Raw genomic sequence first — 72,089 nt, 5'->3', positions numbered from 1 at the left:
TTGTTCTGGTATTATATAAATCTTATCCTTGGGGTTAATTTTGGCTGGTTTCTTTTCTTTTTCTTGTCATTTACTTTTGTCGGTCTTTTTGTTTGTCCATTTTTGTTTGTATGCCTTAAAAATCTTACCTTAGGGGCCCATTCTGGCTGGGTCTTCTCTCTCTCTTTTCTTTCTTTTTAATGGTGACTTCTGATGGCTCAGGAGCATTCCAGGGTGCACCTTGCCTGGATCGCAGTTGATATATTCAGCTATACATCCCCTCAACCACCTCTCACCAAAATGACTAGGAGGAGGAACACCCAATAGAGCAAAAATTCAGGGACTGTGCCCTGTCCATCAGAACTATTGGATATGGATATAAACAGTATATTGGAAAGGGAATTCAGTGTAACAATTTTCCAGGCAATGGCTAGGTTGGATAAAACCATTAGTAACAACATGGAATCTCTAAGGGAGTGAAAGCCACTGGGGGAGAGGTTAAAAATGCAATAAGTGAGATCTAGTCTAATCTAAATTCTCTAACAGCTAGGATAACCAAGGCAGAAGATAGAATTAGTGATCTGGAGAACAAACTGATAGAGAAAAAGGATCAGGAGGAAGCATGGAAGGAACAGCTTAGAAACCATGAAAACATAATTAGGGGAATAAATGACACCATGAAATGTTCCAACGTCAGAATTATTGGGATCCCTGAAGGGGAGGAGAAAGAAGACTAGAAGATATAGTTGAGCAAATTCTCGAAAATTTTCCCAATCTGCGGAATGGAGCCAATGTTGGTGTCCTAGACACAGAAAGATCACCCCTCCCCCCAAAAAAAAGAACCTAGAAAGAACTCAAGACACTTGATTGTGAGACTGATGAATCATAATTTTAGACAACAGCTCCTGAGGGCAGCTGGGGGAAGAGATTCCTTACTTACAGAGGAAGGTCCATCAGAATAATATCAGACCTGTCCACAGAAACCAGGCAAGTCAGAAAGGGCTGGTAAGACATATTCAGGGTACTAGATGAGAAAATGCAGCCAAGAATACTTTATCCAGCAAGGCTGACATTCAAAATGGATGGTGAGATAAAGAGCTTCCAAGACTGGCAAGGTTTAAAAAAGAGTATGTGACCACCAAGCTGCACAACAAGAAATATTAAGGGAGGTTCTATAAAAGAAGAAAGAACCCAAGAGTGACAGAGACTGGAAATTTACAGAGATAATCTATAGAAACAAGGATTTCACAGGCAACATGTTGTCAATAAAAATGTACCTTTCAATAATTACTCTCAATGTGAACAGCCTAAATGATTCCATGAAATGACACAGGGTTGCAGACTGGATAAAAATGACAGAACCCAGGGGCGCCTGGGTGGCTCAGTGGGTTAAGCCTCTGCCTTCAGCTCAGGTTATGATCTCAGGGTCCTGCATCGGGCTCTGCATCCCTGCAGAGAGCCTGATTCCTCCTCTCTCTCTCTGCCTGCCTGTCTGCCTACTTGTAATCTCTGTCTGTCAAATAAACAGATAAAATCTTTTTTTAAAAAAAATGACAGAACCCATCCATATGCTCTCTACAAAAGACCCATCTGGAACCTAAGGATACATCCAGACTTAAGTGAAGGGATGGAGAAGCATCTTTCATGCCATTGGGCCTCAAAAGAAAGCTGGGGTAGTGATTCTCATAGCAGATAAATTAAATCAGATTTTAAACTAAAGACTATAGTCAGAGATAAAGAAGAACACTATATTATTCTTAAAGGGTCTATTCACCAAGAAGATCTAACAACTGTAAATTTTTATGCCCCCAATATGGGAGCAGCCAACTATATAAGACAACTGTTAGTCAAGATAAGGAGTCATATTGATATGAATACATTAATAGTAGGAGATCTTAACAAGCTACTCTCAGTAATAGGTCATCCAAGCAGAAAATTGATAAAGAAACAAGAGCATTGAATGACACATTGGACCAGATGGACCTCATAAATATATACAGAACATTTCATTCTAAAACAACAGAATACTCATTCCTCTCAAGTGCACATGGATCTTTATCCAGAATAGACCACACACTTGGTCACAAATCAGGGATCACTGATACCAAAATATTGAGATTATTCCCTGCATATTCTCAGACAATGATGCTTTGAAACTGGAACTCAATCACAAGAAAAAGTTTGGAAGGAATTCAAACACTTAGAAGCTAAAGACCACCCTGCTTAAGAATGTTGGATCAACCAGGAAATCAAGGAAGAACTTAAACAATTCATGGAAACCAATGAGAATGAAGACACATGGTCCAAAACCTATGGGATACAGCAAAGGCAGTCCTAAGGGGGAAAAACATAGCCATCTAAGCCTCACTCAAAAAAAAAAAAAAAAAAATTGAAAAATCCCCAATACACCAGCTCTCTTTATACCTTAAAGAAATGGAGAATCAACAACAAATTAAGCCAACCCCCAAACAAGAAGGGAAATAATCAAGATTAAAACAGAGATCAATGAGATAGAAACTTGAGATACAGTAGAACACATCAACGAAATAAGAAGCTTGTTTTTTGAAAGAATCAATGTGTCTCTACTGCCTAGAGCAATCTATACTTTTCAATGCCATCCCGATCAACATTCCACTAGCATTTTTCAAAGAGCTGGAACAAACAATCCTAAAATTTGTATGGAACCAGAAGAGACCCAGAATTGCTAAGAAATATTGAAAAAGAAAAAACTGGGGGCATCATGTTGCCTGGTTTCAAGCTTTACTACAAAGTTGTGATCATCAAGACAGCATGGTACTGGCACAAAAACAGACACACAGACCAGTGGAACACAGTAGAGAAACCATATATGGACCCTCAACCCTATGGTCAACTAATCTTTGACAAAGCAGGAAAAAATATACAATGGAAAAAAGATAGTCTCTTCAGTAAATGGTGCTGGGAAAATTGGACAGCCATGTACAGAGACCAACCATTCTCTTATACCATACACAAAGATTAACTTGAAATGGATAAAATACATCAGTGTGAGGCAGGAATCTATCAAAACTCTAGAGGAGAACATAGGCAGTAACCTCTTTGACATCTTCCACAGCAACTTCTTTAAAGATATGTCTCCAAAGGCAAAGGAAACAAAAGTGAAAATGAACTTTTGGGACTTCATCATGATCAAAGCCTCTGCACAGCAAAGGAAACAGTCAACAAAACAAAGAGGTAACCCATGTAATAGAAGAAGATGCTCACAAATGATGCTACAGACAAAGGGCTGATATCCAAAATCTATAAAGAACTCCTCAAACTCAACACACAGAAAATGCATAATCACATCAAAAAATGGGCTGAAGACATGAACAGACACTTCTCCAAAGAAGACATACAAATGGCTAACAGACACATGAAAAAGTGTTCATCATCATTAGCCATCAGGGAGATTCAAATCAAAACCACACTGAGATACCACCTTACACCAGTTAGAATGGCCCAAATCAACAAGACAGTAAACAGCATGTGTTGTAGAAGATGTGGAGAAAGGGGAACCCTATTACACTGTTGATAGGAATGCAAGTTGGTACAGCCACCTTGGAAAACAGTATGGACATTCTTTAAGAAATTAAAAATAGAGCTACCCATGACCCTGCGATTGTACTACTGGGTTCTTACCCCAAAGATACAGATGTAGTGAAAAGAAGGGCCATTTGTACCCCAATGTTCATAGCAGCAATGACCACAGTCACCGAACTGTGGAAAGAACCAAGATGCGTTTCAGCAGACGAATGGATAAAGAAGATATGGTCTATATACACAATGGGGTATTATGTCTCCATCAGAAAGGATGAATATCCAACTGTTTTATCAACATGGATGGGACTGGAAGGGATTATGTTGAGTGAAATAAGTCAAGCAGAGAGAGTCATATTGTTTCATTCACTTGTGGAGCATAAGGAATAACATGAAGGACGTTGGGAGATAGAGGGGAGAAGTGAGTTGGGGGGAATTGGAGGGGGAGACAAACCATGAGAGATTGTGGACTCTGAGAAACAAGCTGAGGGTTTTGGAGGGGAAAGGAGTGGGGAATTGGGTGAGCCTGGTGGTGGGTATTATGAAGAGCATGTACTGCATGGAGCACTGCATGTGGTGCATCAACAATGAATTCTAGAATACTGAAAAGAAAAAGAAAATGAAAAAAAAAAAGATAAAAAAAAAAACAGAGAAAGTACAAAAAGCCATTATCAAATAGGAAGAAAAGACATCACTAGAGATGCTGAGGAATTCACTAAAGCTATCACTAAGGAGTTAAAAAAAAAAAAAAGAATAAGATTGATAAACCACTAGCCAAACTAATGCAAAAGAAAAGAAAGAGGACCCACATGAATGAAAAGGGAGAGATCATGACTAACACCAAGGAAATAGAAACAAACATCAGAAATTATTATCAAGTTATATGCCAATAAGAGTTGGTTGGTGATTTTTTAAACATTTACTTATCTGAGGGGATCCTGGCTGGCTCAATTGTTCAGTGTCTGCTGTGGGCTCAGGTGATGACCCTAGGTCTTAGGATCCAGACTTTCATCAGGCTCCCTGCTCAACAGGAAGCCTGCTTTTCCTTTTCTCACTCCCCTGACTTTTGTTCCCTCACTCATTGTGTCTTTCAAATAAACAAATAAAATCTTAAAAACAAATAAAAATTATTTGATAAATTTGTTGTGTTGCAATCTGTAAATTTAAGGCATACAGTATGTTACTTTGATACATTTATATATTGCAATTTGATTGCCACTGAAGCAATATTTATCACATTATAGTATAGTACTATTAGCTACATTCATTTACTTTGCATTAGGTATCTATAAAACAGGCATATGAAAAGATGCTCAACATCACTAGTCATCAGGGAAATGCAAATCAAAACAATGAGACATCACCTCATACCTGTTAAAATGGCTATCATCAAGAAGACAAGAGACAACAGGTGCTGGCAAGGATATGGTGAAAAATGAACCCTTTATACACCGCTGGTGGGAATTCAAATTAGTCCAACCATTACAGAAAACACTATGGAGGTTCCCCAGAAAATTAAAAAAAAAGATCTACCATATGATCCAGCAATTCTGCTACTGGGTATATACCCAAAGGAAATGACAAAAAGGATTTTGACAAGATGTACACACACATGTATTGATCTTGGTTAGCATTATTCACAATAGCCAAGATATGGGTAATTAAAATTTTCTTGGATCATTCCAGTTGGAAGCTGTCTCTTTATGATTGCCTGTATCTTAACACTTTGCCTTTCATTATTCATTCACATGGTAACACTTAACTGCTATGAGTAAGGATCCATAGTAAACACAGAGCATAGAGGGAAGAAGTCATCCCAGGTCTCAAGAAAATTATAGGCTGATCATAGAAAAATGAGATAAGAAAATCAATTTTTGTAATACAAAATAAGTATTATAGTGGTATTAATAGGAAATACATTCTCCAATTTTGGGTAGCTATTTGCACACAAGTGATCTTCCTTAATAGAATTGCTATGTTTGGTCAAAAATAGTTCATGTTTATCTGATATTTGCATTTCCAACATCTAATAGATTCCATGCATAGCAAGTTCTCCTCAAATTTGAATAAATTAATACATCTCTGCATAACAGCATATCACACACCTACACCCTCAGTACAATATTTTTAAAGGGATTTTTTTTTGTTTTGTTTTTGGTGACCTTTTTATTGAAGGGCAAAAATATACATGTCATCTTCATTTTGTGGCATAGAATGAAGAGAAAAAGCTAAACAAAACATTTAAAAAATAATAGCATCATTAAACACCTAATATTTGTCATACTACATCCTTTGCATGTTTATTTAAAATAACTACAACAATCCCACAAAGGTAGGATTATCTATATTTTATACATACATAAAAAAATGAAGATTATATAAGTCAAAGGTTGTCCTATTTTGGGAACTAAATTTTTACATATGGTCTGTGGCTGGTTTTAAGTTTATAGTAGCAGAATTGATGGCAACAAAGGCCATCTTGACCATATTTATTAGCTGGCCCTTTATAGAAAAACATTTCTAATCCCCCAAGTAACTTGTAAAGTCACTGAGTAGGAAGTGATAAAAACTGCGTTTAATTGGGTTCTACCGGGGCGCCTGGGTGGCTCAGTACGTTAAGCCGCTGCCTTCAGCTCGGGTCATGATCTCAGGGTCCTGGGATCGAGTCCCGCATTGGGCTCTCTGCTCAGCAGGGAGCCTGCTTCCTCCTCTCTCTCTCTGCCTGCCTCTCTGCCTACTTGTGATCTCTCTCTGTCAAATAAATAAATAAAATCTTTAAAAAAAAATTGGGTTCTACCTATTTCTAAATCCCAGTTAGGATAAATAGGCTTTGGAAATATCAAGCTTAGACTCAAAATTCCAGTTTGACTAGGTGCTAGCTATGGATCTGTGGACTATATGAGCACTGATACTCCCTAACACTCGGTGTCCTCAACAGTAAAGGGATAATAGTTATATGTGCCTGTTAATGTGACTATGAAAATCAAATATGTTGATTTGCATACAAGTCCTTGTCATAAGGTCTATTATCTGATAACTGATGAAGACATGGAAGTGGTTACTACTGCTATTGCTACTATTATTCCTGTCTTCATAATGACTGTTACTTTTACTAATACCATAACTTCTCTTAATACAAGACATTCCTAGGACTTCAATCATATTATGGGAAAACTTCTATTAGAATGCCAGCAGTTTCTTATTTACTATTTTAGTACTTTGTCTTTTGTCCAATGTTTCAGAAATGGTGTGACTGATATCTTTTTTTAAATTTATATTGAATGATGATGGTCAATATAGGTCCAAAACAAGACAGTGAATTCCATTATGGCTGAATGTTGAATTAACATTTAAACATTTGTTAAAATGTCACATATGAAATATAAACACAGGTATAAAAAAGCTACTTTATTTCCTAGGGAATAAAAAAGTAATGTTTTGTTTTTGAGAGAGAATCAGTGAAAACCACTTAACTTTGATATTTCAAGTCTTAGTAACTAATCCTTTTATCTCTTCCTATTTACATATTGTATTAGTTGTGTTAGTGAGCAACCTACTGCTTTTGGACATACACTTGGCACTCCCTTCCATTAAAACAGCTAAGAGGATTTTCCCTTTAAATTATTTTCCACCCAAGTACAATTTTGGGGAACTTGCATCATTCCATAATGAAGTATTCAACTCCAAATGAGACTGCTGGTCTGCATTGCACAAAGCCAGATCAATTGTAAGAACCCAGCAGAGACAAAAAGGAGAGTGAAGAAGTCTTATGTGTTTCCCCAGTGCTTTTGAAATTAATAGCTGGCACATGTTGAATCATAATACAAGAGTGACAAAACAGGATATCTATTTTATTATATTTGAAAATCTATCTGGAAAGATATAGTGAGAACAGGGAGAAAATGAATTTGACCATTCATTATTACAAAAGGATCTTGATGTACATGAAGTTGTACAAGAAAATAACAAATTTGCTATACATGGTACCATAGGTAATCCTGTTCTTTCCCAGAGCGAAGAGAATATCTTATTAGATTTGGAAAACAAAGCAACTATTTGACAATGAGGACTGATTGGAAAGTATAAATAGCAACTCGTCAAAACATTCAACTGATTAGGAAACTGGAAGAACCCAGTGGAGTTTTGAAAAAGCTAGTAGATCAAAGGTGGAGTTAACATGGTATTACAATTCAGGGGCGCCTGGGTGGCTCAGTGGGTTAAAGCCTCTGCCTTCGGCTCAGGTCATGATCCCAGGATCCTAGGATCGAGCCCCACATCGGGCTCTCTGCTCCACGGGGAGCCTGCTTCCTCCTCTCTCTCACTCTCTGCCTGCCTCTCTGCCTACTTGTGATCTCTGTCAAATAAATAAATAAAATCTTTAAAAAAAAAAAAAACATGGTATTACAATTCAGTGAAAATGGAATTTCCTGCCTGTAAGTACTGGCATGCCCTTGATCCACTTATTTGTTAATTCAAACATGCATTGTGTCTTAGATGCTGAGAACACAAATATGAGTGTCAGTTCAGGCTGCTATAATGAAATACTGCACACTACACATCTTATAAAAAACAAACTTATTTTCCACAGTTCTGCACGCTGAGAAGTTCAAGATCAAAGTGCCAGCAGATTCAGTGTCTGGTGAAGACCCAGCTCCTGGTTCCTAGATTGGGGATCTTCTCACTCTATCGCCACAAGGCAGAATGGGTAAGGGAGATTTCTGGGATCTCTTTTACCAGGGCATTGATTCCATTCATAGTTCAACCCTCCTGACTGAATTGCCTCCCAAAAGCCCTGTGTCCAGATACCATCACTTTGGGGATTCAGTTTCAACATACAAATATTCAGTCAATAACAGTGGGATATGGTGATTATCCTAAAGTTGATTTTAGTTTATTTAGCGGGACATGCGAGTAGATAATTAACAGTTGCTAAATGCAATAGTAGAGTTATATGCTAAGGATCACATGAAGTCACAGTGAAGTGGGATGCAGAGAAAGGTTCACAGAGAAGGTGAGATGAGAAGTACGTAATTTCTTTGCTGATTTTGATATCAGGGCAATCCTGCCTTCATAAAATGAGCTGGGAAGTGTTATTCTTCTGTTTTCCGGTACAGATTGTGAAGAATTGGTATTATTTCTTCCTGAGGTGTTTAGTAGAATTTACCAGTGAAACCATTTCAGACTAAAATTTTCCTTGTGGGAAGAATCTTAACTTTGAATTTAATTTCTTTAATAGATATGAGGTTATTCAGCCAATTTATTTACTCTAGAGTTAGTGTCTTCGAAGGAATGTGTCTCTTTTATCCAAGTTTTCAAATTCATTGGCATAAAAAATTTTATTTAATATTTCCTGATCTTTTGGGGCACCTGGGTGGCTCAGTGGGTTAAAGCCTCTGCCTTCGGCTCAGGTCATGATCCCAGGGTCCTGGGATCGAGCCCTGCATCAGGCTCTCTGCTCAGCGGGGAGCCTGCTTCCTCCTCTCTCTCTCTCTCTGCCTGTGTCTCTGCCAATTGTGATCTGTCTGTCAAACAAATAAATAAAATCTTTAAGAAAAAAAATATTTCCTGATCTTTTAATGTCTATAGGATTTGTAGTAATGTCTCTTTTATTCCTAATATTTTTAATTTGTGTCATCTCTTAAACATTTCTTTGTAAGTTTCGCTAGAAGATAATACATTTTATTGACTGTTACTCACAGAACTCATTTTTAGATTATTTTCTCTATTGCTATTTGGTTCTTCACTTTATTAATCTATTACCTTAAGATAAATTTCTTATTTCCTTTCTTCTTTATTGCTTTAGAGTTTACATGATCATTTTCCCTTGGTTTCTTAAGGTGGAACCTGAGGTCATTTACTTGAAATGTTATTTCTTTTCTAATATATACAATTAATATTATAGATTTTCCACCAACCAGTACTTTAGCTTCATTCCACAAATGTGATGTTTTATTTTCATTTACTTTCAATTCAGTATATTTTCTAATTTTCTTTGTGATTATTTTATCTATGAATTACTTATAGATGTTTTTTTTTTAAGATTTTTTATTTTTTATTTATTTGACAGACAGATATCACAGGTAGGCAGAGAGGCAGGCAGAGAGAGAGGAGGAAGCAGGCTCCCCACTGAGCAGAGAGCCTGATGCGGGGCTCGATCCCAGGACCTGAGATCATGACCTGAGCCGAAGGCAGAGGCTTAACCCACTGAGCCACCCAGGCGCCCCTAGATGTTTTAATTTCCAAATATTTGGGGGGATTTTTCTGGTGACATTCTGTATTGATTTCTAGTTTAGTACGGTTGAAGTCAAAGAACATACTTTGTATAATTTCAACTGTCTTAAATTGTCCCAAATGTGGTTTATCTTTATGAACTTCTATGTACACTGTAAAAGATTGGTAAACTTTAAAAGGTGTATTCTGCTACTGTTGAGTGGAATGTTCTAAAATGTCAATTATAAGACTCACTGAAAGATGGGTGTTAACATATCCAATTAAAATTATGGCTCTTTATATTTCTCCATTTAATTCCTTTTCCTTTTATGTATTTTGTACTTCTGCTATTGAGCAAGTGCATATTTAGATATTTTATGTCCTGTTGGTGAATTAATTCCTTTATTTTTTTTTAAATGCCCTTCCTTATCCTTGGTTGCATTTCTTGCTCTGAAGTCTAATTTCTCTAATATCAATGTATATACTTTAGCTTTTTGATTAGTGTTTATAGTTGTTTCTTTTTATTTGTACAAACATATGTATTTATGTATATAATGTATACAAATATGTATACATATGTGTGTGTGTATAGAAAGAAAGGGTAAAAGAGGAGAGGGAGAAGAGAGATTTAATGTATCATTTTTTTTTCTTAAAATCCAGTCTGAAAATCTCTTTCTTTGTTTTTCTAAAGATTATTTATTTATTTATTTGACAGAGATGACAAGTAGACAGAGAGGCAGGCAGGGGTGGGGGTTGGGGGAAGCAGGCTCCCTGCCAAGCAGAGAGCCTGACAAGGGTCTCAATCCCAGGACTCCTAGATCATAACCTATGCTAAAGGCAGAGGCTTAACCCACTGAGCCATCTAGGTGCCCCAAATCTCTTCCTTTTAATTGGGATGGTTAGTCTGTTTACTTTTTGAACAATTATTGCTATGATTAGATTTGAATCTACTACCATGTAGTTTGTTTCTATTTTTCCTGTATATTATTTGTTCTTTCTCCTGTATATTATTTGTTCTTTTTTCTTTTTTTTTTTTTTTACTTCTTTCATACCTTTGATTTTATTTTTTTTCTCCATTATAGGCTTATTATTCATAACTCTGACATTTCTGTTATTGTTCTACTATTTACAATTATTATTATACCATTCAGTTTGTATCGTAACATTCCTAAAACATCATATCTCTAACACCTCTTGGATTACTATTTTCATACATGCCAAAGAACAGTTTTTCATTTGTTACTTTGTAATTTTAATGAATCATGAGAATGTGGTCCACTTTTAATTATAGAATTGTGGTTTTTTATTTTTAACTTCATTTAAAAAATTTCTATCTAAAAGTAACAAAAACTGAACTGATATATTATTTTTTAAATATTTTACTTATTTATTTGACAGACAGAGATCACAAGTAGGCAGAGTGCATGGAAGAGAGATGGGGAAGCAGGTTCCTTGCTGAGCAGAGAGCCCGATGTGGGGTTCAATCACAAGATCCTGGGATCATGACCTCAGCTGAAGGCTGAGGCTTTAACTCACTGAGCCAGTCAGGTGCCCCTGAACTGGTATATTAGATAAATTTGGAAAAATATATTTCTCACAGTCATTTGATCTTTTCAGATTTAAAAAAAAATGGCTCAAAGAGGTAGTCAGGTGAGTTGGTGGTAGTTTAAGAAGTAAATGTACATTGGGTACCTGGGTGGCTCAGTCACTTGAACATCTGATTTAATCTCAGCTCTGGTCTTGATCTCAGGGTGATGAGTTCAAGTCCTGGGGAGCCTGGGTGGCTCAGTGGGTTAAGCCTGTACCTTCTGCTCAGTCATGATCTCAGGGTCCTGTTTACCCCTCTCTCTGACTGCCTCTCTGCTTACTTGTGATCTCTCTCTCTCTCTCTCTGTGTTAAATAAATAAATAAAATCTTTAAAAAAATGACTTCAAGTTCTGCATTAAATTTAAAAAATAAAGAAAAAACAAGGAATATATATGTATATACATAATGCTGAATGCAGAAATATTTGGAAGAGATTTAAATATATCTCTTGTTAATCTTTAGGCAACTTACATTGTGATAAAATTAGATGGTGTATGTCAAAGTTATATGTAAGCCATAACACATTCTACATAGAATGATAGTCATGCAAAGATTATAATGTAATAATGTTGGTTTAGCAATAGATATGAGAAGAAATATAAGGAAAGTTTATCAGGCCATAGTATTTTTTAAAAGTTCTCCTTGACTATAGCAAAAAAAATAACAACAACAACAGCAAAATCCACCCATTTGATAGGTTAAAACATGATGTTAAAGAGAATTCTGCCTACATTTATCTTTAGATTCCAAATTAGCTCAGTTTTTAGTATAACTTCATCAACAATTACATAACTGCTGGTCTATGAAATGTACATGAAGTGGAAGGAGTTAGAGTAAGAAAATAGAAGAATACTCCTATACTCAGTCTATTTTGAATCGAAAGAACAGTCTTTTCAGAGATACGAGAGTTCAAAAATTTTAGCTGTATTTCAAAGGATTCACAAAAATGAACATGAAAGTGTGACACCATATATCTAAACTGGGGAGGATAGAAGAACAAAAAGGGTTCTAACTTAAATGACCATCAACTTAAGACAGATGGGTATAAGGAAGATATTATATACAAACCTAATGGTAACTGCAAATCAAAAACCAGTAATAGATATGTAAAAAATAAAGAGAAGGAATCCAAGTATATCACTACCAAGAGCCAAATTCGGATGAAAGAAAAGAGCAAGGGAAGAAAGAATCAGAGAAGATCCACAAAAACAAACACAAAACAAACAATAAAATGGCAGTAAATACACATCTATCATAACTACTTTGAATATAAATGGAATAAATGCTCCTATCAAAAGACAGAATGGATTAACAACAACAACAAAAAGACCCATCTGTATGCTGCCTATAAGAGACTCATTCCAGGGACGCCTGGGTGGCTCAGTTGGTTAAGCAGCTGCCTTCGGCTCAGGTCATGATCCCAGTGTCCTAGGATCGAGTCCCACATCAGGCTCCTTGCTCGGCAGGGAGCCTGCTTCTCCCTCTGTCTCTGCCTGCCATTCTGTCTGCCTGTGCTCGCTCTCTCTCCCTCTCTCTGACAAATAAATAAAATCTTTAAAAAAAAAAAATAATAATTTTTTATCAGACAAAGTTATCTTTAAAACAAAGACTGTAACAAGAGACAAAGAAGGACAATGTGTACTCATTAACAGGACAATCCAACAAGAAGATGTAATAATTGTAAATATTTATGCACCCAACATGGGAACATTCAAATACCTAAAACAGTTAAAAAAAAAAAAACTTAAAGGAACTGATTGATAGTAATACAATAATAGCAGGGGACTTTAATACTCCAGTCACAACAATGGACATATCATGTAAACAGAAAATCAACAAGGAAACAATGGCTTTAAATGACACATTGGATCAAATGGATTTAACAGATGCAGTCAGAATATTCCATTCTAAAACATCAAAATACACATTCAGAGCATATGGAATATTCTCCAGAATAGATCAAATGGTAGATCACAAAACAAGTCTCAACAATTTCAAGATGAGTGAAGTTATACCATTTGTTACGACCAAAACACAATGAAACTAGGAGTCAATCACAAGTAAAAACTGGGAAAGAGCAAAATACATGGAAGTTAAATAACATGATACAAAACAAAGAATGGGTCAACCAATAAATTAAAGAGGAATTTTTAAAAACAAATGGAGTCAAGTGAAAATGAAAACAGAATGTTCCAAAGTCTTTGGGATGCAGCAAAAGCAGTTCTAAGAGGAAAGTTCATAGCAATACAGGCCTACTTCAAGAAGAAAGAAAAATCACAAACAAACTAACATTACACCTATAGGAGCTAGAAAGAATAAAAAGAAACAAAATCCAAATCCCACAGAAGGAAGGAAATAATAAAGATTAAAACAGAAATAAATGATACAGAAACAAACAAAAAACACAATAGAACAGATTAATGAAACCAGGAGCTGGTTCTTTGAAAAGACCAAGGAAACTGATAACCTCAAGCAAGACTCATCAAAAAGAGAGAGAAAGAGAACTCAAATAAAATCAGAAATGAAAGAGGAGAAATAACAGCTGACACTACAGACATACAAAGAATTTATGGAAAATTATATGCCAGAAATTGGACAATTATATGCCAGACATGGACAACATAGGAGAAATGGATATATCCCTTCCAACATATAAGCTACAAAAATTGAAGCAAGAAGAAATAGAAAAGTTGAATAGACTGACTACCAGTAATGAAACTGAATCAGTAATCAAAACACTATCAACAAACAAAAGTGGAGAACCAGATAACTTCATAGGTGGTGAATTCTGCCACCTATGGTGATAGAAGAAAAGATTCTTCTCAATCTTTGTCCCAAAAATAGAAGAGGAAGGAAAACTTCCAAATTAATTCTATGAGGCCTACATTACCCTGATTTCAAAACCAGAGATACATTCCAAGAAAGACAGAACTACAGGCCAGTATCTCTAATGAACATAACAGACAAAATCCAACAATACCTTAAAATAATCACTCACGATCAAGGGGGATTTTTTCCTATGATTCAAGTGTGGTTCAATATTTGCAAATCAATGTGATATAACATCAATAAGTGAACGGATAAAAAAAAATTCATTAGATACAGAAAAAGCATTTGACAAAATACAACACCCATTCATGATAAAAACCTCCAAGAAAGTAGGTTTAGAGAAAACATACTTCAACATAGTAAAGACCATGTATGAAAAACCCACAGCCAACATCATACTCAATGGTGAAAACCTGAGAGCTTTTCCCCTAAGATCAAGCACAAGACAATGATGCCCATTCTTACCACTTTTATTCAGTATAGTACTGGAAGTCCTAGCCACAGTGATCACACAAGAAAAAGGAATAAAAGACATCCAAATTGATAAGGAGGAGGTAAAACTTTTACTATTTGCAGATGACATGATGCTGTATGTAGAAAGTCTAAAAACTACCAGAAAACTCATAGAACTAATAAAGAATTCAGTAAGGTCATAGGATACAAAATCAATGTAGAGAAATCCATTGAATTTCTATATACTACCAATGAAGCCACAGAAAAAGAAATTAAGAAAACAATCCCATTTACAATCTCACCAAAAATAATAAAATACCTTCAATTTAACCAAAGAGGTGAAAGACCTATACTCTGCAAACTATAAAAGATGATGAAAGAAACTGAAGACAACACAAACAAATGCAGACACTAGATGCTCATAGAATCGAAGAACAAATATTATTAAAATGTCTATACTACCCAAAGAAATCTGCAGATTTAATACAATCCCTATAAAAAATGTCAATAGCATTTTTCACAGAACTAGAACAAATAATCCTAAAATTTGTATGTAATCACAAAAGACCACAAATAGCCAAAGCAATCTTGAAAAAGAAGAAATTGAAGGTACCACAATTCCAGACTTCAAGTAAGTAATCAAAACAGCATGGTACTGGCACAAAAATAGACACATAGATTAATGAAAAAGAACAGAATGCCCCAAAATAAAACCACAATTACATGGTCAATTAATCCTCGAGAAAGCAAGAAAAAATAGACAATGAGAAAAACTCTCCTCAATAAATGGTATTGGAAAACTGGACAGCTACATGCAAAAGAATGAAACTGGACAGAAAAATAAACTCAAAATGGATAAAGGATCTAAATGTGAAATCTGAAACCATAAAAATCCTAGAAGAAAGCATAGGCAGTAATTTCTCTGACATCAGCCATAACAACATCTTTCTAGATATGTCTCCTGAGGCAAGGGATACAAAAGCAAATATATACTCTCGGGACTACATCAAAATAAAAATCTTCTGCACAGTGTGAAGGAAACAACCAACAAAACTAAAAAACAACCACTGACATATCCAAGAGAGGGGTAGTATCCAAAATATATAAAGAACCCATGAAACTTAATGTCTTCCAAAAATAATCTGATTATAAGTGGGGAGAAGACATGAACCCACATTTCTCCAAAGAAGACATCCAGATGGCCAACAGACACATGAAAAGATACTCAATAACACTCATCATCAGGGAAATGCAAATCAATGCCACAATGAGGTATCACTTCATACCTGTCAGAATGGCTAGAATCAAAACCACAAGAAAAAAGTGGTGGTGAGGATATGGAGACATAGGAATCCTCCTGCACTGTTGGTGGGAATGGAAACTGGTAGTCACTGTAGAAGACAGTATGGAAGTTCCACAAAAAATTAAAAATAAATCTACCCCACAATCCAGTAGTCAGACTTATGTGCATTTACCCAAAGAATGCAAAAACACTAATCAAAGGGATACATGTACCTCTATGTTTCTTGCAGCATGATATACAATAGCCAAGATTTTGAAGCAACATTAGGTGTTCATCCATAGATGAATGGAAAAAGAAAATGTGGAATATTATCCAACCATAAAAAGGCATGCAATCTTGCCATTTGCAACAATATTGGTATATCTAGAGAGTATAATGCTAAGCAAAATAAGACAGAGAAAGACAAATACTATGATTTTGCTTATATGTGGAATTTAAGAAATAAAGCAACTGAACAAAGGGGGAAAAAGTGACACCCAAAAAAACTCCTCTTACCTATAGAGAACAAACTAATCGTTACCATAAGAGGGGTGAGTGGGGAGATTGGCAAAATAGGTGAAGGGGATTAAGAGTATGCTTATTAAGGGGCACCTGGGTGGCTAAGTGGTAAATCCTCTGCCTTCAGCTCAGGTCATGATCCCAGAGTCCTGGGATCGAGGGCCGCATCGGGCTCTCTCTCTGCTCAGGAGGGAGCCTGCTTCCCTTCCTCTCTCTCTGCCTGCCTCTCTGCCCAATTGTGATCTCTGTCTGTCAAATAAATAAATAAAGTCTTAAGAAAAAAAAAAAAGAGTACGCTTATTAAGAGCATTGAGTAATAGATGGAATTGCTGAATCACTATATTGTGCACCTGAAATGAATATATCATCTAATGTTAAATTAGACTAGAAAAGTCTCTAGTATGTAGGAAACTCTTTGCAATACATAGACTATTTCTTTACATATTATAATTTTGAGTAGAGTAAAATAAAAATAAAATAACAATCAATGCTTCTGGAAGGCTCCTTCTGATCATGGCAAATATGGGAAGGTGATAGGACAAGGTGCAAATGAACCACACACGTCAGTTAAGAGACGGTTTTTATAGCTGAGCTTGAGTGAGTCAGAAGTACACAAAGGCAGTGATAGATGGGGATGGGGATGTTTACAACCTCTTTTCTTTCTTATAAAGAAGGAAAAGTTAGACTAAAGTGTTTGTGATAAGTAGTTTCTAAAATGTCTCCCAATGATCCCAGTCTCTTAGCATTTAAGTTCTTGGGCAATCCCCTCTCTTTGATTAGGGGCTGGACCTAGCAACTGGCTTCTAAAGAATGGAATAGAATACACTTGCGCTAAAGAATGGTGCCAGTGATGGGGTGTCACACAGAGACGGTTATAAAAGACTAACTTCATTCTTGATCTTCTCTCTCTCTTTTTTTTTTTTTTTTTAAGATTTTATTTATTTATTTGACAGGCAGAGAGGCAGGCAGAGAGAGGAGGAAGTAGGCTCCCTGCTGAGCAGAGAGCCCGATGAGGGGCTGGGTCCCAGGACCCTGGGATCATGACCTAAGCTGAAGGCAGAGGCTTTAACCCAGTGAGCCACCCAGGTGCCCCGATCCTTCTCTTTTCTTATTGTATCTGTTTGTTTATCTATCTGTCCATCTATCTGGAACCTCTCCTTCACCAATTCTGGTGGAGCAAGATGCCATGTTAGGAATTGCTCTAAGAAGTGAGACCATCTGTTTGGTTGCCAAGGAAGAGGTAAATTCTGCCAAGGACCAGGAGTGAGCTTGGAAACAAATCTTTCCCTAGTTGAGCCTTGAAATGACGACAGTGCTAGCTGACATCCTTGTTTTAGCTTTGTGAGAGTCGCTGAACCAGAAGGCACAACTAAGCTAGGACTGGATTCCTGACCCACAGGAACTGTGGGATGATAAATTTTGTCGGCTTAAGCTACTAACTTCTGGAGTAATTTGGTATGTAATAATTGATGACTAATAACAGTGTCTAACTTATTTCCCCCTCAGTCGTCCAAGAAATAATGCATTAAATATCTTTTTGAGAATTTTGATGTTTAGGACAAGATGAATGTATCTCTTTGGTTTTCTTTCAGTCTGATTTACAATAGTATATCATTATTTGAATAGCTTGTGATGATTTTAGGGCTTTCACAGACACCTATAATAATATTGTGACCTGGCCTTTATTATCTCTACATTACACTGAAGAAACTTTGGCTCAGTATAGTTAGAAGATCTCATAATCACAACTGTCAGGGAAAAGAGATTGACCAAGAGAGAGCTGGGTCTAACTCCCAGCCATGAACACAATAGGCCATCACCCCTGAAATGACATAACGTTTAATGCTATGAAAATCATGGCAGAGGCAACTTTTGTTCACCAAACACGGGGCTCTCCACATTGCTCAGGCCTCCTTTAGTCATACAGAGCTACTGTATTGACACTAATTCTAGCTAATTCCCTGTAAACAGAAGTGGCCTTCCCACCTCTAGGCTAAATCATCCGAATCGTGGTGCCCAAACTTTCACTGCTCTCTTCTCTGGCAACACTGACTTCAGAGGCCCTGCTTCCAGAGGGCACAGACATGGAATGGTAGGGCCTCTGCCAGCCTGGATCCCTGAATACAGTATGAATCAAAACTCCCTGCTCGCTCCTGGTATGTACACACCATGAGTAAGAGATCAACCTTTTGATGTTACACCACTGAAATTTCAGAGCTAAATTTTATTGCTGAATAAACTTACTTATCCTAAATACAGCACAGAACTGAACAAAGGTAATTCCAAATGAGCAGGGAAAGTTGTATTCTCTCCTTTACCTGAAGAGATATAGTGTGTGTTACTCTCCTAAAGTAGATTTCCTCCCGTCTTCCTGCCTGCCTGCCTGCCTGCCCCTCCCTCCTTTCCTTCTTTTATTCCCTTTTCTTTCTAGTCAAGCAACATGTAGTGTACTATTAGTTTCAGAGGTAGAGTCTGGTGAATCCTCAGTTGTGTATAACACCGAGTGCTCATCACATCACGTGCCTTCCTTAATGCCCATCATCCAGTTACCCCATCCCCCCACTCCTCTCCCCTCCAGCAACCCTGAGTTTGTTTCCTAAAGTTCAGAATCTCTTAGAGTTTGTCTCCCTCTCTAATTTTGTCTTATTATGTTCAGCTGTTTTCTTTCTTAAATTCCACATATGAAATCACGTATTTGTCTTTCTCTGACTGACTTACCTCACTTAGCATAATAACCTCTGATGCTAGCCACATCAATGCAAATGGCAAGATTTCATTCCTTTTGATGCCTAAGTAATATTCCATTATATATATAAAATGTTATATATATATAATTTTTAATTTATAATACATAAAAATATATATTATATATTATATATTTTATTTTATATATTATATATATTTATATATAAATATATATAATTTTTATTTATAATATTTAATTTATAATATCTAAATATATATTTAGATATTATATATTTAGATATTATTTATATATTTATATATAACATTTATATATTATATATATTTATATATAACATTTTATATATTTACATATTTATATATAATATATAAATTTATATATAAATTTATATTATATATAACATATATAATTTATATATAAATTTATATAAATCATATATATTTATATATTTTTATATTTTACATAAATATATATTTTATATTTATATTTATATTTAATATATAAAATATATTAAAATATATAAAATATTTATAAATATTTATATTTATATTATATTTATATTATAAAATATATATTTTATATATATCTTTATATACATCTTATATATATATAATTTATATATTTTATATATAATTTATATATTATATAAATATTATATATTATATAAATTATACATAATATATGTAAATATTTATATATTATATATTATATATAAATATTTATATTTATATATCATATTTATAATAGTTATATGTTATATATATTTATATATAACATTTTATATATAATAGAATATTTTCTATATAATATATAATATATATAATATAATATAAAATATTATATTATATGTAAATACATATACATATATATGTAAATACATATATATTACGTATATTTTTTCTTGAAGACAGTTTGTTTAATGACATCTCTTCATCTTCAAAGTCTGACATACACCATATCACAACTTCAGTTACTGGTCACCACTCTCACACCTGTTGAATGAGAGCAGGTAGACCACTTCCTAAAAAAGGACAGGGTTGGCTCTGGGGGGGCCTACTGCAGTTGCACAGAGCCTGGCCTCAGAAGGACCTATGCTTAGATTTTAGTGTTCTGTTGTTGCTGTCTTGAAATTCTTAATAATTTTACCTTTGAATTTGCATCAATAAACAGAGCCCAATAAAGTAATGGAGCTTAAGCTTGGCCCTCTTAGCTCACATGGTCCTGGCTCTAAATGCCTCTTCAGGACAAATTCTCAGCTCCCCTTACCTTTGTCTTCTGCCTTGCCTAGCCTCTCCTTCCCCATGCTGGTTTCCTTGCTACATTCTGGTCCTGGCATAGATGGGACTAGGCTTAGTAGTTACTGCCCATGCCCTGAGAGCTCAGTGGTGAGTAAGTGGAGAGCTTCTAACCTGTCCCCAGTCCAGGTGCCAAGGGCATCCAGATATGCAGATTACAGCATCCTTGGGGGTTGCCCATACATGGGACTGAGAAGATGGGCCTGTAGGAGGGGAGATATCTGGCTCAACTTTTCAAGATGCTTTCCTGGCCAATGCATGGTAAGTGGTTCAGGCTGCTGTTAGGCAGAGCAAGTGTGCACATGGCCTGTATCATCTGTCAGAGCCTGGGTGCCTGAGAGATCCTGGTTCACCCTACAAATATCCTCATGCCTAAGGGATCTTCCTTGGATTGCTCCATGCCTGAGAGCATCCCCTGTCCCTCATGACAGCCTTCCTGAGTCTGGCTTGTAATTTTCATTTCTGCCAGTTCCAGGCAGTCTCTGGGGATAAACCACAAATTACAATTGTATAATTTCAGTGATTCTGCGTACAAGTTAAATGCTCTGATATTTGCATTTAGAAGTGGCATTTCATGATGCAAAGATGGAAAGATCCATGCTGATCATTTAAAATTGTAACTTTCCTTTACTTGGAATTGAATAGTAAATAAAGGGGAGGACCACAAAGAGGAGGAAAAAACTTTATATTTTAATACTTCTAATGACATTTTCCCCTTGATTTTTGAATAAGGGGATCAGCCTTGTTATTTTGCACTGAGTCCTGCAAATTATGTAGCAGGTCTTGAGGAAGAATCAGCACTGGAAAACAAAAATAAAAACAACAACAAAAAAAAACAAAACTAAGAGGTGAATAAATCATACAACTGTGATTTCTTCCAATACAAATCTCCCATTGTAAACTCCTGGTGCCTTAAGATGCTGTTTAGTTGTCCAAATCTCTTTAAAAATCACAACCTACAGCTGGTTTCACCAAGCCACCTCTGAAGTCTTTCTGCTTTGAATTGGGTCCAGCCATACACAAAAGGCTTACATCTCTTCCTTAACTATAATGCTAAAATGAAACATACGAGGTCTAAAAAGGAATTGCTGAATAGGTTTACAGATCCTGGTAGCAGAGGGAAGTCACAAAGAAAGACAAAAGAGTCTTTTGCTTCATACTTGCTTTTGAAATTCCATCCCTCCAGCTCCTCTGTGCGTCTTTCTTGCAAAGGGCAGACTTTATTTCTGCCAAAATCTTTGCAACGGAGCCAACAGAATTTATCTCAAGCTTGGCAGCCAATATACATTATCCACAGGTTTCTGGCTAAACTATTAAAATTAATCAGGTGGCAAACTTTCATTTTAGCAGCTCTAATAAACAAGAGAACCAGAGTCCCAGGGGGTAGAAATGTCAGTAAATATAGCAGCTTTAAAAAGGAAGAAATTCTTCAAAATGTCTTAGGATGTATGCAAGTTTTAGTCAAATGGACCTACACTACAGTTACAGTGGAGGCAAAACCATTCATTTTTACTGAGGCATGTTTCACTGCGACCAGAGTCAACCCCATTCCCGTATAGAATTTTAAGCAAACTTTCAGGTTGCTTGAGAAGATGTTCCATTTGCAGGGAGGGAATGGGGTGGGTGGGGAGAGTCTTTATGGATGTTGCTTTCCTCGGGGACACTGAAATAATACTGAAGCTAGGACTTCGAATCATAGACCTGATGCTAGATTTTTAGAAGGCACACATGACAGAAACAGGAGTGCTCGGCAAATGTTTCAGGTTTCTCAGCTTTCCAGCACTTGTGCAGTTAAGCAGATCCATATGTAACCCATTCTGAGCGAACGTGATGTGTATTGCTTCCAGGCTAAAGCACAGAAGAGCCATGTGAATTCTCCAGGCTTCTCTCTTCCCTTGTAGCAGTGACAGGTTGGATTACAGACTTCACTCTATTTGGATTCCTGAGAGACCACATAGGGCACGCCCCCGCCTAACTGTGTTGGCTATGCAGCGTGGAAAGGCAGCAAGCACTTGTGCAAAGGCCCTGGCGCTTAGAGGTTAATTTGTAATGTAGTGTATCTAGCCTGTCCTAATTAATGATAAAATTAGTACCAGTGGTGGGATGTGGTCCCTGAAAAACTAAAAATGATAAAGGGCAAGGCCCACTAAGCAAAGGGGCTGGAGTTAATAGCCATTCTTGCTCTGCAATGGCCAGACATTTGATAAAACTGTGCTCTGCGGTAACTTGCAAGGGAGATGGTACAGCGGATGAACGATTCCTCTGGGGGAATGGCGGTGGAAAACAAAATGATTGTAGTGTGTATTTGTGGTTATTTTCTGCATTTGCCTTGGGATTCCAGAAAGAAAGAGAGAAACCCGCAAAAGAGCTGGCTGGTTGCAAAGAGAAAGAGAAGCAAATAGAAAAATTCCAGAAATGCTTGACCTGCCAATATTGAGAAAGACAATTTTGAATGACAATTCCAACCTTTAGGAAAGATTAGTTGAAGGCCGTGACCTTCAAAACAGCTGTCACAATCCTTCAATGGATTAATGTACCACAGGAGAAATATCAGATTAAGGATATGATATTCAGAAAAGCTTATCAATTGATTAATTATTTCAGGGCAAAGCTCATATTAAGCAAGTCCCTTCTACCTTCTGTTTCAAGCAAACTCGGCGTACCCACCTTTAACTGTCAGGAGACAGCAGTTTTGGTGTCAAGAAGATAAAGAAATGTAACAAATGTGAGGACCAAGTTTCTAAAAAGGCCTGTATGTATTGGGGACGGCGGTATTCCTTGTACCTGCAAATGACAGGAAACAAACAAATATGAAGTCTACTACATCTCTGAGTGACAGGCTTGGGCTAGCACATCTGGGGCCACAACCTTCTAATGGATAAGGACTACAGTACCTCAACAGTCATTTTTGTATGTGGTACAGAGGATAAGGGACCACAGAGAACCTCCCAGACCGGTGCACAGGGATCATGGAAAACAATGAATCAGAGTACTTAACCAGAAAGCACAATCAGAGCCAAATTAAAAATTCCTCCCTATCCTTGGGGGTGCTGTTCTTGACAACATTGGCCCAGTGGTGTTGCAGCACAGACCTGACTGCTGCATTGCATGACTCCAACTTTAATCCCTCACCTTGGTTATCTGGCACCTTGTATCAGATGTGTGCTTCAGGGCACAGCATCTGTGGATTTCCTGTCTATGTAACTAACAGGAACCTAGACAATGAAGAATGACCACTCAATTTGATGCCAAGGCTATTATGCATTGCTAGAAACCCCGATGTTTGGGTTCTTTATATTGGGAGGAGAGAAGCATGTTCTAGGTGTGGGAAGAAGAAAGTAGAGAGATTTTTGACTACCCGAAAAATAAGCTGTCATATGACTAATTATGTATTAAAGAATATAATATCAAGCTTAAGAGTTTCCAGTACTCTTCCTCTGCTGTAGTGACCAGTGGCACATCCAGTGGTGGAAATTTCCATCAGCTGGTATCCCTGAGGGAGCCTCTACGCCCATATAACTGCTTTGCCTAAGTAATATGGAAAAGATTCATGAAGTTAAACCGAGATTTGGGGGTTAATTTATTACCATCACATAATCTAACTTAACCTGACTAATACAACAAGATATGTGGAATATTATTTCTAATGAACAGAAAAGAGTGAAAATAAAACCAGCGAGTTTCAATAGTAGAGTGAGTTCATCGCTAGTGAAAAGGATATGGGAACGGGCCTCCAATGTGGAATCCAGTAGACCCAATTTGAATCTGTTCTCTTTTATCTCAATAATTCTATGACCTTGGACTTGTTATTTAAACTCTTTAGGACTAATATCCTCACATGTAAAGTGGGGGTAATGAAACCTGTCTCGGGTTGTTATAAGGATTAAATACATATTTTTATACAAAGGAATCAATGCAATGACTACACAAATGCCAGCTACTTTTCCTCCTTACTCCTTCCCCCACCAGCCCTACCGTTCCTTACTGGATGAACATGGTAAAAAAAAATTCATTAAATGAGGCATAGGAATGCCTCCAAAAATTCAATTGCATTTCAGAGAAAGGTCAGAAAGATAACACAAATTCTTGAAGCGACTGGGCATAAAACTGTTGAATTGGTGTCAAATTCTAGTGAACTTGAAAGCTCATAACTTTAAAGCAAATTATAAAACAAAACAAAATGAAAGGAAAGAAAACAAACAAATAAAAGCCCCAAGCAGGTCAAACAGAAAGACGCAGTGGCTAGAAAATTGAGATTCAGCCATGGGTGTGTCAGTATCTACTCTAGAATGAGAGAAGCATTATGTTTCTGACATCAGATTGCTTCGCCTGAATCCCAGTCCGTCCACTAGTTTCGGAGCAAGTATCTGAACATCTCTGATACTCAGTTTCCTGTGTGTAAAATGGGAAGGATGATAGTTTCTTCTTCATAGGTTGCATGTGTCCATCATACTGCCTGGTAGGTGTGACCACCTACCACCATCATCATTACCATGGTTGGATATGGGGTCAATGCAAAGGGGGTTCTTGAAAGTCAGAAGAACTGGGATGAAATTAGTAGGCTGAGAATGTGAATCTGTTAGTTTTATTCGAGAAGGTTTGGAAGCACTCTAAGCTACTTTTCTGATCCCTCGGTGTGGAGGCCAAGAAAAACAAGGCTGTACCCACCTCAAGTCTAGCCCTAACATCGCCCTGCCCTCCATAAAACTGAAGGAGGCTGATGTTGAGGTGGAAGAAAATGGAAACAAAGTTAAACCTAAATCTCACTAACAAGAACACTTGATAGGAGAAATGTGACATGCTACCAGGAACCTCCCAATTGTCATCATGTTAGTGCCTCATCAGAGGGAGAAACGGCCTTGATTTGATAATAACCAGGACTCCAATATCCTGACAGTCTTTTTTACCCTGATAGCCCTTCTGAACATCCCCTTTGTCCTCACCTACTGCTGAGCCAGCAGTCGTGGCCCAATTAACTACTGCTGAGTCCACCCCCACTCTGCCTTTAAAAACTCTGACTGTAATCCAGTTAGGGGTCCAAGTCCCTACTCTGCTGTGTTGGGTATACTTGGGCCCAAGCTTAAGCATGTCACCTCGGAGTCCAAGTCCCTACTCCACTGTGTCGGGTATACTTGGGCCCAAGCTTAAGCTTGTCAATTAAACCCTCATGTGATTGCATTGGTGTTGGCTCCTTGGTGGTCTCTTGGACACGAAAACTTGGGCATAACACTCGGTACATGCTCAACAAGCAGATACACTTTCAATTTTCATTCTTAGAAGAAGAAATTACCAAGTTAAAAACATGGAAACTGGAAGTTGAATGCTGACTTTGCTAAGGTTTCAAGAAATCTTTCAATAAAGGTAATGTTCTGAGACAGCTACTATGGCTAATCATAAATGATTGTTATTTATTAAACATATCTCTCATTTGTTGTGCAAGTATTTCACTGATCACCTAAGTCATTTTATCTTAACCCAGTGGGTGAACACTGTGTCATGTGCTGGGGATACATCTGTAAAACAGCAGATTCTAATCTTGGCCTTCTGGCAGTTCATAACCAAAATCTCTAGAACAAATGAATCACTTTGGTTTGCCTGTATCTATTACTGTTCTTATCACCTTGCTCTGCCCTAATTTCTTTGACCTCCCACAATAGCAATAGCTATCTCTCACTTGAGGGCAGTGAAAATGGCTTACTTATCTTGATAACAAGTGCTAAAAATAGATTCTTATTTGATTAAAACTTGCTGAATGAATTAATGAATGAAATTAAATTAGCCTCAGAATAGCCTATGTATTTTTATCCCCAATTTTATATATAAATATACGACTTGTTTTAACCTTTGACTGATGAGTTCTGAGATTGGGCTGAGATTTGCATATATAATGCTTTTAAAACTTAAATTAAATAATGTTTGATTTCCTTAGTCTGAAATAGATTCAATTTTACTTTTTTATATTATGTTTCTTGATTTTATGCAGGTGCAGGAAGTCAGGTTGTCTTTCTGACTTAGAGTCAAATGATTCCGCAAATTCTGTGTTGCAAATAATGTAAGCAAGGTAAGGAAAACCTACTCTGAACATTCATTTTCACTTTTAAATTAAATTGCAAAACATTGGCCTTGCCCAGATACATTAAGAATTTTTTCTCTTGAATATGTATTGCATTCAACAAATAGGCATGGGTGCTGTCTGTATAAACATCCCTTCCCCCGAGGTACCATAACCAACCACTATGAGGACAAGAGCTGGGTTGGGTTGGAGTGGGATTTAGGTTCTACAGAGAGATAGCTGAGAGAAACTCCTGTCAAGGGCAATTGGAGGAAGTAAGTGTGGATATTAAATTCCAAGATTTGGAATAGGAGATCAACACTAGCTTCTTCTTTTTTTTTTTTTTTTTTAAGATTTTATTTATTTATTTGACAGACAGAGATCACAAGTAGACAGATAGAGAGAGAGGAGGAAGCAGGCTCCCTGCTAAGCAGAGAGCCCAAAGTGGGGCTTGATCCCAGGACCCTGGGATCATGACCCAAGCCAAAGGCAGAGGCTTTAACCCACTGAGCACCCAGGTGCCCCCAACATTGGCTTCTTGAGGCCAAGAGATGAGTGTACCAGCAAAGATCTCATCACAATATAGAGACCCAGGTTCTTAATCTAGCTCAACCATGTATAACCCATATTATTTGTATTTACTTTTTAAAGATTTTGTTTATTTGAAATAAAGCAAGAGAGAGAGAGAGCATGAGCAGGGGGAGGACAGAGGGAGAGGGAGAACCAGGCTCTCCACTGTGCAGGGAGACCAATGCGGGGCTTGATCCCAGGACCCTGGGATCATGACCCCTGCTGAAGGCAGATGCTTAACGGACTGAGCCACCTATGTGCCCCATATAATCCATATTATATTTAAGAAATTATTTAGCCACCCTGAGAACCAGTATTTGAACCTTAGTGAATTCATTAGGGTAGAGGTTCCCTGGCAGTCCATCAACTAACTGTACTCTTTGGTGACTTAATATATTCCTTCTCTGAACACCCCATAGATGATATTTTTATTATGGCTCTGTTTTCATATTGCATTTCTAAATGAAACATTTAAAAGCAGCACTGATATGTACAACTAGAAAGAATGTGAAATGGCAAGTCCTTCCCAGAAAATAATTCGCCAATAGGTTAAAAAAAGAAAAAAAAAAGTTAAAGTGTGAATTCTACTTGTAGGAGTGTGACCTAATAACAGTTGTGATCAAGGATTTATACACCAGCCTTTTTATTACAGCATTAGTTATAATGTGATAAGGCAGATATAATTTAAATTTTAAATAGAAGAATAGTACAGGTAAATGAAAGCATGTTATGCAGACATCAAAAATTATAGTTAAACAGAATATTTGAAGACATGTGGAAATAATTGTCATAAAGTATTACAAGAAAATAGGTATTTTAAGTATTTTAATTCAAGTTCTATTCACTTTAAGTGCATATGCATATGCACTTTAATATGTAATATTAAAGAAAGAAATACACCAAAATATCAATGTGTGTTCCTGTTATGGGCTAAACTGTATCCTCCTAAAATTCATGTGTTGAAGTTTTAAATGCTAGTACCTTAGAATGTAATTGTATTTGAAGATAAGTTCTTTAAAGAGGTCGAGTTAACTGAGGTCATCAGAATGGGCCCTATCCAGTATGACAGGTGTCCTTACAAGAGGAAGAGAAGCACAGACAGACACACAAAGAAGAACGACCATGTGAAGGCACAGGAAGAAGGTCATGTCATCTTCAAGTCAAGGAGAGAGGCCTCAAAGGAAACCAACTCTGCTAATGCCTTAATCTTGGGCTTCCAGCTCCTAGCACTGTAAGAAAATAGATTCCTGTTGTTTAAGTCACCTAGACCGTGGTACTTTGGTATGGCCGCCCTAGCTATCTAATACGGTTCTTCTGGGAGGTAGACTTTTAAGTATTTTTTATTTCCTTTTTTTATATGTGTTTTTGTAGTCTCCAGCATTTCTACCATGAGGCTAAGCCCTGAGTACAGACACTGTTTCCTTAGAGATAGGAAATTTTTGGATATTTTTTCCTCTTTCTTCTTGCTGAGTAAGCAGGTCCAGATCCCACAATTGTAAGTTGATCAATGTGTGTCTCCACAACTTGCTTGAGAGCCCTTGGAGGGCAAAGACTTTGTTCGAATAAACTTTGTAATACCTCTACCTATTGTTGCAATTGGCACATATTAGACCTTGCCGCCCACCCCCTAAATGTGTGTGGAGTGATATTTAGGTGACACTGATTTATAATGTGTTTGGTCTGCACTCTACTATTATAGAACAGTTTACTCTGTAGCTATGGTGAACATTCTGAGTTTTGCATCACTTCTGCAAAAGCATCATTTATGGATGCTAAGTTGAGACTTTCCTTCAACATAAGGAAAAATTCAACCTGCTGTTCTTTTGGCTTCTTACTAGTGCTGCCTAGTTTTCACTCAAACTTTCCATCAGCAACCCCTTTCCTCCCATACCTCTTTACATTCTCTTTTCCTCCACTACCACTTAGTTCCACACACAAGCACACATGTTTTTGTCCAAAGGATGGGTCAAAGATACTTTGAGCTCAATAAAAAGCATTTCATATAAAACAATAAAAAGCATTTCATGTAAAAGAATACTGATCTAAACTGTAGACTAGAATAGAGTTTAGGGAAAGTAGAAGATTAAAAAAATAGGTTTCCTTGTCTATTTGGAGAGAGGGGAGGGGAGCTGGAAAAGAGTAAGAAATCAAGTATGAGAGCAGGCATCAATAAATAGTTCCTGCCTCATTTTAGTCACTTGGCAGAAGTAAATTTGTCTATTTTTCTGAAAAGGGCAGGAATCCCTTGGAGGTTTGGAATCAAGGCTAACCCTCTTCTTATCCACTGAATTTTTCCTTGAAAATGTCATTATTTTAAGACACTGATACATCTTTCTAGCTACTTTTAAGCACCTACTAAATCAGGGTATTTTGCTTGTATAATATTCCTAATCCAGAAATCATCCCTGAAAATAGTAGTATCAATATTAGACAAACTGATTTCAAAAGGTTAACTAGCTTACCTAAGGTCACAGGAAAATGTCTTTAAGGTAAGCAGTCATCTTAGATGAAGTTTCTAGGATCCTTGCAAGAATAGGTTCCCAAGAAGAAGAAATCCTATTTATTGCAGATCTAACATGACATTTATTTTGCATACGTAGTCTTGTTCGATATGCCTGGTATTGCTAACAGGTAGAAATTAGTATTGCTCTCTTACATGGCAGAAAAGATGGGAAAATCTGCCAATGAGCACAATTTTAACTAATAGAGCTGAAATTTGAGTCCATTTTCATCTGATTTGGATGAAATCTAAATAGACACTTTTCGGAAATCATTAAGAGAGTGCCCTCAAGTAGAAAAAGTATGAGGAGTATAATACACTCTACACTATTACTGTCTCCAATTCAATGAATTTCTCTTGACTCATAGAGATAAGAGACAGTTCTATATCTCCAGCATGGGAGTAAAGCTAACGCACATTTTATTTTTAACAAGTTGTGCTGCTCTGCTTTTAAACACCAGCAAAAAAAGAGACTTAAGCTCAGATCATATATGAATAACATTTTCTCTGTTGCTGAGCAAGTAAGAAGTTGACATTCACTGCTATCTAGGTTATACTTTGTCTATAACTGATCAGTCTCATATAGTAGCCACTGGCATGTGTGGCTATTAAAATTAATTTAAACTAAATGAAGTTAAAAACTCAGTTTCTTAGATGCACCAGTCGCAGTTCACATCCTGAAGAGCCAGAAGTGGACAGTGCAGGTGCAAAACCTTTCCATCATTGCCGAAATTTCTGTTGGAGAACACTAGTTGATATTAAAAACTTTCAGAGGGTTACAATGTCTTCTTTGCCGATAGAATATATACTACAAACAGCTGTTGTGTCAAACAAATGTCGTTGAGATCTTGCTTACTAACCTCCTCTATTCAGAAGGGATAATTTTTCAAGCTAAGTGTCAAGACCAAATGGTAGATGAATGAATTATGAGAAGGAACCCAAGCAAAAATCATGGATTGAGATACCCATATTCATCTACATTTCATAAAAATCACAATCAGTGACCTATTAAGGCACTAAGAGATGAAAATTGGAGAACTTGCATAGCTTTCATTGGTTTGTTCATTTATTCTTGTAAGTAACAGTCATTCAGCTTCTGCTGCAGATGTGGGTATTACAGAATTTATAACCAAATACCCTCAAAGATTTCAGAATTAGTGGCAGGGGCAGAAATAGACCATTTTATCTGAAACTCAATGGGCTAATTGCCACTGTTTGGAACAGAAGTATTTTGTTCATAGCATATGTTTTTCTGGGAGCTTGATTCAGGCTTACTCTAGAAAATGAAGGAGAGGGAAGACAGAGCTGTTGGACAGAGCTGCCGGAGTGAATGCTGTCGTGGGAAAAGGGTGGTTGTGCTGGTCATTCTTAGCTTGCCACCCCAAATCTGTTGTCCATGAATCTCTGTCTTACTCTTTGCAAAAAGGGAGGCTGACCCCAATGGATGTATCACCTACACCCCTTGCTGACCAGTTTTCAGTTGAGTTTGACCAATAGAAGTTACCTGTCAGATATCAGAGGTCTGGAGTGGAGAGAGCTTAGGTTATTTCCTTCTCTTTCCATGGGAGGAGCTGGAACTCTCAAAGGTTACAACTCCCAGGTCTAACTCTTAGCTGGGGATTCATAACCACAATCTCCTCTCCTGTCCCTTCAGCTGTGGAGCTTCGCCGAGCTCTCAGCTCAACAGTGATTTTTTTCCTTCCTTCACGCTACTCACATTAACTAGAAGGAGTCCCTTCATTAAAGTGTCTCCACTTGAAACATCTGGGTTTAATTCCATGTCCATCTGGGAGCCTGACTTAATACCATGAAAGAAGAGAAGCCTGATAGCTGAGAGCCAGAGAATGAGGACTTCTGAAGGAAGGCTTGTTTGAGGAGGATTTTAAAAAGCTGGACTGAACACAGTATACCAATGCCTTTGGAGTTCGAGGAATTATTTGAGGAACTTTGAAGAGTTTACAAAATCTGTGTCCTACTTCCCATTTCCCTGCCCTCCATTCCCACTCCCTAAAGATTACCTTAGTGAGTAATTTCTGGGTAACCTTCTAAATGTTCTGCACTGCATGCTCAAACATATGGTCTGAGCGCCCAGCTGCACTCAAGCACACTGTAGGAAAATAAATTCTTGTCCTACTTGTCAGAGAGGAGCATGGTAGACACCATCATAACTTTTCCTCCTTTGACTGCACACTAGAGGTTCTCAAAGTGTGATGCCATGACCAGCAACAGCAGCGGCAGGAGCTGAGAACTAGTTAAAACTACAGATTCTCAAGACTTCTCCAGTAGAATTCTCCAGAATTCTGGAGGTGGAGTTCAAACTCTAGATTTGTAAACAACAAGAAGAAGAAAACCAGAAAACAAACAAAAAACAAAACTTTAGATCTGAAATGAGCCCTTCCGGTTGCACATTTCAGTTTGAGAACCAATGAAATACACAGTTCTGAATACCCATCTTCCTCACCCATCTGACACCCATTACTGCTTCACACAGAGCTGGGTGGTCCTCCTGAACTTAGTCTCCAACACTGTCAACTGCTCAGAACAAGCATTCTGTGCCAATGTGAGTTTTGAAGTCATGATGTTTTACTTTCTTCTTTTTTTTTTTAAAGATTTTATTTATTTATTTGACAGAGAGAGATCACAAGTAGGCAGAGAGGCAGGCAGAGAGAGAGAGAGGAGGAAGCAGGATCCCTGCTGAGCAGAGAGCCAGATACGGGACTCGATCCCAGGACCCTGAGATCATGACCCAAGCTGAAGGCAGAGGCTTAACCCACTGAGCCACCCAGGAGCCCCTGTTTTACTTTCTTCTTGAAAGTGAAAGCCTGTGCAGTATTTCCTTCCTCCTTGCCTTTCTCCATGACTCATACAATTTAGCTTCATTCATCTCTAGAAGCCCAAGACTTACTGGTTACCACATCTTAACCCTATATCACTATACTTTTCTTAACCCTATTATGACTACAATTGTATTCAATCTTCCAGTCCTCTTAAAGTATTCCAAAAAATGTTGGCCTAAATTCAACAACCTTTCCTATGTTCTCAACCACCTCTCAGAATGACTCTAAAAGATAATATAGATGTTTCCCACAGTTCTTATGAGTCAAAGCTGATTTTCATTTCATACCACACATACCTCATGGCATATAGTTTCTTCAGTTTGCTGTTTTCAGGCTATATATTTTTCTGTCTCTGCCAAAACTCACAGTTGTTGGCGGTAACAGCATTTGATAGCTTCCCTTTTGCTTCTGTCTAGTAACCTTTTTAATTTATAGGTTTAGTATTTGGCTCATTGCCTTGGTCTCTGTCACTAATCCCTTTCCAACTTCAGTGACTTCAAGATCCAAACAGATTATTTGTCAAGCCCTTGGGAGCTAGCCCTAGACTTCCTTAGTTCTGCTCTTCTTTTTCTCTACCCCACTTCAACCAGAAACTCCTATAAGCTCAGGTGTGATCTTTTTATCCATAGTGACTACATTCAAATGATAAATTATAAGCATGCTCATGTATAGCTACGAGCTCCCATCCTCCTAGAGGGCAATTATGATAGTTGTTCTAGTCTGCCAGTTGTGTGGAGCTAAGACTAATGAGGGATATGATTTTTGCTGGAGCCTAGAAGCATGGAAATTAAAGGAGTGTACAAAGTTGTGATTGAGGTGGGGCAGGACACCAGAAAAGAAAATCTACGTGAGTCACTGAAATAGGTGCTCCAGAGTAGGTATTAGGGTTTGGGATTAGGAAATAAGCAATCCAAAATGATACAAGAAAGAAGTAATAGATCTGGTGGGCAAATAGGGAGATTCATAGTAGTGGCAAATAATCATCCAGAGGTCATTATCTCAGCTGGTTTCCATGGAGGATTTGTTTTTTTTTTTTTTTCCCAAGAGTCATGTGTTGAGCAAATGCTACCAGGGTTATTCCAAAGGTCAAATGCAAGCATGTCATGGATGCGGAGCAGTTTCTACTACTGTTTTTGACTTAATGATCCATCTCGATGTTATAGGAAGTACTGATACTGTGGGGTCCCTCCTTTCTCTTTAAACCCAGCAAATGTTTCTTTCCTTGTTTCTTCAGTGGTTAAGAGAATTATGCAGAAGCTGGCTGGGGTTGGTTAATTATTCAAATGTGCTTATTATACAAAAGCAGCATATTTGTTCTGTCCCTATTTGTGCATATATATTTATTTTTTATGAACCTTATTTCCCGTCAGTGAAGATAAGAGAATAGAATTAGCACATCTGTCCCATTTGTTGTGACAAAAGATGAACTTAAGATCTGTATGCTGATTTAGGGAAGCATATTCCTAGGAGTTCATGGTGAGTCTGATGGAATAAAATTTCAGTAATAAATACAAGTGGTGGGAATCTGCATTAAAAAACAATGCTAAAACCAAATGATATGAAAGACTGTTCTGGAAGCTTTTTAAAGAGAATTTGAACAGAAATAGAGCTATCTCTAGAGAGGTGAAGCATTGGGACAAATCATTTGTGGAAAGGGGGTGGGAAGAATTAGGACAAGGAGGAGCCTTCTCCCTGCCACTTTCCAAATTGGTGAATGCCAGCGCCTTGAAGAAGCATGAGAACAATGTCGAAGAAAACAGGAAGGAGGGGAAAGCTACAAAATGTATGCAATGCTAGATAGGCAAGAATTTTGTGTAACTGTGGAGACAAAAGGAGAGGAGACATGCCTAAATGTGTTGGAGCTAATTATATTTGTTAATTGCATTTTCTTCTATTGATGCTCTCTCACCCAAGTCACAGCAGTGCCTAAGGACAGACACCGCTGTTGCTTTTTTGAGGCAGCCAGAGGAGGAGTGTCCAGAGCACATGCTGGATTCCCTGCCAGCTTACAGAGAATGCATCTTCCTTGGAAGGCAGGTCTGCTTGCCATATACCCCAAATTCCTCCTTGTAAGCTATAATTAGGAACAGGAGGGAGGATACCATTTGAGACATTTGTCAACATAGCTGTTATGGATTGTTCCTGTGTGTGTGACATACACTAGACTGACAATATGGATTTAGGTAGGACACAAACAAACAGTATTGGTTTTAACATCTGGACATTCCACGTTTGCTTTCATCTATTTATGGCAACTGATCCTAGTCTTCCATTTTCCGTACCAATATAAATACCGTTATTATTAAAGACAATGTATTTATAGGAAGAATATGAACTACTTATTTTTTAAAAAAAAATTACCTATTTAGTATTGGGCCAACCAGCAGTAGGCAAAATTTGTGAAGGTGGCTCTCAAGGGACTGACATTTGGGAATCACTGTAAGAAAACATGATGGAGAAGAGAGGAGACATGACAGAGATTCACAAGTTATGGATACTTACCTTTGCTAATAATTATCTGTGCTTTTGGGAGAAGTGATTTAATCTTGCTTAACCTCATTTTTAATATTGATAATAATTCCCAACTTAGTTACCTTACACCCCCCCCCCCCTTTGGTGAAGATTCATTGGAATAAGAGTATATTTGATAGTCTCTAAAAAAAAATATCCAGTGTTACAATGGGGAATTATTGTGCATACACCTTAAGAGGGCCTCTGCTGAGTCATGCTTTTATAAGTCTTCTCATCTGAGTGTGACCACAACCTCTCTAACAATAGAATATAAAGGTCAAAGGTGATGGGATATTACTCCCTTGATTAATTTTGGTTATATAAGTCTTATAAGACTGTTGGTGTTGAAGAAGCAAACAGCCCTATTGTGAATGGCCTATGGAAAAGGCCATGTGGCAAACTGTGGGCAGTATCTAGGACTGAGGTGGCCTCCAGCTGACAGCCAGTAAGAAACTGGGGCCTTGGGATGGTCAGCCACAAGGAACTGAATTCTGCTAACAACCTAAATGAGTTTGGGAGCAGATTCTTTCTTTGGAGAATTAATCACCCAGATGAGAACACGGTCTGGCCAACACCCTGATTACACCTTAAGTCCCTAGGAAATTAAAGAAAAAAAAAAATTCTCGAGTTGTACTAGCCACATTCCAAGCTCAGACCGTGCAGGTACAGAATTTGTTCAACATTATACAAAGTTCTATTGGTCAAGGCTCCTCTGGAGCTCCCTTAAGGAACAGGCTGGGTTTGAGACTTCCCCTACAAGTGAACCCTGGTTTGGCCTTTATTGCGGTCTCCTTGGCACATTTACTTCATCATAACACTTTTGCATGTGAGCCCTTGTTTTAGAGAAATTCCAGCTAAAACTCTAGAGAAATCCACTGGAAGAAATTTCAGTTCTTTTTATCTCGATCTCTGAATGCTAACTGCCAAAACTGACTTTCATTACTACTGATGTTTTAAATCTTCATTCCTTCATGGTATTCCCCCTTGATTGTTAAATGTGGAACTATTGACTACTGCATTTACAGCTTACAAAGCACTTTCCTTAGCATTATTTTGAAGGAAAAATATTTATAATTTTAGCACATTTATGCTGATTCATAGCAAGTGATCAATAACAAATAGCTATTGAGATCCTGATTTTAAGGGTTAGAGAATTAAACCCCCAAAATGGCTATAACAGTTCTAAGACCATATCTCAGACAAGTGGCACAACTGGAATTCATGGCTGGCTCTTTGGACCAAGAACTCAAGGCTTCTTCTATACAATGCACTCAAGGAGTATACTAAATCTAACACCCTCGGACTACATAGTATGTGTGTCTTTTTTTTTTTTTTTTTTAAGATTTTATTTATTTATTTGACAGACAGAAAGGTAGGCAGAGAGAGAAGGTGGGCGGGGAGCAGGCTCCCCGCTGAGCAGAGAGCCTGGGGCAGGGCTCTATCCCAAGACCCTGAGATCATGACCTGAGCTGAAGGCAGAGGTTCAACGCACTGAGCCACCCAGGAGCCCCCACAAAGTTTGTTCTTTGAAGGGAGACTGTGTACTGAAAATATGAGAAGTAGGTGGTTTCGAGAGGACTATGGTTTAAATTGGGAAGTAAGCCCTCACATGCTTTCCTTTAAAATATCTATGCTTGGGGTGCCTGGGTGGCTCAGTGGGTTAAAGCCTCTGCCTTTGGCTCAGGTCATGATCCCAGGGTCCCGGGAGCCTGCTTCCCTCCTCTCTCTCTGCCTCCCTCTCTGCCTACTTGTGATCTCTCTCTCTGTGTCAAATAAATAAAATCTTAAAAAAAAAAAATCTATGCTTGTTTAGTGCCCTGATGTTTTACGTTTGCTTCAACCATGTAGTTAGTCTGATCAATTTCTCTACCATGCATTCCCAAAGTGAGCTAATAGGTCAAATACACTCAGCTGCTATCTTCTTCCTCCTCCTCCTCTTCCTCCTCCTCCTCCTCACCATGAGCAGCAATAACATCATCATCATCATCACCCATTTATTAAGCCAGGCAATCTGCTAAGATTTTCACTAATTTATTCAGTACTCATAATAAGCCTAGGAGCTGGTGCCGTTATTATTAGGCTCATTTTGTAAATGAGCAGAATGAGGCAAATGTCAAAGACCTATAGTAATTACACAGGGTACAACTATTTCCTTCCCACCATGATTCCCATTCAACGCAGTTATCCTGACTAGGCGGGGAATAATGATTCTTAACCAGTCCTCCTTGGGCTGCTTTCAATCTGTGTCCTTTCTCCCCAGTAATATTGTCAGTAGCAGCAGAGGAAATAAAGTAGGTTACTGAGAATAATGCCAATGTCTTTTCTCGCAGATTTTCTGCCTTATGCTAACCTGGAAAGTAAATATCAACAGATTTCGGTTCCATTACTTAAAAAACCAATAGGTATCATTTCCTTTGCATCATTACCAAAGAGCTGTTATTATTGTTTGAAAATAGAGCTAATTAATGCCATACGGCACTGTGATTAGATCCTTCGTGTCCTAGAAATTGGCCAGACACTGCGGATTTATCCAAGAGAAAGTTCTTCATGGCACCGGGAGAATAATGAGTCTCATTCCCTCCTAGCCTGAGCCCCATCTGAACTAGTGACCCAGGGGTGGAGAGCTCAGAGGCCCATTACCATCCCCCAGAGCCATCTACTGTGTCAAGGGTGTTGATGGATCCAGCTTAATGCCACTCAGATATTATCTCTGAATCTTAAGCAAAAGACAAACTGCAGCTACAAGGCAGGTATAAAAGTCTCTTGCTGAGATTTGTAGAAGATGTTGTCATTTTAATTAACATTTCCAAACAATAATCATCATTATTTAGTGCTCCAAAGCCAGCCCCACACCAAATGCTAGATTTCTGAGTATTTTCAAGCAGAAAAATGGGTCTTCTGGGAAATGGAGAGAAAATTTGGTTTTCTGTTTCTAGATTGGGAGTGTCCGATCCAAGCGTTCTTGTCCTCGTTTTTAAATAAAAACTGTGTGACTTATTCTGAGGTCATTCTTCCTTTGCTAATTTGCCCCCTGACATGTAGTACCTTTGTGAAAATTCTTGCAATGGATTAAAATTGTATTTTTTTAAAATGAGCTTGAGATCTTGAGCTTTATGAGCTGCAAAAATACAAGGTAATTGGAAGTGCTTTGGAACTTGGAACGCAAAGGAATAAAACCAATTTCTACAAGAGATTAAATGTTCTTTTCATGCAAAACAATGCAGCGACCATCCCGCCACTTCCCTTCATCTGTCTCCCCATCCTGAAGTCTCTGAACCACTGATTTATCTCACAGATTGATCCCTTATCCCTTGCTGTCTCCCAAACAGAAACAATGCTTAGTCATAGAAGGCAAAGTGCTCTGATCCTGATTCTAGCTCTTCACAGCTGGTGTTTCTCTTGAACCTGGGTTCCTTTCCTTTCTTTCTTTCTTTTTTTTTTTTCTTTTCTTTTTTTCTTTTTTCTTTCTTTCTTTCTTTCTTTTTTTTTTTTTTAAATCTGTGTTGCTTGACCCTCCCTGCTCAGCGACAGACCTCAATAGCTGTCCATCTCCAGGCTCAACTCCACTGAGCCCATAAACTCATTCTGACTCAGACAGAGCAATTTTGGATTAGCTGATGGGTCAAAATAGTAATAGCAGCTAACATTTATTCTTTTCTTGATATGTGCCAGGCAATACTCTATATCATTCATTTAATCCTTTCAACAACCCTATGAAGCACTTACTATTGCTAGTCTGATTTTACAGAGGAGGAGACTGAAGCACAGAGAGGTTAGGCAACTTGACCAAAGTAAATAACAGATTCAGGATCTGAACCCAGACAGTCTGGCTGCACATCTGAGCCTCTGAACCTTTTTTCTCTATTCCTTTCCTTGTCCCTTTAGCCAGGAGCACATGGATTTAGGCAAGGTTCCAGTTTGCCTTGATCACTCTCCTGCCCAGGTCTTAGCATTTCTTTACTTAAAACCTCTGGGTGAAATCAACTTTACTATTGGTGTTTTACTTTGTCCTCCAGCTCTTCATTGGAACTAGGGGTCTTGCCTCTGGTCCTGCATCTCAGCCACTTGATAGTTTTTTAGAACCTCTTTCTGGTTCTCACTGGTCCTTCAGGCAAGGGGATTCCAAAGTCGTCCAACTATTTCTCAGTGGCTGACCTGGATCTCCTTCTAAACAGTTGACACCTTGCCTCTTTGTATTTAATTTGGCAGTATTTCCCTTGAATAACCCACTTTACTTCATTTCTTCTATCTTCACAGGCTTGTCTGGGCCACCATTTTCTCTTTTCAGATGAATGCAACAGATTCTCCGTGGGGCTCCCAGTCTAAAGCCTTGGCCTCTCCAACCCGTTTTCCATGCTCATCCAGGGAAAGCTATTGACTATGAAAACCTGGTCATTTTCATGATTAACATCTTCACAGCTACCCATTACTCTTCATATCAAGCTCTAACTCTCTGATGCAGCTTATGAGGTTTTGCCTGAAAGGACTTCACCTTTACCTGGTGCTGGTCCCTCCGTGCACTCTTTCCATTCGCCATGCTTTCTCCTACTATAGGAGTTTTGCGCAAATGCCTTCTGCCTTGGAGTGATCTTCCTCTTGTCTCCACATAAATCACCAACTCATCTTCAGGCCTCTGCTTACAGTTCTCCCCTGCTCTTGAAGATCAGATCAAGCCTCAAACTCTCCTAGCACCTCCCTTCTGGGTGCTTAGGATACATTGTGTATACTATGTATCTGGGTGCCAGATACTTATCAGTTGTAATTTGTTACCACGTGATAGGACCCAGCAGCATGAAGGCCAGATTTGTCTTGTTCATAGCTATGTTCCCCAGCATGTACAGAGCACTATGTTCCACTCATGAGGGAACAGAAGGCTGGCTGAGGACACAGCAAAGGACTGACACCTTGCAATCTTCCCCCACTCCCGTTCCTCCTTGGGATATAGGTGACATTCTTTAGGAATCTTTTAACTAGCTTAATGTTAATGGCTTGTTAAAAGGGAAAAACAACCTTGAAGCTGGCAAGGCCTCTGGTATCTGGTATCTTGTAGATCCTCTTTAGCATATGAAAGTTCTATTGAAACCTCTCTTTTCCTTACTTCTCCCACCCCCATGGTACCTAACCTGCCACCCCTCACAACCCCTAGGCAGCAGCTCTTTCTGCCAACCAGTCCTTTCCCAGTGCTTTAATGAATCACCATTGTGCACCAAAAGTGTCTCAAGAATTCTTCCTTGGTCACGGACTCCGAACCTCACCCCCGAACCTCAACCGTATTCTAGAACTTCATCACCCACAGCATATATTAGGTAATGAATGAATAAACTAATGAATAAATTGCCACATGGAACTTCCAGCTGTTAGCCAATCTGGAGGCTTCCTAAAAGATAACATTTATGGGGCACCTACTGTATGTTAAGCCTTTTCATGGACTCAAATAATTTATTATCCCATTCTGTAGTCACAACAACCTTAGTAACCTCATTTTACAGATAAGTAAACTAAGACTTAACTGATAGACTAAATCTCTATGTATATATTATATAATCTATGTATGCATGTATATATATGTATATATACATACACAATACACAAGAGCAAAAAAGATGTTTGTATGTATATATTTACTTTCTATATACATATGTATATATATATATACAAACACACACACATACACACATACACACACACACAAGAGAAAGAGAGAGACAGTGGTGGGAGGGAGAGAGAGAGAGATATGAGATACGTATTATCAGAAATGTAGGCCCTACAAACAGGTTTCTTTCCTTATAATTGCAGGCTTCTCCTTTCCTAGCTCTATCACACTTACACACATGTACCGTATTCCCAGCTTGTACCTTGATTTAGGATACCTCTGATTCTAAGGCCAATGTCAAGACTAGGGTGGAAATAAGAAAAGGAGTATGTTCAGAGAGGACTTCACTCTCCTGTGCTTCTATGGGAAGGTCCCTCTGATCTATGTGCTCCCCTTATTCTCTTGCAGGTCAGCTGTGGGGTCTGGGGGTGGCCAACAGGAGGACATGGAAGGAGGAAACAAAAATGGGCTATTGTTTTTCTCTGGAGGCAAAAATCCCATTTATTTTCCCCAAACAAGTTCCCTTTGGAGACTTGTCAAGTGACTTCCCACCTCTCCCTCAGGCCCTCTGAGTGAATGCTCTTTGGGGTGCTGCACATTCTGTGTCAGATTAGCTCATTAAATGGTCAAAGTATGTGTGGCAGGTTGTGTAACTAAGGGGAAAAGGGTGGGAATTAGGCTTATACTTTGCAAAATGTTTCTCTATTGATGAATTCAGGATTTTATATGAAAAATTAAAACACTTCATTCTTAGGAATTTTTCAATGAAAATTAAAAACATCTTGTACCAATCATAATTGAAAACATTCAGTATTTTCTAAATACAGCATTTGAAAGAAAAATGTTTATTTTTAATAAACATTTGCTAATTATGAGAACTGCCAAATGAGGAAGCCGCAGAAACTGTTTTTGTTGTGTTATTTTGTCTTTTCTTATTCCCTGGGTTAATTAAGTTTTAAAATCCATAATTTGGAAATGATCAAACCATGGCATGGATGCTGGAATCCTCCAACATATTTTTAAAACACACATTTGATTAATTTTGGAATGTTAAGCTCAGGCCAGCACATTTTGTTATGGCTTCAAGCTTCTTTCTTTCTTTCTTTCTTTTTTTTACATTTAATAAATTGTTGGGTTTGGGTTCTTCCCCACTGTGAGCCATATTTTCATTTTTGACACCAGCTAACTCAGTCACTGGATAATGCCTTCAAGAATTATCTTGACAAGATGCACTGAAATCAGGATGACAGTTAGGTAGATGTGTTGTGCAATTAAATTATATCTAACAAAGGACCAGTGGCTTCTCTACATCTAAGAATGATTGGACAACCATGCTTATGTTTGATCACTCATCTCTGCTGAAGTTGGGGTGACTGGTTCAGCCTGATCAATGTGATATCATGTAACTTTTACCATTCTTTAATGAAATGCTTTCTAAGGTGGATTGTCAGGTTCTTGACAGATTATATATTTAGCAATCTACAGAATCTCATTCATTAAGGTGTTAGAAGGAATTCTCTATTTAGCAAAACAAGATACATGCCTGTTAATGTTAGCTCTTCATAGAAAACATCAGCACATGAATTATAATTTCTTTAAACCTCTCAAGGTGATTTGAATATGCAATTTTGTGTTTTCCACTCTATGCCATTAAGCTGATGTAGGTAGGAAGGAGGATGCCTTTGTTAACACAACCAATTGAAAGATGTATAAAGAGGAGGGACAGAATTAGTTTATACTAATCATGACTCCTTGATAATAGACTTGTCTCCATGTAGTTAGAGAAAGATTCCTCTTCAAAACCAATTCTTCCAGGATAATAAAAACAACATTTCAAAAGCACATACAGGAGTTCTTGCAAGAAGGTAAAATAATGAATTATTAAAAGTACTGCAGCTTCTTGATAAAAATTTTATGATAACTGTAGAGTGTTCGTCTAACCTCGCCTTTTAGCAACATGGAAACATGAACTCTGTTTATTTCAAGTTGTAAATTGGTTTCCTCTTATTGTCTCATTTAAACAATCTTTTCCAGAATAGACCCGGAGGTGCCAAATGACTCCAAATTGTAAGCTACAAGGGTTTTTTTTTTTTTTTCTCCTCCAGAATTATTGTACCCATTATATTAACACCTTCCAGTTTGTTGTAAAGCTTCTCGCATTTACAGAGGTTATTATGTTTCTCCAAAACAATGTGTCAACAGATTATATGCATTAGTGAAGAGAAGGAGAGTCTGAGTGCTGAGTGCATTCTTAACTGGGGAACATCTACAAGTGCAGTATTTAGAATGCACCAAGGAAGAAAAACAGAGTAAAATAAAAATTTTGTATTGGCATCCGCATCCATTATATAACTGACAGAGGTGCCTGGTGAACTTAAAGAATGTTCACATTGTCCTTTTCTGTCTTTGTGTCCCGTATTTGCTTACTTTCTATCATAGACATATAGAGAAGGTGGGGTAAAAGAGAGGGACACACTTCCTTCGGGCGCTTTTATATGTAGGTTCTACAAAGCAACAGATTTTATATCAGCTTTACACTGAGTTATGATCTTCAGGAATGGTGGCTATTGACTGCAAGCATGTCTCATAGATTATTTATTCCAGAGGAACTGCAACCTGACATCACAGGGAGGATAATGCCCCCAACTCATTACATTGCCAGTGGGTACTACTGGCACCCAATATTCTAGGAAATCTGTTTTGTGGAAATAAGCAAACTGGAAAGCATTTCCCGAGGCACAAAGTAGTGAAGAAAGCCCAGCTTGGATAGACCAAGACTATACCATTATCACTTATTACATATTAGGTAAATTATTTTCCTTTTTTTTTTTTTAACCTCTACCATCTTTCTATAGGAACTAAAATTGAGATGCTCTGACCTGAAAGTAAATGATTAAAGATAGATGTACAGCCGAATATAGTACCTGTCTCAAAGATAATTCTCAATAAATAATAGTAAATTCACTTTGAATTTGTCTATCTCTGGGGATCAGTTCTACACCCTAGAAGAGTGGCACACATTAATTTTACATAGTTATACTGATTGGTCAGAATAGGCACTAATTCTTCATTTAAGTATCCTGAAATTTTAAGGATCAGAATAAGCTGAGATTGTTCATCATGTAGAAAACATGGATATATTAAAGCAAGCTAGGTAAAGCATATTATTTAACAGAATTTACTCAATAGAAACCCATGGTCTTGTAGTAACCATCAGTTGGGCTCTACGTGCCCAAGGGATGTATGTACATATATACGTTTGCTTGAGGATACTGATGATTAGTTGGGAAAAATTAAACTCATAGTTGGTAATGAAAACCCAAACAGTTGACCCTAGAGGTACCTAGGATTTTGATTTGAATTTCCCTGATGACTCATGATGTTGAACATTTTTTTTTTCATGTGTCTATTAGCCATTTATATGTCTTCTTTAGAGAAGTGTGTGTTCATGTCTTCCGCCCATTTTTTTTTTTTTACTTGTTTTTTTTTTTTTTTTGAGTGTTGAGTTTGAGAAATTCTTTATAGATCTTGGATACCAGCCCTTTATCTATAGTGTCATTTGCAAATATTTTCTTCCATTCCGTGGGTTGTCACTTTATTTTGTTGACTGTTTCCTTTGCTGTGCAAAAGCTTTTTATCTTGATGAAGTTCCAAAAGTTCATTTTTTTCCCTTGCCTTTGGACATGTGTCTTAAAAGAAGTTGCTGTGGCTGGCGTCAAAAAGGTCACTGTGTTCTCCCCTTGGATTCTGATGGATTCCTGTCTCTCATATTGAGGTCTTTCATCCCTTTAGAGTTTATCTTTGTGTATGGTGTAAGAGAATGGTTGAGTTTCATTCTTCGTTATCTAGCTGTCCAATTTTCCCAGCACCATTTATTGAAGAGACTGTCTTTTTTTTTATTGGATATTTTTTTCCTGCTTTGTTGAAGATTAGTTGACCATAAAGTTGAGGGTCCATACCTGGGCTCTCTACTCTGTTCCACTGGTCTACGTGTCTGTTTTTGTGCCAGTACCACACTGTCTTGGTAAGCACAGCTTTGTGATATAGCTTGAAATCAGGCAACATGATGCCCCCAACTTTGTTTTTCTTTTTCAACATTTGCTTGGTGATTCAGGTTCTTTTTTGATTCCATACAAATTTTAGGTTTGTTTATTCCCATCCTAAATTGGAATGAAAAAATGCCATTGGTATTTTGATTGGGATGGCATTGAAAATATAGATTGCTCTGAGCAGCATAGATATCATGCTTAAAGGGTCTATCCAACAAGAGGATCTAACAATTGTAAATATCTGTGCCCCCAAGATGGGAGCAGCCAAATACATAAGCCAACTGTTAACCAAAATAAAGAGACATATTGATAATAATATGCTAATAGTGGGAGACCTCAACACTCCACTCTCAGCAATAGATCATCTAAGCAGAAAATCAACAAAGAAACAAGAGCTTTGAATGATACACTGGACCAGATGGATCTCATGGATATATATATACACACAAGATTCCACCCTAAAACAACAGAATACTCATTCTTCTCAAATGCACATGGAACTTTCTCCAGAAAAGACCACACACAATCAGGTCTCAACTGATACCAAAAGACTGAGATATTCTCCCTGCATATTCTCAGACAATGATGCTTTGAAACTGGAACACAACCACAAGAAAAAAAATTTGGAAGAAATTCAAACACTAGGAAGCTAAAGACCATCCTGTTTAAGAATGTTTGGATCAGCCAGGAAATCAAGGAAGAACTTAAACAATTCATGGAAACCAATGAGAATGAAGACGCATCAGTCCAAAACCTACGGGATACTGCAAAGGCGGTCCTAAGTGGAAAACACATAGCCATCCAAGCCTCCCTCAAAAAATTAGAAAAATTCCAAATACACAAATTAACTTTACACCTTAAGGAACTGGAGAAAGAACAACAAAGCCTAAGCCATGCATAAGAATAGAAAAAAATTAAGATTAGAGCAAAGATTGATGAGTTAGAAACCAGAAATACAGTAGAGCAGATCTTAACAAAACTAGTTGGTTCTTTGAAAGCTGGTTCCTTGAAAGAATTAGTAAGATCAATAAACCACTGACTAGACTTATCCAAAAGAAAAGAGAAAGGACCCAAATTAATAAAAGTATGAATTGAAGGGGAGAGATTATGACTAACACCAAGGAAGTAGAAACAATTATCAGAAATTATTATCAAGAACTATATGCCAATAAATTAGCAACCTGGAAAAAATGGATGCCTTCCTGAAAACCTATGAACTACCACGACAGAAACAGGAAGAAACTGACAACCTGAATAGCCCAATAGCCAGTAACAAGATTGAAGCAGTAATTAAAAACCTCCCAGGGGTGCCTGGGTGGCTTAGTGGGTTAAAGCCTCTGCCTTCGGCTCGGGTCATGATCCCAGGGTCCTGGGATCGAGCCCCACATGGGGTTCTCTGCTCAGCAGGGAGCCTGCTTCCTCCTCTCTCTCTGCCTGCCTCTCTGCCTACTTGTGATCTCTGTCTGTCAAATAAATAAATAAAATCTTTAAAAATAATAATAATAATAAAATTAAAACCTCCCAAAAAACAATAATCCAGGGCCTGATGGATTCCCTGCGGAATCCTACCAAACATTCAAATTTAATACGTATTTTAATACATATTCTCCTGAAGCTGTTTCAAAAAATAGAAGAAAAACTTTCAAACTCTTTCTATGAGGCCAGCATTACCTTGATCCCAAAACCAGGCAAAGACCCCTTCAAAAAGGAGAATTACAGGTCAATATCCTTGATGAATATGGATGCCAAAATTCTCAACAAGATCCTAGCTAACAGGATCTAACAGTACATTAAAAGGATTATCCATCACGACTAGGTGGGATTTATCTCTGAGATGCAAGGGTGGTTCAACATTTGCAAATCAATCAAAGTGATAGAACACATAAATAAGAGAAGGGACAAGAATTACATGGTCCTCTATAGCATCCTTTCCTGATTAAAACACTTCAGAGTGTAGGCATACAGGGAGTATTTCTCAATTTCATAAAAACCATCTAGCGAATGTCATTTTTTTAAAAAGATGTTTATTTATTTGACAGAGAGAGACAGTCAGAGAGGGAACACAAGCAGGGGGAATGGGAGAGGGAGAAGCAGGCTTCCACTGAGCAGGAAGCCCAATGTGGGGCTCAATCCCAGGACCCTGGAATGATGACCGGAGCCAAAGACAGATAGATGCTTAATGACTAAGCCATGCAGGCACACTGTGAATGTCATTCTTTTTTTTTTTTTTTTAAGATTTTATTTATTTTTTTCACACACACACACACACACACACACACACACACAGAGAGAGAGAGAGATATCATAAGTAGACAAAGAGACAGGCAGCGAGAGAGTGGGGGGAAGCAGGCTCCCTGCTGAGCAGAGAGCCCGATGTGGGGCTCGATCCCAGGACCCTGAGATCATGACCTGAACTGAAGGCAGAGGCTTAGCCCACTGAGCCAGCCAGGTGCCCCTATGAATGTCATTGTTAAAGGGGAAAAGCTGAGAGCCTTTCCCTTAGAATACAACAGAGCTCACTCTTGCCACTATTGTTCAACATAGTGTTGGAAGTCCTAGCAACAGCAGTTAGACAACAGAAAGAAATAAAATGTACTCAGACTTGCAGAGAAGAAGTCAAACTCTCTCTCTTCACAGATGACATGATACTTTATGTGGAAAACCTAAAATATTCCACCCCCCAATTGCTAGGACTCATACAGCAATTCAATAATGTGGCAGGATACAAAATCAGTGCATGGAAATCAGTTGCTTTCCTATACACTAACAATGTAACTGTAGAAAGAGAAATTAGGGAATTGATTCCATTTACAATAGAATCAAAGTCCTTAAGGTACTTTGGAAAAACCTAACCAAAGAGGTAGAGGATGTATACTCTAGAAACTATAGGACATTTGTGAAGCAAATTGAAGAAGACACAAAAAGATGGGAAAACATTCCATGCTCATGGACTGGAAGAGTAAGCAAAATCTTTATAAAAAATAATCAGTGGGGGATGGCTCTGTTCACAATGTTTAGTTTTCTAAAAATGTTATGTTTTACTGAGTTTCACTTTAAGATATTAAATCAACATTTAAAAATCTGATTCTTTGTTGGAATGACACAGACAATTTCAGAAAACAGTATGTTGGGGGTCACTTTAGTGAAGCCCTTATCTTACTCTGAATTTAAAAATTTTTTTAGAAGATTTTTTTTTTAAAGATTTTATTTATTTATTTGACAGAGAGAGACCACAAGTAGGCAGAGAGGCAGGCTGAGGGAGAGGAAGAAGCAGGCTCCCCGCAGAGCAGAGAGCCCGATGTGGGGCTCGATCCCAGGACCCTGGGACCATGACCCGAGCTAAAGGCAGAGGCTTTAACCCACTGAGCCAGCCAGGCGCCCCAAGAAGATTTTTTTTTTAAGATTTTATTTACTCATTTGTCAGAGAGCGAGTGCACACACAAGCAGAAGGAGTGGCAGGCAGAGGGAGGGGGAGAAACAGGCTCCCTGATGAGCAAGGAGCCTGATGTGGGATCCCAGGACCTGGGATCATGACCTGAGCTGAAGGCAGGCACTTAACCAACTGAGCCACCCAGGCATCCTAGAATTTTGTTTTTAATTAATTAATTAATTAGTTCTGCTAGCAGGAGTCAGCCAGTTACAGGGTAAAGAGCTTTCAAAGTCCACTGAAGGCAGTTCACAGGTAGGAGAGGGAAAGGAAGAGAGGCAATGAGGGAATCAGGCAGAGTATCATGCTCAGCACAGGTGTTAATATCTTCTTTGTCTAATGCAGGAACTCTCTCTTATCTCCTAGGTATGTGTATTTTCACCAAAGCTTTCTATATCCCCTGTATCTTCCTTCTCTTCTTGGATTCTGTTCCTAATCTCATCATTTTTTAAAAATATGTTTTATTTATTTAAGTAATCTCTACATCCCGTGTGGGGCTCCAGCTCATGACCACTAGATTAAAACTCTCGTGCTCCTTGACTGAGCCAGCCAGGTGTCCCTCTCATAATCTTTCTTAATGTTAACCACTATTGCTCAATCAAGTGGAGTCCTTTTGCTGTTTTAAAATCCCATAGTCACTGGCTGGATTTGCTGAGGTGAGAAAGCACTGTCAAGTCAGCTTCCATTTCTTCCATTGCCTTTACTCTTAGGAAAGACATCAGTGGACCAGTTAAGTCCTAACAAACCATCACCTGGGCCCCACCACTTCACATTGTTGGTCTGACATGGAAAGCTGGCATTATTGTTTTAGCACAGTGATTCTCAAACCTGGCTGCCCGTGAGAAATGTTGGTGACTGGGCTTCATGCCCAGAGATCTTAATTCGATGTTATATTTGCACTGCTATTTTTTAAAAGCCACCCAGGTGATTTGGGTGTATGATCAAGCTTAAGAAACATTGTTGTAGAGTAAGCTCTCTGGCAACTTTGGAAAATAACTTTTATGGTAGCAAGCACACAGCAATCTTTCTAAACAAACCATCCATCTAATTGTGTATCTCCACATCCCTGGCTCTTCCCTGGAGGATGAAGTTCAAGTTCAAGTTATTATTTCTCCAGCCTCACTACCTGATAGCTTGCTCTATTTGATTGATATTCCAGGCATACAGAAATGATGGTAGATTCCCAATTATATTCTTGTAAGTCAGGCTTCCATGCCTTTCCCCACCTAAAATACTCTTTGTCTTCCTACCCTCTTGACTCTCATATTTATCCCACAAAATCACATTTCAGACATCCTCTGCTGGAAAGCTTTTCATCATGCTTCCTATGGCACACCCTCCTTAGTAACTTATTTAAATATTCTATTTATTTATTTGAGAGAGAGAGAGAGATCATGAGAGGGGAGGAGGCCATATGCAGAAGCAGACTCCCTGCAGAGCTGTGAGCCCGATGTGGGACTTGATTCCAGGACTTTGGGATCATGATCTGAGCCAAAGGCAGTCGCTTAACCAGCTGAGCCACTCGGACACCCTCCTTAGTAACTTTAAGCCTTACGCAGTTTTAGAGTTCTGTATATCCTTTGATGTAATTTATTTGCTTCTGCAACTATCCTAGGTTGTAAGTTCCTTGAAGGTAGGAGGACGAAGGGCCTTGCATCTGTCTCCATGCATGAATGTGTGCATACCCAGTAGGCACTCAATCTGTATTTGTGAAGTCAGCTACATTTCCTTTCTCCCAAATTTACTGGAAAGAAATAAAAAGGCACTATTCAACAGATCGATGCCCCCCGCTACCGAAATTCACCGTTCTCTGTGTGCCACACGTTGAACCCATTGCAAAAAATCCAAGGCCTTTCTTTTGCTTTTCATCTACTCGCATCCCCTTACTTCAAAGGTAAGTATCTTGAACATTGTGTTGGAGAGAGAGACAGGCAAAGACAACCATGTTCTCTTGCTTTTAACAAGACACTCCTCAGTTACAAGAGAAGGGTAAATGATTTCTGTATATGCACTGGAAAGAGTTTCAAAGAACAGGAGAAATTCCAAATAGGGTTTAATATAGCTAGGCAGACTTCAGTTTTGTCTACTCATTAAGAATCCTTTGAAATTCTAATTAAGTATTAATTAGTCTGCATGGAATTTTACGACAAAACATAAAGTTTTCCATCATAAAGAACTGCCATTAGACTACACAGATCAACATGATTCTGTTACTGTTATTTTTTTTTGTCTTCCCACTCCTATATATTTTTATTCCTCTCATCTTCCTTCCTTCTTCTTTGCTTACTTCCCTTCTCTTCCTTTTTAATATCCCTCATTTTATTCTTTCTTTCTCTAAATATGAAAAACATTCATACAATTTTTTTACAGATTTATTTCTCACAACACTATATGACACCACTGTGCTAAGTGCCAGCAAGTCAAAGATAAAGAAATTCTAGCCCTTACCCTCAGGGAAGTCCAAGTTTCATGAGGGCAGACAGACCAAAAAACAAACAATTGTCCGGTACGGTAGGTGTTAAAAATTGTTGCATCCCAAGGTACTATGAGAACACAGAAAAGCAAACAGAATGCCTTATCAAGTATAAAATATCTTTAAAAGGTCAAACCCAAGAACAAGCCAAATCATTTTAACCTGCAACCACGTACAAGATTCTTGCTAAGCATTGGTTTCCTCGCATATATGAACTCATAAAATCCTGATAATTAACTATCCAAGATGAGGCCTGTGACTCTGGCCATTTATTTAGATCTGAAAACTAAACTTGAAGAAAGTTGTGTGACTTTTCAAGGGCACACCTCTAGTAACAGAGGAAGTCTTATCTTAGATAGTGTTATAAATATAATTATTATTTGCAGCTTGGAGGTACTCCATGCCACTGGGATAGAAGACAAAGGTGTAAATTGGTAGCTAAATTTATGGAGAGTTAAATCTGTGCTAAGTGCTGTTCTAGGGGCTTGTGATATTAACTCATTAATAGCCACATGACATAGGTGCTATTGTTACCTATTTTAAAGGGCAGTACACTGAGCCATGAAAAGGTGAAGATCATAAAGGTACTTAGCGGTCATTGGACATTGGACTCAGCCATTCTTAGCTGGCAACCCACGACAGATACCTATAAGCACAAGGAAGGGTATGAAGTGTGAGTTCTAGGAGCCGAATGGGTGGTACAGAAGATATGGACTTTAAATCAAAAGCTATCCATGGAAGCAAGCTCTTCCTTCTTTCACTAGTCTGCCTTGTTAAGGTAGCAGCAGCAGCATGGTGTAATGCAAATTGCTTGGGCTCTGAAATCTGCACAGGGTTTCAATCCTGCCTCTTTGCTCATGCTTGTGTGATCTTGGGCAAATTCCTTAAATTGTGAAGCCTTAAATTTCCCATCTCCCATTTAATAATGAGAGTCATAAACATTCAAAGTGATTGTTCTGCAGGCCAGCTGCAGGACAACCTGAATCATTTGTTCAATGCTCAGTAAATGCCCCGCTGCCCCGCAAGTCATGCTTTGTCTGACTCCAAAATTTTATTGGTGTTTTAAATAATAAAGGTAAGAACAAAGCATTGCTTTGGCAAGATTCTAAACCTCCTAAATGCCTTTAAATCTCCCCCCAGCAAAACGGCTGGGGATTTCAGTTCTTACTCCTCTAAGAAGAATGCCCTATGTTTTTGACTTTATAATACTCCAGCATCTGAGCCACCTACCACCGTGGTTAATGAGTCTACTGATATCCTGTTATCGAGCCTTGTACTTCAGTTACTACTTAGGACATGTGGCTGGAGTCGATGCCTCTCTACTCCATCGTATCAAAAGCTCAGAGACAAGGCTTCTCTTTCTAGCTCTCAACCCCATCTATCTTCAAAGGAAGAAAAAAAAAACCTGCTAAGCAGTTGCTGAGGGAGATGGGGTGGCAGAGAGAATTTTAATGAAAGAAATTAAATGATTTAGGAATATAAATCAGCCGACGATTTAGCTTCTCATAAGGGGGTAATTTGGGGCACCTGAGGCAACTTCTCTGGACTCACACATGTAGTCTATGGTATCTCGGCTTTATTTCTGTCTCTACACTTCTAAGCTATGTTTTCTTTCTTTTCTGCAGCTTGTCTTGTGGCATATCCTTAAATGGCATCCAGGTTTTCTCCTAGGTGCATACTGGAGCCCATCACTGCCTTGGGAGCCAGCAAACCAAGAAGCAAAGGATAGTAATGAGTCTTTACATAACATTGCAGTATTTGCTGTTCCCAGCAGCTCTGTTCCTTGCTAAGGCAGTGTGGGGAGCAATTACCACTACACATATAAAGTCTGACTGCCTTCATCATTCTTGGAAAAACAATTTCGGTACACTCATTAGAGCCAAAAGAGTTCCCCCTTCTCCAAAGGGATTTCTGAAATGGGAACACTGAAGTCGAATCCGACAGAGCAGAAAAGCAGAAGGAGTTCAGAGGGATGAGAAAGCAAGAAAAACAGTTTTGTTTCAATGGTGACTTTGCGTATGAAATGAGCCCCATTTTTATCCAGGGTTTTTTGTTTTGTTTTGTTTTGTTGACCATTATGATAGAGATGGCCACTTGAAAATATTGAGATCGCCTCCTGTGTGTGTAACCCAATGATAAATTAAGAGCCCAGCTCTTTGAATAGAGATACCAAAGTCAGATGGATCATCTTTTGTGATTATTCTTTGGGAGCCATAGGAGCAGGACAAGGGAATCTTCTACTGCCTTCCATGTTAGCACAGCATGGATGAGGCCAAGGACAGCCTGACCTCAAGGACCAGGGGGGTCTGAGGGGATTCCTAACTGATGAGGGCAAGAAGCATGCTCACCCACCCATTTTTACTGCTGGTATGGGTGGGGAGGCATGCGGCTCCCACTCCAGAGCCATATGTCTGAGACCCAGTCCCACCAAGAAAACAGTGACCCTTTGGTTTAAAGAAAGGCAAGTTCCAGGCACAGTGCATTCATACTGCTAGATTGTTCCCTAATTCAGCCACTCTGACACCCCTGCCATATCTTGGAAATATGTTGGGCATGTGTGTATGAGTGTACTTAAAAAGTAAACTCATTAAAGACGCATATGATGGAAACATCCAGACCTAGATGAAGAATAGTATAATCATTGTTTAGCACAACACTGAGGAGGAAAGACCTCTTTCCCGTTCCCCTACCCTCCCTCACTGCCACACACACACACACACACACACACACACTGTAACAGATATCGAGGGAACTTTGGCTAGGCCAGAGAAGGAAATGAAACACTTTGGTCAGCCCCATCTAACAAGCATGGTATTATTGGCTAGTATGTGGTAGTTACACATATACAACAAAGAACGTGGGATTTGGTGAATTTGGAGCATCAAGTTCTATGTTCCTTTCTTTCTTTCCTTTGAGGAACTAGAACCAAGTTAGCTCCCTAGGGTTCAAGGACTTATCTTGGGACCAGAGCAAATGAAGGAGGGAAAAAACAGCATTCCTATAAAGAGCCTATATTCCTATATTTATTCCGATAAAGATTCCTGTAAAGAGTCGCGGTGTAATTTAACCAGAATACTTAGGGGCGCCTGGGTGGCTCAGTGGGTTAAAGCCTCTGCCTTCGGCTCAGGTCATGATCCCAGGGTCCTGGGATCGAGCCCCGCGTCGGGCTCTCTGCTCCACAGGGAGCCTGCTTCCTCCCCCTCTCTCTCTCTCTGCCTGCCTCTCTGCCTACTTGTGATTTCTCTCTCTGTCAAATAAATTAAAAAAAAAAAAATTTAACCAGAATACTTAAAAAGCATGATCCTATATCTTATATCCTGTATCCCTCACTGGTGATTTTCACCTATTGTTTCTCAATATAAGCACGTTTTAGAGCTTGAGGAGACTTTGAAGAATGCAAAGACAAAGGAAAAGGAAATAACATTCATTGAGCTTATTCTATGTCTTAGGTACTCTGGTAAGTTTTCTATAGATGATTGTGTATTCAGTATTCACAAAATTCTGTAAGATTTAGGGCTGGGGGGTGCCTGGGTGGCTCAGTGGATTAAGCCGCTGCCTTTGGCTCAGGTCATGATCTCGGTGTCCTGGGATCGAGCCCCTGCTGAGCAGAGAGCCCACTTCCCCTTCTGTCTCTGCCTGCCTCTCTGCCTACTTGTGATCTCTCTCTCTGTCAAATTAAATAAAATCTTAAAAACCAAAAAGAAAGATTTAGGTCTGGGTCCTATTTATGAACAAAGAGTTATGGCTTAGGAGATGTTAAGTGATTTGCCTTAAGTCACATAATTATTGGAAGGTAGATTTGGGATGTGAACTAGCAGAGTCGTGCCTTCTCTTTAAAGATGGGTAAAATGACCTGGAAGAGGATGAAGGGGAGGTGAGTTGAATGCAAACCCAGAACTAGAACTTGGGTTTTCTCACTCCCAGCAAGGGCTCTTTCCAGCCCAGTCTCTCCTGACACTGTCAAATGCCCAGAAAAACTGTAGGCAGGCAAGTATGGAAGAGGAATAAGAAGAGGAAAAATGAAGAAAATTGCACTTGCTGCAAGTATCCCAGATTGTGACTCCTTTTCTGTCTCCCCTCTCCATAGTTACATAACCTAAGCAAAAGAACTTCAAGAATTTCCAGTCACAACTGTAATGTCCCTGGTAATGTTTTTATGGAGCTTTTATTTTTTTTCCCCCATGCATTGCTTCTATCACCTGCTGGGTATTATTAGATTTTACACACTATTTGACATGAAACTTGGCCCCTGATGAAACGATGCTATTTTGGATTCTTGTGAAAGCTTACAAGACTGGAAATAGATTTATTCTGCCACAGCTCCTTACCCTACTTGAAGAAATCTGCATGAATACACTGTAACTTTGCTCTTGAGAGTGGAGATTTTTTAATTTAATTTCTTTTTTTTTTAGGGATACATAGATAATAAAAAATAATGCTATTTTATCTTTCCATCTTTAAACATATTGAAGCATATATGAGCAAAGAGTGCTTTAAGAGGAGAAAGATTTGAAATGACTGTTTTTTAATAAATTGATTCACTTAGTAACTGGTAATATTTTGCCTTATGGACAATTCAAATCTCATAACATCTTGTTTTTCTCTTTCTGTTTGTAATAAGAGAAGTCTGAGATCAATTTTCCATCTTCTTGGGTAAATGTAATAATCTAAAGACCTGTATTCTTTATTATGATTATGATTATTATTATTATTATTTAAAGATTTTATTTATTTGACAGAGATCACAAGTAGGCAGACAGGCAGGCAGAGAGAGGAGGAAGCCGACTCCCTGCTGAGCAGAGAGCCCGATTCGGGGCTCGATCCCAGGACCCTGGGATCATGACCTGAGCCAAAGGCAGAGGTTTTAACCTACTGAGCCACCCAGGTGCCCCTGCATTCTTTATAATTATTTGCTCCTCTGGTCTTGATATACATATGTTACCCTTACTTTCTAATCCTCTGTTTTTAAAAATATTTTTGTATTTTTCTTTAATCAACTACATTTACTTCCCTTGTTTCAAGTCCTCTCAAAAAAAGGGAGGGCTGTATAGGTAGAGAACTAGTTAGCAAGCAAGCAAGCTACACTTATTTGATGGCATTATGTCAATAAGAGATAGGGGTTTTTTTTAATTTTAATTTTTTTATTTAAAATCAATTATTAACATATAAAGTATTATTAGTTTCAGAGGTAGACGTCTGTGATTCATCACTCTTATATAACACCCAGTGCTCATTATATCACATGCCCTCCTTAATGTCTATCACCCAGTTACCCTATTCCTCCACCCTTATCCCCTCCATCAACCCTCAGTTTGTTTTCCTATGATTAAGAGTCTCTTATGGTTTGTCTCCCTCTCTGGTTTCATCTTCTTTTATTTTTTACTGTTTTCCCCTATGATCTTCTGTTTTGTTTCTTAAATTCCACATATGAATGAATCATATGATAATTATCTCTGATTGACTTATTTTGCTCAGCATAATACCCTCTAGTTCTATCCATGACATTGCGAATGGCAAGATTTCTTTTCTTTCTTTCTTTTGATGACCGAGTGGTATTCTATTGTATACACACACACACACACACACACACACACACCACATCTTCTCTATCCATTCATCTGTCAATGCATGTCTGGGCTCTTTCCATAGTTTGGCTACTATGGGCGTTGCTGCTATGAACATTGGGATGCACGTGCCCCTTCGGATCACTACATTTGATCTTTGGGGTCAATCTCTAGTAGTATGGTTGCTGCGTTGTAGAGTAACTCTATTTTCAAGTTTTTGAGGAGCCTCCATGCTGTATTCCAGAGTGGCTGCACCAGCTTGCATTCCCACCAACAGTGTTAGAGGGTTCTCCTTAAGAAACACAGTTTCTTTTTTTACACTTAAAAATGAAAAAGTTCTTAAAGGGATTTAAAATTTCATCCTGTTTGGCATAGCTCCTAATACCTATAAAGCACTGTTTGCTTTCTGTCTTGAAACAAGAATGATGAATTGGGTTAGGTTGGTGGAATTGAGCAGCAATGCATGTGTGATATGTTACTGTCGTGGTCACAGAATATAAATTTTTCATTATGGTTGAAACTAACATATGCACTCTAATACAGATGTGGCTATTCCGTTTGAATTAGTACTTCACTGCAAATGTGGATCCATTCTCTTATGTTTCTCATTTTATTAGTGGTTTTTGATCACCTTGATTTGGGTTTTTATTTTTTATTTTGAAATGTAAATTAAAAGATATTTGAAACATTTTGCAATGACTTTCGTAAGTAGCCTCACAAATGTTATAAAGCAAATGTTAAAAATAACTCATAAAATCTGAGTTGTATAAAATAATCTACAAAATAAAACCCTACTAATTCAGCAGCCCAGATATTAGAATCCTTTAAGAGTTGTCTCAGCTCTTTCATTACTATTCCTTCAAACTGCAGACTGAAGACAAATCCTAAGAGAAGAAATAGGTCCGCTTTGGGAGGTTTTACAATATTTTCAAGATATTCATCTGACTCTGGCTCTCACGGTAAAATATACCCAATTCTAACTTCATCCTCTCTAATATTTAGCAAAAAGTTTTAAGACACAACTCTAGCCCCAGATTTATAATTATACCATCTAAAAGGAATCCTAGTGCTAGCATTCATCTTATCTAAAACCCCAATATTAATGCTAAGCCTTGTTAAAGCCTCTCATACTAGATTAACATTTACTCTTATGATAAAGCTAAATCCTAATCTTCTCTTAACTTTATCCTTAATACTAGCATCAACATAAAAGCCAGAAAAGAAGTAAGTTTCAACTCACATAAATTCAGACCAGTGATATTTTCTCTGGGTCACTTTGTTGAGAACAATTTCAAGACTCAGGAGGAAAGAGTTCTGAAATGCATTAGTAATGTCTGCCCTGATCTATGAGGCAGGAATTGTAATGTGGATGCCAAGCATTTAACATCCCTGGTAATAAACTCTTGCCCTGGTCTGGCCTTAGCTCCCTGAAGGAGGGATAGCCAGATTTTCATGGCTGGCAGATCCTAAGTGACAAAAGAAGATTCCCTTGCTTTTAATTATAATAAAGAGATGGGGCTTGAGTTCCTTACTAAGGTTTTGTTCTGTTTTGTTTCCTAGAGGGGACTGCAGGAAGCCTTCAGGGAGGAAAATTTCATATATATATATTTTAATTTTGAGGGACATAGATTTAAAAAAAACTTTTCTAAAATTTTACAGTTTGTTAGAATGAGTCATTCATTCCCTAAAAATGAAAGAATTCTAACAAAGAATTGGAATTTAAAATCTCAATACTACATCCTAATAAGAAAGCGACTGATTCTCAAAGAGGCTACCTAATGATCATTCTGCTACCATGGATCTATATTGTCCCATTTTATTTCTCTAGCACTTTTATTTATTTAATATATCGAACATGTTTAATCTCTGCTGATTATTAATTTGACAAAATCAATGGTATATTTCACAAGATATAAGGATCATTCTTATAGGGCAATCAATGTTTCTGAGCACATGGAACATGATCTTCAAATAATGGTTGGGAAAATTCTATTATTAATTGGTTATATTGAAAATTTTGAGCATAGACAAAACTAGAAAGAACAGAGTGATGAATTCACAGGTACTCTTGACCAGCTTCAACAATTACCAACCTATGGCTAACGCTGTTTAACCAATTACAGACCCTTTTGTAGATTTTTACTCCAATTTTAGACATCATTCTGTGTTATCGGTATATACTTCTGTGACTTAGTGACTTGGTTTTTGTTTGTTTGCTTTTTTAAAGATTTTATTTTATTTATTTGACAGAGAGAGACAGATCACAAGCAGGCAGAGTATCAGACAGAGAGAGAGGGGGAAGCAGGCTCCCCACCGAGCAGAAAGCCCCATGTGGGGCTCAATTCCAGGACCCAGAGATCATGACCTGAGCCGAAGGCAGAGGCTTAACCCACTGAGCCACCCAGGTGCCCCATGACTTGTTTTTTAAAATCAGCTTTGAGGTATATTCAAATACCATAAGTTCACTAATTTAAAATGTACAATTTTGTGCTTTTTAATGCATTTGCTGAGTTGTTCTAGAATCACCACCATAATTTTAGAACATTTTCACCACTCCCCAAAGAAACCCAAGACATTTAGTCACTCCTCATTTTACGTCTACCCTCCAGCCAGAGGCAACCACTTCACCTAGTATTTTTCAGTGTAGATTTATCTAGTCTGCACATTTTATACCAAAGGAATCATAGTATTTCTTCTTTGTATTACTTTGTGTAACTTCGCATAGTTACTTAACAAAGTAAACTTTGTTTATTTTGTGTAACTTAGCAAAATATTTTTAAGACTCATCCATGTGGTGTCAATTATCAGTACTTCATTTTTTTTTAAAACCAAATAATGTCTCATTGTATGGATAGATTACATTTGATTTATTCACTCATCATTTGATGGACATTTGTGTTGTTTTCATTTTTTGGCTAATAGAAATAATGCTGCTGTGAACATTCATGGATGCATTTTTGTACAAACTGATATTCTCATTTTTATTGGATGTATAATGAAAAGTAAGAATGGATAGTATGGCAATGCTGTTAAAAAAAAAAAAAAAAAGAAAGAAAGAAAAAGATTAAGGGGCACCTGGGTGGCTCAAGTCTGTTGAGTTTCTACCTTTCAGCTCAGATCATGATCTCAGGGTTCTGAGATCGAGCCCCACACTGGACTCTCTGCTCAGCAGTCAGTCTGCTTCTCCCTCTCCCCTCCCCCACTCTCTCTCTAATAAAAAAATAAAATCATAAATAAATGAATACATAAAGAAATAGAGGTTAAAAACCTTTTGAGGAACTTATCAAACTCCTTCTGAACTGGCTGCACCCTTTTACTTCCTTACCAGCAATATATGTAGGTTCCAATTTCTCCTTATGTTCACCAGCACTTATTATTGTGCTTTTTAAAAAAATTATAGGTGTCCCAGTGGATGTGAATTACTATGATTTTTGTTTACATTTTCAAATGACTAATGACCTTGAACATTTTTTCATGTGGTCATTGACTTTGTACATCTTCCTTGGAGAAATGTCTATACTATTCTTTCCTCACTTTAAAATTCAGTTACTTTTCTTTATATTATTGAATTGTAAGAGTAGTTTAGGTATTATGGATACAATTCCTTTATTGGGTATGACTGGCAAGTATTTTCTCTTTTTCTGTGTGTGGTACTTTCACCGTCCTGATGCTATTGTTTCTGAACAATTTTTTTTTTTTTTAATTTTAATGAAGTCTATATATGTATACTTTTGTTTCTTGTGCTTTTGGTGACCTATCTACCTAACCATTTCCAAATGTAAAGCAAAATACTCCTATATTTTCTTAGAGGAGTTTTATAGGTTAGATATTTGTTCTCTAGTGAATTTTTTTTGACACCCTTGTCAAAATTAATTGCCCATAAATGTAAGGGCTCATTTCTGGACCTTAATTTTTATTTCATTGACCTATATATCTCTCCTTATGTTATGTTAGAACCACACTGTCTTGATTAATGTAGCTCTGTAGTAATTTTTGAAATCAGGATGTGTGGGTCCTCCTTTATTATAATTTTTAAACACTGTTTGGCTTTTATGAGTCCCTTATATATCATAGAAACTTTAGGATGAAATTAAAAATTTCTAAAAAAAAAAAAAAAAGAGGGGAGAGAAAAAGAAAGAAAGGCAGCTGGTATTTTAATGGGTGTTATATTGAATTTGTAGATGATTTGGGGAGTATTGGCAACCTAACAATATTAAGCTTTCCTGTCAGTGACATAGAATATTGTTCTTTTTATTTAGTTCTTCTTTTATTTCTTTAAGATTTTATTTATTTATTAGAGAGAGAACATGCATGTACAAGTGAGGGTGAGGGGCAGAGGGAGAAAGAGAAACAGATTCTCTGCCCAACAGGGAGCCCTACACAGGGCGAGATCCCAGGACCACCAGATCATGACCTGAGCCAAAGGCAGACACATATCAGACTGAGCCACTCAGGTGCCCCTTCTCTAATTTCTTTCAATGTTTTGTAGTTTTCTTTTTTACAAATCTTGCACTGCATTTAAAAAAAAAAAATTTTAATGAAGTATTTTATTCTGTTGATGCCCTGAAAATACAACTGTTTTCTGTATTTCATTTTCAGATTGTCTGCTAGTATACAGAAATGCAATAGATTTTTCTATATTGGTTTTGTATCCTGCAACCTAGCTGAAGTCAATTTTTTTTGGTGGGTTCCTTATAATTTTCTATTACTTTTTTCCCTTCTTTCCAATATTGATGCTTTGTTTTTCTTGCCTACTTGGCTTTTCTTGAACAACCCATATAATACTGTATAAAAGTGATAAGAACATTCTTCGTTGTCTTGTTCCTGTTCTTAGCAGGAAGTCATCAAGTCCTTATTCCATATAATCTTAGCTATTGGGTTTTTTTGTAGATGTTCTTTACCAGGTTGAAAAAGTTAACTCCTGTTCCAACACCCACAAGCTCTGTGACACTCAGACACCCCCGATCCTTCTGTGACCCTGTGGGACCTGAGGCCATGCTGACCCCGCATGGGCTTCGCCCCGGTTTAGCCTCTGGAGCGATGTCCCTCAGCGGAACAGACTTTTAAAAGTCCTGATTTTGTGCTCCGTTTCTCCGCCGCTTGCTGGGAGCGCCCCCCCCCCCCATGGCTTTGGATTCACTTCTCCGCGGGTCCTACCTTTCAGAAAGTGGTTGCTTTTCTGTTTCCAGAATTGCTGTTCTTCTTCTCTTCGATCTGCCGATGGATTCGCAGGTGTTTGCAATCTTTAGATAAGCTATCTAGCTGATCTCCTGCTAGCTGATGTAGTCTCAGCCAGCTACTACTCTGTCATCTTGACTCCTCCCCCCAAGATAGTTAACTCCTAATCTCAGTTTGTTGAGTGTTTTTTTTTTTGTCATGAAAGAATGTTGAATATTGTTAAGTGCTATGATAAAATCAGATGATCATGTGGCGTGGATTCTCCATTCTATTAATATGGTATATTACATTAATTGATTTTCAGAATTAAACCAACCTTGAACTTCTGGGTTAAATTCCACTTGCTCACCGTATTTCTCTAAGGTAGCTCATCATGTCCCTTTTTCCATTCCTAATTTTGATTCCCTGCCTCCTTTTGTGCTACAGGTGTGTCTATTTTGTTGATATTTTTAAAGAACATACTTCTTGTTTTGTTGACTTTTTCAAATTTTCTACTTCATGTATTTTTGCTTTATTTATTTCTGTTTACTTCGGGTTTACTTTTCTCTTGATTTTTTGGTTTCTTCTTCAGTTGAAAAGCTAGGTTATTTGTTGGAGATCAGTCTTCATTTTACCATAGTTATTTGCAGTTACTAATCTCCCCCCTACACTGCTTTTGCCTCATTCCATATATTTTTCTCTGTTGTCTTAGGCTTTGAATAATGAAAGATAGGAAAAGAAAATAACCCATCAGATAAATTATTCAATCCTACTTCTCCACAGATCAAGGACTTTGACACTCAGTGATATCATATAATATGTTTTAGAAACAGAGTGACTGAAAAACTGAGGTGTAGTTGCATTAGTTTGAGAACTGGAGCCATTGAGAAGCTTATGTTCTAGGGGCACTGGGTGGCTCAGTCAGTTAAGCATCTGCCTTTGGGTCAGGTCATGATCCCAGGGTCCTGGGATGGAGGCCTCTATCAGTCTTCCTGCTCAGTGGGGAGTCTGCTTCTCCCTCTCCCTTAGCCCTTCCCCCGAGCCCCTGCTCGTACTCTCTCCCTCTCTTGCTCTGCTGTTTCTTTCTCTCTAAATAAATAAATAAACAAATAAAAGCCACATACTTTATGAGTATTTTTTTCTTTTTTTTTATTTTTAAAAAGAAGCTCATGTCTTTATATTTGTTTTCCTTCTCTGATTCCTCTTTATTCCTACTCTTGTTACACTAGCTCCCTCTGACAAAATATTATCCTGCAAGTGCTTCCTCAGGATTTGCATTATGGGAGATCCAGGCTAGGATGTACACAAAAAGCACAATTACTACAACTGCTAACAGTCCTTCGGTGCTGTGGCTATTACCTCTGTGGGAAATTGGAACATCATCTTAGATTTTCAAATTTGATTCAACTTCCAAAGCCAATCAGAAACCTAGGAATATTTATTCTGCCATCTTAGGCTAGCTAATTATCTGTGTTCTCTTCTACATTCCTACAAATTCTATCTCAGTTTAGTTTGTTCTCTTGTTTCATCATTTTTTTAAAAGATGTTATTTATTTGACAGACAGAGATCACAGTAGGCAGAGAGAGAGAGAGAGAGAGAGGAAGGGAAGCAGGCTCCCCGCTGAGCACAGAGCCCAATACGAGGCTCAATCCCAGGACCCTGGGATCATGACCTGAGCTGAAGGCAGAGGCTTTAGCCCACTGAGCCATCCAGGCACCCCTCATCTTTTTTCTTTTCTTTTCCTTTCTTTCTTTTTTTTTAATTAAGTAGGCTCTATGCCCAACACAGGGCTTAAACTCATGACTGCAAGACCAAAAATTGCACACTTTTCTAACTGAGCCAGTGAGGCGACCCCCTCTTGTTTCATCTTAACTGGACAGTTGTATTACTTTTCTAATCAGGGTCCTGTCTCCAGTCCTATCCTGTTCAAACTTTGGTAAAATGTTCTTTGACATTATCTTACTTCATATTTCTCAATTATTTCCTATCCTTTGAGATAAATTTTCAATTAGAATGGAGTTGCATTATATATGCATTTATAAATTAAATAATTTTGATTTTGATGAAAGAGAAAATGAAAAATTAGTAATATAAGAGTAAAAGGAAGATGAATCATCAGAGTATGTCCAATGCCAATCATCTATCTCAGATATTTATACCGACACATTACTGAATAGGGCTGGATGGATAAAAGCCACATACTTTATGAGCAATTTATGGGGTTTTAAGAACAACGCTGGCTATACGTTATTCTTAAAATCCACAGATGAGGTGACACAGGTACTCATTTTAGCCAAAAGTATTTATTCATAAGTGATCCTATCTCTCCATGCTGATCGTTTACTGCTTCCCTAATCTGTTCTGTAATCTCCATTCAGAACTACCTATGTTTCTTTAAATGTCACACACGTGCCATAAACATTTTTGTTTTTGCACTTACTGTTTTCACACTTAATGTTCTTTGCTTACACCATCCTCCATGGATTTACATGGTCTACCCCTAGTTGCCCTTTTTTTTTTTTTTAAGATTTTTATTTATTTATTTGAAAGAGAGAGAGAGAGCACAAGAGGGGAGAAGATCAGAGGGAGAATCAGGCTCCCCATGGAGCTGGGAGCCCGATCTGGGACTCGATCCTGGGACTCCAGGATCATGACCTGAGCCGAAGACAGTCACCCAACCAACTGAGCCACCCAGGCACCCCCCTATTTGCCCTTATTACTTAGCTTAAACATAAAACTCCAAACATGACTTTTTTCTCCCCCTTATTTTTTCCAGTGTAGTTATATACTATTACGTTTGTTTCATGTGTATAGTACAGTAATTCAACAACTCTATGTACTACTCAGTGCTTATCAATATAATACACTATTTATCCATTCACCTGTCCCCCTTATTCTGAGACTGGTTCTCTTTTTTGTGATCCCTTAGGGCTATGTGCATAGCTCTCCCATCACATACCGTATACTCATCCCTGTCTTCAAACTGCAAGCTTCCTGAAGGCATGCCTCTGTCCCATCTGCCCCTGTGTTCCCTGAGTTTAAGAAACTACTTGGAAAGTAGAATCACTAAACTGTTTATTGAATTAAATTGGTCCTTAGCCATACACCATACACTGTTATAGAAAATCAACTCTAGTTACTATTGTAAAACTGCAGGCCTAAAGCATATAAAATAAAGATGCATTTGTGGTGATTAGATAAAATAGATAAATCTGTAAATATATACCCCAAAGTAGCTATCTTGTCTCATTTCTCATGGCTTTAAAGGAGATGGTTGCTTAAACAGTAGAGAACAACGTAATAGAGAAATGTTCCACTTTTTGGATTCCATTTGTGCTTTGGTAGTTGAAGACAAACCACCGGAAAAAATGGTGGTAATGATAATAAAATCATTGAGCCTAAAATTACTTGGGTGTATGATTGCAAAAGCCATGGGGCCTTTTCTCCAACAGCACAAGTTAACAAAAGATGCTCTGATATGCTGCATAGTTTACCTTGGAGTGTTTTCAAAAGTCTATCTAAAGAAACTCTCATGATGACTGAAGTATAAAGGTTTTTAAGATATGATAGGCAGACTTTAATGATTAATATAATTTTTCATACTATTCTCTATGTCCTCTGACTTCAAAATTGTAGCACATTTTATATACCGTTATGCAGTGCTACAGGATCAGAGAATACTTTTAAAATAAGCATATCATCTTACAGTTTACATTTTTTTATTCTCTGTAAGTACTACTATGGGATGTAAAAAAATGCACTGTAGTTCCTTTATAGCTATATAAATGCTGTGGGTTAAATTGTCCAGACAGTGTATGTCTTAACTTCTTGATATGAAATGAATGCTTGTTTATTCCTGTAGAATTTAGAGGGAGATAAATATTAATTCAAAATTGTTATTGTTACAGAGAACAATAAATACATGTTTTATTCAAATGGAGATAGTTTTAAGAAAACACTTTTCTCTTGTGGATTAAAAGAAAAAATACTTTGACAGAATATGTGCAATTATATGATAACTATAAGTTAAAATTCATGTGTTACCAAAAGACGTGCCCAAAGTTTAAGGAAATGTTTAGACATATGTTTAACAAATGTCAAACACTTGACAATGTTTGACTAGAAATCAAAAAGGAAATTTTCTAACATAATTAATTTGGAACTACTGCATTAAAAAGAATGTACAGCAGCAAAATTCCCTTCTTCAGTTGCACTTTATATTTCTATATCTAGATATATATATATTCATTCTGAGATGGTCATCTTTATATCTACAACTAAATATAATATATATATATATATATATATATATATATATATATACACAAAATCTGTATGTGTAATATAGCTAGAAGTAGCTAGAAGTATATTTTGCAGGACTATAAAGAAAGGGCTGCCAGAGCCAGTGGGATGATGAAGCAAAGGAGCTACGATCAATTTTTGAAGCATTATTAGAGGTAATTTGAAGAGAACAAGAATAGGCAATGAATGCTGTTTGGAAGTGAGTTTGCTTTTTGCGCAGGGCTTCTCTATCTCTAAATAGAATTGTCCCTAAACTCAAGACCATTAGGTACAGCTTTGGGACTGAGTGGATTTTTTATATTAACTGTCATAGGTGTTAATTCTACTTCAGTGTTGATATGGGTGAAAACAGAGGGGACTGGTAAATCAGCCCTCAGGACTGGACTCTTCACATCTTGAGCCAATGCCTCTTCAAGGCATTACTCTGGGCCAGCCATTCATTTCTTGGCAAGGAGAACATATTGATGAGCCAGACACCATCCTAGACCTCAAGAGGATTCTGACCTGAACCTTCCTTTGGACACTCATAAATTTACAGATAAAGTAAAAGAACTGCAAAGAAGAATGAAAAAGATTAGCAAAGCCACAGGCACTATGCACCCTAGGTACATATAGCTGTCATACATCCTACTTTTGGCATGCCTCTCAATTCTCAAAAATAAATAAATAAATAAAAAAAAATTAAAGCCTGGTTTTATTACATGATTTGATTTGGAGGTCCTGAATCAACTTGAATATGAATGTATACAAAATTATGAATAATTTTTCATATATCAAAGTACATTGGAGAAAGAGTATAGGCATTGGTGTTAGACATTTGTAAGTCCCAGTATCACTAAGTTTGTGACTGTTTCAGTGAATTGAGGAAATTACTTCACTTATCAGTATCCTCACCAACAAAGTAAACATGAGGTAAGCTTTGCAAGTTGTTAGGATTAGACGTTTAAAGTAGCCTGGCACCACCTATCAGCATTTGGTAAACAGGAGTTAATGCAGATCTTTTAATAAGCAAGCGTACATCGTGAATTTGAAAGAAGGGTATTAGTTTAGGGCATTTACCAAACTTATTTAAAGAATAAGAATTAAAACTTCAAAAGGAGTGATGTTAGCAAGTTGGCAGGAGAAGTGGCCCTTTGTCTCACAAACATACCAATTCAGCAAAAATTCACGGATACATTCTTTGTGAGAACTCAGAAACAAACTGAAACCCAGGAGAATGCAAAACCAGACTCACCAAGAAGAGGAGAGATTCAAAACAACCTCTCACTCACAAAAGCTCTCTCTGAGATTTTGCCTCAGGCATTGTACCATATGAACACAAAGAAGGTGGAAGTTATGTGTGTTGAGAACTACAAAACATTGATGAAGGAAATGAGAGAAGGCAAAAACAAATAAAAAGATACACTGTGTTCATGGATAAGAAGACATAACATAAAAATGTACAAACTACCCAAGTGATTTATAGATTCAATGTAATCTCTACCAAATTCTAATGTCCTTTTTTTTTTTTTTTTTGCAGAGATAGAACAAATGAAAAATACTATAATTCACATGTGCCACAAAAAAAAAAAAAAAAAAAAAACTTGGAAAAGAAAAACAAAACTGGAGAAGTTGTTCTTCCTAATAGCAAAATATATTACAAAGCTACAATAATCAAAACAGTCTGGTACTGGAATAAAGAGCAATAGATTGGTAGAACAGCATAGAGAGTCCAGAAATAAATGCACAAATGTGATCTTCTGAGCTTCAGCAACTGTGTCAAGAATCACAATGGGGAATAGACAGTCTCTTCAACAAACTGAGACAGGAAAACTGAAGGACTCCATAAACATCTGCTTTTTGTTCCTTTTCCTGCTTCCATGCTTGCTGGGACCTGCTCCCCCATTTTATGCATGCCTCACAATACGAATAGTGTATGTCCTCCTTGTAAGGGACAAGGAGGTAATGATTTCTTTGGAACAGATAATGTCTAAGGATGGACCAAGTGAGAATGAACAGACAAAGCATATTCCATACCACCAGAGCTAGACATCTTGATGCCAAACCGTGTCTCAAAGGAATAACACCTGGGCCCTCGTCTTTGTTCTAACTGGTTCCTGAACGCCTGAGTAGACACATAACACCAGACTACAGTCCTCAGTAAAAACATCCAGACCCTGAATAAATCCAAGACTCCTTCCTTTTCTTTCTGAGTCTCCCAGACATTCTGTCTGTACCTGTACTCTCTTCATACCTTCAGTAAACTCTGCTTATATTTCCTGCTGTCTTGTGTTTGATTTATTTTTTTTTAAGATTTTATTCATTTCTTTGATAGACAGAGATCACAAGTAGGCAGAGAAGCAGGCAGAGAGGAGGAAGCAGGCTCCCCTCTAAGCAGAGAGCTAGACGAGGGGCTCGATCCCAGGGTCCTGGGATCATGACCTGAGCGGAAGGCAGAGGCTTAACCCACTGAGCCATCCAGGCGCCCCTTGTGTTTGATTTCTAATCTGCGCACAGCCGGGACCATCTCAGCTGGTCCTGTAGGGCCCCCTTTGAGTGAATGGACCCAGCCTGCCAGCATCAAAATTATGTCAGTAAAATTGGACATCCACATGCTAAAGAATGAAACCAGACCATTTTCTTACACCATACACAAAAATCAACTGAAAATGGATTAAATTCTTAAATGTAAGACCTGAAACCATGAAACTATTTTTTTTAAATAGTTTATTTATTTGACAGACAGACATCATAAGCAGACAGTGAGGCAAGCAGAGAGCGAGAGGGAAGCAGGCCTCCTGCCCCCGCTGAGCAGAGAGCCCGATGTGGGGCTCGATGTGGGCCTTGATCCCAGGACCCTGAGATCATGACCTGAGCCAAAGGCAGAGGCTTTAACCCACTAAGCCACCCAGACACCCCTGAAACCATAAAACTATTATAAAAAACATAAGGGAAAAACTCAGGGCATTGGACCTGGCAGTAATTACATGGATCTCACACCAAAAGTACAGGTGTCAAAACAAACAAACAAACAAAAGAAAACAATAAAACAAGTGGGACTACATCAAACTAAAAAGCTTCTGCACCGCCCAAGGAACCAACCGAGTGAAAAGGCAACCTACAGAATATGAGAAAATATTTCATACCATGTATTTGAAGAGACTAATCTCCAAAATATACAAGGAATTCTTGCAACTCAATAGCCAAAATCTAAAACTAAAAAATGAAATAATAAACCAATTTAAAACGGGGCTAAGAACTTGAATGGACATTTCTCAAACTCAATACACCAGTTTAGGAAACAGATACATTAAAAAAAAATACTAAATATCACTATCATCAGGGAAATGCAAATCAACATCAGAACATCACCTCATACCTGTCAGGATGGTTATTTTATTATTTTTTTTTTTTTTAGATTTATTCATTTGAGAGAGAGAGCACACACAAGCAGGAGGAGCAGAGGGAAAGGGTGAGAAAATCCCAGGCAGACTCCATGCTGAGCACAGAGCCTGATGTGGGGCTCAACGTCAAGACACTTGAGATCATGACCTGAGCTAAAACCCAGAGTTGGAGGATTAACCGACAGAACCACCCAGGTGCCCCCAGGATGGCTATTATCAAAGAAACAAAAGACAAGTGTTGGTAGGTATAGGAAGAAATTAGAACACTTGCTCAGTGTTGGTGGGAATGTAAAATCATGCTGATGAAGTTTCCTTGAAGAGTTAGAAAGAGAACTAAAATATTATTCAGAAATTTCACTTCTGCGTATTTATCTAAAAGAATTTAATCAGAGGTACCTGGCTGGCTTAGCCGGAAGAGCAGGTGAGTGGTGGGGCACCTGGGTGGCTCAGTTGCTAAGCGGCTGCCTTAGGCTCAGGTCATGATCCCAGGGTGCTGGGATCTGTCCTCGAACCAGCTCTCTGCTCAGTGGGGAGCCTGCTTCTTGCTCTCCCTCTGCCTGCTGCTTCCTCTACTTGTGCTCTCTCTTTCAAATAAATAAATAAAATCCTTAAGAAAAAAAAAAAAAAAGAAGAGCATGTGACTCTTGATCTCAGGGTTGTGAGTTCAAGCCCCACACTGGAAGTAGAGATTACTAAAAAAATAAAAATTAAAAATTAAGAAAATAATTGAAATTAGGATCTTGAAGAGATATTAGCACTCTTAGGTTTATTGCCGCATGATTCACAACAGTCAAGATGTAAAAGCACATAAATGGCAGATGAATAGATAAAGGAAATATGGCATATGCATACAATGGAATATTATTCAGGTTTAAAGAGGACCAATTCTATAATATGCAACAAAATGAATGAAACCTGAAGACATTATGTTAAGTGAAATAAGCCAGTAACAGGTTCTACTTTTATGAAAAATCTAAAACAGTCAAATTCATAGAATCAAAGAGTGGGACGATAGTTGACAGGGGCCAGGATTAAGGGAAAAATAAGGAGTTACTAATCAACAGATATAAAGTTTCAGAAAAGTAAGATGAATAAGCTCTAGATTGCTGTACAACATTTTACCTGTAGTCCATAATTTAGTATATACTTAAATATTTGTTAAGAGGGCAACTCTCATGTTGAGTGATGTTATCACAATTAAAATTTAGAAGTAACATTTAAGAAGAGAAACACTAATTATGCATGTATCAAGTCTACCATAATTAGATTAAAAGCTAAATTTCTATTTATTTAATTTGTAATAAGCCTGCCAAAAAATTTTTTTAATTTAAATAAGAGTATTTAAAGAATTGCCAGGCCTTGCATGCTAAAATGTATGTAATGAAAAAGACACCGCACGTAATGAAATTTGATTTTAATTATCTATGGAAAGGGCATGAACAAACTGAAAAAGAACTCTGTAGGATAACAGTCATTAAAAAAACTAAAAACAAAAAAAACAAACTATACAGTAAAAAATGAAAAACTAGTTCCACTTTTACACTGTTTCTTTCACCTTTATCAAGTCCTTAAACCCATATGTTATACAAATGAAAAGTTAAGGATTCCAATCCAAGGAGTGTTTATGTTATGATTATAATAAATATCATCCTAAAGTTTTTTTTTTTTTAAGATTTATTTATCTATTTTAGAGAGAATGGAAGGAGGGTCAAAGGGAGAAAGAGAGCGAATCTCAAGCAGACTCCTCACTTAGCATGGAGCCCAATGTGGGGCTCAATCTCACAACCCTAAGATCATGGCCTGAGCCAAAACCAAGAGTTGGATGCTCAGCCAACTGAGCCATCACACGCCCTCATCCTGCAGTTTTTACAAAGATTCAAGTAATCACACTATTGTGGCATTTCTCTTCTGCATTGATAAGTGGGAAAAAATTAAATGTAAATTAAAAAAAATAAATTCACTCAAAAAATAGTAGCCTGCTTCTCTTCTTGGCCAAATAGAGAATAAAGCAGTCTGACAATGTATAACATCAAAACTCTCAGGCGATCTCTCAGTCCCATAAATTCTTAAAAATTCACATAACATGAATGTAGTTTTCATAGGTAAATGGTTTTATAATAATTATAAGCAAAGATGAGATAGTATCATACTGTGTGATACTTTATGTATAAGTAATTATAATCTGTGATATTTTACAGCCCATTTAAACATTTTATGTGTTAACATCATTTCTAAATGCTGACTTCCAAAAAACCCAGCTATATAATACTTTGTACTTTGATACCTCTGCATCCATTTTGAATTAATGTACTTCAGAAATGCATTGAAAAAACAGAACGGCCTCTTTACTTTTAACATATAACATATTTTAATTGGTTACAACAATTAAAATAAATGGATACTATCAAATATAAAATAATTTCATCCTGCATGTCTACTGCTGTTGTTGTTCTGATTAAATTACTTTCTCACTTTATGAATATACTTTAGGTCTTATAGGATGATTGCTAGAAAATATCCTTTGCTAGTTATGCCCTTCTGTGGAAGAGAAGGCAAACTCATGATAATTGTCTACCTCGAAATATTAGGAAGTGATGCTGGTAGTTCAGAAACATGTATTCTATTTTTGTTACATTGCTTCCCTCCCTGCCCCCATTGGTTTCAGTTTAAGTAGCACGGTGGTCAATCACATAGCTTTTTCCAATCCAATAGTCCTAAAATGTAACTGGTAAACTGTAGCCTGTCAGTCTTCTAGTTCAGAAACAAAATTTTAAACCACCAACCAATGCTGCTCATATAGGAGACTGCACTTTTCCTCATTTCACAATGTCAGTGCCAAGTTGGATGACTAATCTCTTCCTCTTACAGTTTTTTCTTTATACCTTGTTTTGGCTATTTCTCTTCTGCCAGGGCAGCTCAACTGGACAGGACTGCTGGAATGTCCCAAGTGCCTAAATACAGTTTTTCAGTCTGTATTCAATGGGACCCCATTCGCCTCCCCAAACATGGTTGGCTCTAAATTAGAGAGGATCTGGGATTCGTTACTTTGTTACGGTTTTCCAGTGTACGTTTCTTGTGGCAGCCTTAGAATAAGTGTTCAAATTCAGTGCAAAATTTTAGTGTAAAACCCAACCTAGTTGTAGGAATTTGTCCTGAAGAAAAAATTGGGCAAGTATGTAATTATCTCAGTGAAACCACAAAAGTACACTCCACAGCTCCATTGTTAGATGATTAAAAATAGCCTGATCATTTA

At 37.7% G+C, this 72,089-nt stretch overlaps 1 long non-coding RNA gene across 1 annotated transcript; it reads left to right on the top strand.

Moving 5' to 3' along the window:
- The first annotated feature begins 23,071 nt into the window (after nt 1–23,071).
- LOC309850554 lies at nt 23,072–67,033 on the top strand. Its single transcript, XR_014304324.1, has 3 exons — nt 23,072–23,169; nt 26,401–26,478; nt 66,973–67,033. It is a non-coding gene; the product is annotated as an uncharacterized lncRNA (long non-coding RNA).
- Nucleotides 67,034–72,089: the final 5,056 nt, after the last annotated feature.

This window comes from Mustela nivalis (genome assembly GCF_964662115.1).
Source record: "Mustela nivalis genome assembly, chromosome: 17".
Lineage (NCBI taxonomy): Eukaryota > Metazoa > Chordata > Mammalia > Carnivora > Mustelidae > Mustela > Mustela nivalis.
The sequence above is the reverse complement of the archived record's forward strand: the minus strand, read 5'-3'. Positions and strand labels throughout refer to the sequence as shown.